This window comes from Oryx dammah, unplaced genomic scaffold, assembly GCF_014754425.2.
Source record: "Oryx dammah isolate SB20612 unplaced genomic scaffold, SCBI_Odam_1.1 HiC_scaffold_2, whole genome shotgun sequence".
Classification (NCBI taxonomy): Eukaryota; Metazoa; Chordata; class Mammalia; order Artiodactyla; family Bovidae; genus Oryx; species Oryx dammah.
In genome coordinates this window covers 84,531,654-84,603,742 of record NW_024070186.1, presented here as the reverse complement: position 1 = coordinate 84,603,742, position 72,089 = coordinate 84,531,654, and the positions used below count along the sequence as shown (strand labels likewise).

At 39.9% G+C, this 72,089-nt stretch overlaps 2 protein-coding genes and 1 long non-coding RNA gene across 4 annotated transcripts in view; all 3 read left to right on the top strand.

Moving 5' to 3' along the window:
- The window catches only part of LOC120869910, a 6,980-nt gene extending 325 nt beyond the window's left edge, over window positions 1-6,655 (top strand). Inside the window, exons 2-3 of the long non-coding RNA XR_005722667.1 lie at window positions 2,307-2,475; window positions 6,172-6,655. This is a non-coding gene — a long non-coding RNA (uncharacterized LOC120869910). The remainder of the gene's footprint in view (window positions 1-2,306; window positions 2,476-6,171) is intronic.
- Window positions 6,656-15,932: 9,277 nt separating this feature from the next.
- PPP1R2 (protein phosphatase 1 regulatory inhibitor subunit 2) lies at window positions 15,933-37,087 on the top strand. Of its 2 annotated transcripts, none has more exons than XM_040249245.1 (6): window positions 15,933-16,392; window positions 25,424-25,531; window positions 27,526-27,603; window positions 29,006-29,106; window positions 32,897-33,064; window positions 34,651-37,087. In XM_040249245.1, the coding sequence occupies exons 1-6, from the start codon at window positions 16,271-16,273 to the stop codon at window positions 34,695-34,697; spliced, it is 624 nt and encodes a 207-aa protein (XP_040105179.1). In that variant the 5' UTR covers window positions 15,933-16,270; the 3' UTR covers window positions 34,698-37,087. The 2 variants fall into 2 exon arrangements, with proteins under 2 accessions (XP_040105179.1, XP_040105172.1); XM_040249238.1 differs by having other exon boundaries at window positions 29,006-29,109.
- Window positions 37,088-65,660: 28,573 nt separating this feature from the next.
- Window positions 65,661-72,089, top strand: part of ACAP2 (ArfGAP with coiled-coil, ankyrin repeat and PH domains 2) — a 164,805-nt gene continuing 158,376 nt past the window's right edge. The window contains exon 1 of the mRNA XM_040249218.1: window positions 65,661-66,011. Within this exon, the coding sequence (XP_040105152.1) occupies window positions 65,959-66,011 (53 nt within the window). The 5' untranslated portion in view covers window positions 65,661-65,958. The remainder of the gene's footprint in view (window positions 66,012-72,089) is intronic.

The following is a 72,089-nucleotide window of genomic DNA, read 5'->3' as shown; positions in this document are numbered from 1 at the left end:
ATGGGTTCAATCCCTGGGACAGGAAGAGCCCATAGAGAAGAAAATAGCAATGTTTCCACTCCAGGGTTCTTGCGTGGTAAATCCCACAGACAAAGGAGCTGGGCAGGCTACATGGGGTCGCCAGAGTCTGACAGGATTTAGTGACTAAACAACTGCAACAACATTATAGAATGTATACCTTGCTCATTCATTCACTCCTTCTTACTTTTTACTCTGAAAATGTCATTCCTTCTGAAACTTGTTTTGAATTATAATAGGAAAGTATGATTGCCACCGAAAGGAGAAGGAATTTTTTCCTTTCAAACAAATAAAAGCCCTGAGGTACCATATCTTCTTGTAAGTAAGTTCACTGCCAACCTACAGCAAAAGAGTTACCCACAGTAAAGGGAGACTATGAACACTAGCGTTTTACAGAAGAATAGCCTAACTTTGAGAATCTTTCTTAGCTCTCAAACAAACCTAACTATTCATTGATATTGTTTATTAATAATGTCTAGTATTGTACCAACCACTTACACCACTGTCTTAAAAAAGACAACTCCCTTTAAAGTCACCAAGAACAGCCAGCAGGTGGCTACCTGAGAGAAAATTTTCAATACAGAATGATGGTACCCTAGATGTTAAACACAAACTGAAAAAAAAAAATTACAAAGCAATTTAAAATTAAGAAAAATTGTTATTTCAGCATCATAAAAGTTAACTATTCAGGGAGTAAAGAAACCTTGCGAAAACAGAGTCCAAAGAACATTCCAGAAAACATGATTGTAGGCCATAAAATTCAGTATGGTAAAGAAACAATGTGATAGTTTTCTGCCTGAAGGACAGACTGGTAACTCCTGCAGTGTGTTCAATTCTCTGCTCAGGGGACTGGTTTGACTCATTATTAAAATTATGCCTAAGAACGCCAACAGCTCACATATTAGCTTTGACAGGAAGGCAGCTTTTCCTGTTCTTAGAATTACTAACTCCAAAGACAAATCCGATGTGTCAATGCTAAATAATCTCCTCCACCCCTGGTCATTGGTTGGCCTTTCTCACTAGACGATGAGGGCCTTAACGCAGGGGTGCAGTCATTCAGTTTTGTTTCCCTCACTTCTAGTACAGAGGAGTGGAGTTAACACATGGACAGATGTGAAGCCTGCCTCAAAAGTCAAATTCCCTTTAAATGATACAAGTGAACTTACAAAACAGAAAGAGACTCACAGACTTATGGTTGCTTTGGGGAAGGGAGAGTTAGGGAGTTTGGGGCCATCATGCACACACTGCTATATTTTAAGTGGATAACCAACAAGGACCTACTGTATAGCACATAGAGCTCTGCTCAATGTTATGTGGCAGCCTGGATAGGAGGGGCATTTGCGGGAGAATGGATACATGTACATGTATGGCTGACTCTCTTCACTGTTCTCCTGGAAGTATCATAACATTGTTCATCAGCTGTACCCCAATACAAAATAAAAAGTTCAAAGTGTGGGGAAAAAATCAATTCCCTTTATTTTTAAATTTTATTTGTTCTATTCTTTATACCTATCTTTTTGGCATTTGAAGGACTTTTTGAACTATTTTGACCAAAAGCACCTCAGACTTTAGCTTATAATAGATTTGAAGCATTTATGAAGGATGTTAGTTCCCTTAGGGCTGTTATTTTTCTTTTATTTACTATGAGTCAAGATCTTCAAATTGCTAAATACAATTCTGGATTCTGAAATGCTAATTACAAGTACTACAAATTATAAAAACTAACTTGTACCAAGTATTCTGGATGACTGAGGGCAAGTTATTTCAAGTATTTACAATTAGAATCCACCCACAGACAATGGTTTTCAGAGAGTCCCTATAATCTCCACATCTCATCTACAGCTATGTGTCCAGCTGCCTGCAAGGGCTCCATCCCTACCTCACTGGGGCTTTGCTGCTCAGTCTCCATCAAGGGAAACTGCCAACATTACCTATTTGAAGCGGATTGTCTTAGAGTACACCTCTAACGTCTGCGGGAATCCAGCAATTACATCAAGAAAAAGCAAAACAAAAATGTCAAACATTAGGCTGAAAAAGCAAAGGCTACCTCCACAGGTGCCAAGAGGGCAGTACTTTGGGTACACTGCTTTTAGGAGAATTGACGTGGAGCCTGATTAAGCTGCTCACAGTCTAGAGAGGAAGATAAACAAGAAAATCAACCATTACAATGTAGGATTAAGAAGCCTCATAGGATTAGGAGCTGTAATCTAGGTGAGAATTGGGCACTAGGGAGCACCAAGCAGGGGCACCCAACCCCAGGCTGAGGGGTTGGGGGAGGTTTCCCTCAGGAGTGAATCCCGATGCGCCTTTGGAAACACAAGCTGAAGGCAGCCAGAAATAGAAGGATGAAGAGGCGGCATCCGAGGCAGAAGAAAGACTGTCACTCCAGAGAACTCAAAGAACTCAGTAGCATCTGGGGCCCAGGGTCTACAGAGGAGCAGTGGAATATGAAGTTAGGTGAGTGACCAAGGTCAGATCACCTACAGCCTTGTAAACCATGACAGCGAGTTCCGATGTCAATTTGAAGGTGAAGGGGAATGATTGAAGGATTCAAATCTGGAAGTAATAGAACTTGCATTAGAAAAGAAAAACACTAAGCCACAGTGAAAACAGTCCCTAAAGAGTAGATCAGAAGCTGGAGTCCTCTGGGAAGCAAGTGCTCTGCCTTCAGTTGGCTGTAGGGGATGCCAGGGTGTGATGAAGAAGTTGGTGAAATTCAGACAGCAGGCTAAGACCACTCCACTCATGATGCAGTCATATTGGATTAGGGTCCACCTTCACACATCTACCTACCACCTCCCAGACACCTTCCTCCTGGGAAGGACACTGTTCTGAGCTGAGTGATGGCCCTGGCAGCAAAGCAAGATGGAGAGAGACAGGTGAGCATAAAAGTGGGAGCTTCTGTGGGGTGGCTGTTGCACTGATGTGTGTGATATTGAGGGTCTGAACTAAGGCAGTGGGTATGAAAAGGACAAGGCAGACTTAGGAGATTCTTAGCAGGCGGAATCAGATGGACTTAGGGACCAACTGGATGTGGGAAGTGATGGGGAAGTAGGTGTCTAAGATAAATGACTAACAGGAGGTGTAGAGGGAGAGTCAAGGTGTGAAGGCATGTTTGTATGGGAAGATAACTAGACTCATGACCTGCTTCCTGCTACCTTTTCGGATTACCTCTTGCCACTGCTGAGGATAGATCCTTTTCAACTGCTTGATTGAATCACTTGCAGTTTCCCAAAGGTGCCTACCCTTCAGATCTTAGTCCCTTTGTACACATAGCTCCAGATGACATGATACGCTCCCCTTCTCCTGCTCTTCCTGGATGACTGCAACTTACCAGCTCACCAGTTCTGTCCAGCCAGCCTTCTCCGGCTTTTCCCTTGCTTTCTTTCCTTCCCAACTGTTATGAGTTGAATTGTGTTCCCCCAGAAGATACACTGACAATTCTAACCCTCAGGACCTGAGCATGTGACTTTATTTGAAAACAGGGTCTTTGCCTATTTAATCAAATTAAGATGAGGTTATTAGGGTATACCCTAATCCAATATAACTGCTGTCCTTATAAGAAGAAGAAAATGCCACATGAAGACAGAAATACATGGGGAGAACACCATGTGACAAATGGAGGCAGAGATTAGAATCATGAAGTGGCCTAAGGAAAGCTAGGATTGTCAGCCACCAACAGAAACTAGGAAGAGCCAAGGATGGATTCTGCCCAGAGTCTCAGAGGGCACACAACCCTGCTGACACCTTGCCTTCAGACCTCTAGCCTCTAGGACTGTGAAGAATAAAGTTTTGCTGTTTTAAGCTGATTGGTGGTACTTTGTTACAGCAGCTACAGAAAACTAATAGACCAACTATTACTTTGTGCTCATATTTTCATATTTGTAAATGCTTTATGTCTGTGCAGGCATTTAGTATCTAGTCTGGTTCTTTAAACTATGAGCTTATCTTTAAAGACAAGAATTCATACACATCGTACATACTGCACACTGGAACAAGGAAGGCTTAATAATGAATATTTCTTTCTTTTCATTTATTTATTTTTGGCCATGACATGTGGACTATAGGATCCTATTTCCCCAGCTGGAGATAGAACCTGGGCCCCTGCAGTGAAAGCATCAAATCCCAACCACTGGACCACCAGGAAATTCTCAAACATTTCTTATATGAGAAAAAAAAAAAAGAGTCAAAGTTCTGGATGCAATGTAGAAACTGGCAGGAGCTTAGGAGATGGCTGCAATTGAAAAGGGCAGACAGAGTATTTATCTGATATTTTAGCTGATATGAGCCTGAAGGAGTTTTTACCTTGGGGTATGGGTCAGGGTAGTGGGAGTGATGATAAAGGAAGCAGCTTTGAGAATCAAGGAGAAAGGCCCACCCCTCCTTCCAATTCCAGGGTTCCATGACACATGGGTGAACTGCCAGCCATGACTTATAAGAGCTGTGTGGGAGAGAAAAACCAGGATTCTGCTAAGGTGATGAATGCAGGCGATATTCTGGTAAAGTCATTTGGAGTCTCAGGCCAACACTCAGCGTGTGTGCCATCACAACAGTCCTACTTGGTATACAGCCACTCTTCTGAGTCTCCAGACTGTTCCCCATCACTTGGCCATCCTTAGGTACCCCAGTGAGCCCAGAAGCTAAAGGAGGAACATTTGCCTACCTGTATGATGGTCATTCTTCTTTCTGCCTGTTTGGAGCTAGCCTACACTGTTTTGGTTATCAAATATTCTGAGCAGTTTGTTTGTGAGGCATGGAAGCTGGAGTGCCAGCAGCAAAGGCAATGGAGGAGAATGAGCACTGGGATGCCTGAAGGTGACAGTGGGGAATGAGGTCTCATGTCCAGGGAGGCTGGGGGTAACAGGGTTGCAGCCTAGTGAGTGGAACTGGCCTTGGGTGTCCAAGAGCTGGTCCAGGGTGCCATGTGAACTCTCTAAAAGCTGCCTGAACTAGGAGAGAAGCATGCTAGCCTACTTGGCTCCTGAAAGAAGCTGGCTCAGAAAGAAAGGGTTTGGCCAGGTCCCAGAGCCTGGGAAGATTGGAAAATGGAGTTTGATGCCTGTGTGAGGGAGGTGGGAGCAAAAGACATTTATGCTAAATTCCACTGAGAGTTATTTTAGTACTGACTTTATTGCATTCTAATTCTTCAAGAAATATAATCTCATATTTAATAAGTGTACTAACTTGATTAACTAGAAGACTTTATTCCTGCCCACTCTGTATAAATTTTCTTTATTTCTATGTTCTGCTATGGAAGGAGAAGAAACATGAAACAAAAGCAGTTAATGTGTTTATGTGTTCTCTTTGACCCTGAAAGAGTTGGAAGGAATTTATCCTGCAGGCTTAATTCATTGTTTCCTATTTAGAGGGATTTAGCAAGATCAAAGTGAGTTTCAACTATAGTCACCCATGAGGTCTACAATCCTGCACTGTAGCCATTTTAACAGAATCAAATATGCTTCTGGACTTTCCTCTGAGATGTGGCAAATATAATTCATTGCCTTTGATAAGCTCAGCTGAGCATTGTAATTAGGAATGTTACAGTGTTAGGGGTACAGTGGATCTTCTTAAAATTAAGATAAAGTTAATGTTTACTATGGGTCTATCTTGGGCTTCCCAGGTGGTGCTAGTGGTAAAGAACACACCTGCCAATGCAGGAGACTTAAGAGATGCTGGTTCAATCCCTGGGTTGGGAAGATCCCCTGGGGGAGGACACAGTGACAAACTCGAGTATTCTTGCCTGGAGGATCCCATGGACAAAGGAGCCTAGCAGGCTACAATCCATGGGGTTGCAAAGAGTCAGACACAACTGAAGCAATTTGGCATGCACGCAAGGGTCTATCTTGGACACAGTTGGGTTTCCAAGTAGGTCAAACATTAATGACAAGCAAGTAAAAAGAACATTCTAGTTAGTTACCTACAATACAACAGTATAGGTGCCACAGTTTAAAAACAAAATTCTAAGGACAAAGCTAGTATTCACTTTGGCTTCATTTTTAGTTCAGTTCAGTTCATGACGCTGGCTAGAAAACCCCACCTATGAGAAAATGTGAAAAGAAAATTCCTCTGTGCCCTAGAATGTTCTTGGTAGGAAATATTTTTTTAAAGAAGATTATTGGCGATCCTCAGTGTTTCCTGCTTTATGCTTCACAGATGAGAACGTTTGCACTGAAACCACCCACCAATGGAGCCCCACTGCTGCTTTCCCAAGTGTGAGCTTTTCTTGCAGTCTCCTCATCCAGCTTTCCTGACTGCCAGTCCAGCCGGAGGAAACAGCTAGACACCAGTCGCTCTTGTGAGGGCTTTGTGGTTCCTGGTGAGGGTCCCCTCTCTACCTGCTTTAGCCGCAGGAGAATGAAGAGTGTCTGGAATCCCATCCAGAGCACAGGCCCACTTCATAAGAACACCTCATGATGCAGGGGAAGATCCTTTATGAACACAGCAATACTGCTCTCAAAGAGCATGATCAAATTAAAACTGAATGCATGTATGTGAGAACAAAGAATTTTTTTAGAAAGGGTTCTGAACTTAAATTAAAGAATAGCTGCTGTCATTCAGTGTATGAAACCAAGCCATTGGTGGCACCTAGAAAAGAGCCTGGCACATAACAAGCCCTCAATAAAGATTTTTGACAGACTGTTGTTGACAGACAACCCCTCCACACACTTTAATGCCTTCTCTGCTTTATTCAGCAGACTTGCTTATCTCAACTGTTCCTAGCATTATAGCTGGTTAATAACTCACTCTGCCATGTGGAGCAAGATATATAATCAGATAGAGTTCCAAGAAACTGATATTTTTAAGGGAACCATTGATTGAAAAAGAATTTCAGAAGCATTTATTCTATTTATTCACAGATTTGACCAACATTCATAGGGAGCTGCTCATGGGCAGACACGGCATCTGTTACGTTATACTGTTGTGGAACTGAGAGAAGAAATGCTCTTGAAGAGGCCACTGTGGGAGAGACAGACAGACACTTGGAGAATTATGATACCACAAGACAGAGGCAGGCAAATAGTTCCTCAGGATCCAGGTGGAGGCAAAGGCTAATTGCCTGAGTGGAGTGGGAAGGAGGTGACCCTTGAACTGGGGTAATTCCAGGGCAAGAACGGGGGACGGCATTTCACACAGACTAGTAGAGCGTGAAAAAGTGAAGGAACATGGGGTGGTTTTGTTACTGAGCCACATTTGTTCTGCCAGTCCTGCAGCAAGCCAGACCACTAAGACGATGAGGTCTGTAGCAGCGAGGATTGATTTGTAAGGCAGCCAGGAGAGGAGCCAAATCTCAGATATGCCTACCAGATGCTTGGGGCTCCGGACGTTTATGGAATAAAACTGCATGATGTCTTGAGGTGTGGAAAGTATGGGAAAAGGTGATTGGAAAGGGGTGGTAACTGTCTTTCTGTGCAGGTGTAAATAAGCTATGGGCCTCTGCACATTCAAAAATGAGGGCATTGAGCACCATTTGAGGGTAGCATGTTTGACCCTGTGATGTCAGAAGGTCACTGAGTAGACACTCACTTATGTCCAGCTCAGCTTGGACTAGATATAGCTGACTTCAAGTTTCTAGAAAACAACTCTAGCAAACACCTTATTGTTTAGGCTACATGCTGCATGGAGGACACGCGAGTCTTAAAATGACCTTGAATTAGTGAAGGTAGGTGAAATAGATTTAACTCACGGCCACAGTTTCTTTCTAGCACCTTGAGAATGGTAGTGAGACTGAAGAACAGAGAACTTTATGTCTGAAGAACATAAAAAGAAAGAAAGTGGATGTGAAAAGACAGGGAGCTTAGGAAAAGAGATAGGGCCAGATTGTGAAGGTCCAAGGAGTTTGGACTTTATCCTAGGTAATAAACAGTCACTGAAGACAGCTCTTTGAGTAAAAGACAAAAGGGGGGAAGGGCCTAATTGCTCCATTTCTAACACTGCATCTGCCAAAGCAGAGTTGATTTTATACATTATATTTCATTACATAACATGATTAATTTTTTTTAGCATGAGAGCAGTATTAAGATGAATGGACAGCAAGGAAAAATGGAGATCAGGCCCAAGACCAGTCTAGAACTGTTAACAACAGTCAAATAAAAATAATTAAGCTTATGGGATGGGACCGGGAGGGAGGTTTCAAAGGGAGGAATATATTTATACTTATGGCTGATTTATGTTGGCCTTTGTCAGAAAACAAGAAAATTCTGTAAAGCAATTATCCTTCAATTAAAAAATAGATTAATTAAAAAAATAAGATTATATAGTTGAGAAATTTCAAAGTGGAACAGATGCAAGTGAGCATAAATACAGTTTTTAAAATAAGAAGTCTTCCCACTGTAAACAAAGACTATAGGCTTCAAAATATATTTAGGGTTTTCCTGAAGTATTTATACCAACATCACATGTATTCTGAATCAAAGTCTATACTCTTTATTCCATTATGAGTTCACAGAATAATAAAATGCAATAGAAGATGGCAGTATTAGCACAACAAAATTACAATATATGTCATTGCTTTCTTACTACGCACAGTAATTTACAAACCAGACCCATTGACACTTACGGAAAATTTACAATCACAAAAAGCTGAAAGATTTCTGGCAGGCACAAGAGACATCTGTAGCTTAGCCAAGAAAATAATTCACATTTCCTGCTTACAGTTTCAGGGTTCTTCATACTACTTATCCTGCCTTCTTTTTTCTTTCTACTTTTTTGTCTGATAGGTTTTGAAAAAACAAGTACTTTTCTCAGTTCAGTTCAGTTGCTCAGTTGTGTCTGACTTTTTGTGACCCCATGAATCGCAGCATGCCAGGCCTCCCTGTCCATCACCAACTCCCAGAGTTCACTCAGACTCACGTCCATCGAGTCAGTGATGCCATCCAGCCATCTTATCCTCTGTCGTCCCCTTCTCCTCCTGCCCCCAATCCCTCCCAACTTCAGAGTCTTTTCCAATGAGTCAACTCTTCGCACGAGGTGGCCAAAGTACTGGAGTTTCAGCTTTAGCATCATTGCTTCCAAAGAAATCCCAGGGCTGATCTCCTTCAGAATGGACTGGTTGGATCCTTGCAGTTCAAGGAACTCTCAGGAATCTTCTCCAACACCACAGTTCAAAAGCATCAGTTCTCTGGCGCTCAGCTTTCTTCACTTCCAACTCTCACATCCATACATGACCACTGGAAAAACCATAGCCTTGACTAGACGGACCATTGTCGGCAAAGTAATGTCTCTGTTTTTCAATATGCTTTCTAGGTTGGTCATAACTTTCCTTCCAAGGAGTAAGCGTCTTTTAATTTCATGGCTGCAGTCACCATTTGCAGTGATTTTGGAGCCCCCCAAAATAAAGTCTGACACTGTTTCCACTGTTTCCTCATCTATTTCCCATGAAGTGATGGGACCAGATGCCATGATCTTCGCTTTATGAATGTTGAGCTTTAGGCCAACTTTTTCACTCTCCTCTTTCACTTTCAACAAGAGGCTTTTTAGTTCCTCTTCACTTTCTGCCATAAGGGTGGTGTCATCTGCATATCTGAGGTTATTGATATTTCTCCCGGCAATCTTGATTCCAGCTTGTGCTTCTTCCAGCCCAGCGTTTCTCATGATGTATTCTGCATAGAAGTTAAATGAGCAGGGTGACAATATACAGCCTTAACGTACTCCTTTTCCTATTTGGAACTAGTCTGTTGTTCCATGTCCAGTTCAAACTGTTGCTTCCTGACCTGCATACAGGTTTCTCAAGAGGCAGGTCAGGTGGTCTGGTATTCCCATCTCTTTCAGAATTTTCCACAGTTTATTGTGATCCACACAGTCAAAGGCTTTGGCATAGTCAATAAAGCAGAAATAGATGTTTTTCTGGAACTCTCTTGCTTTTCCCATGATCCAGTGGATGTTGGCAATTTGATCTCTGGTTCTTCTGCCTTTTCTAAAAATCTGGAAGTTCACAGTTCACATACTGCTGAAGTCTGGCTTGGAGAATTTTGAGCATTACTTTACTAGCTTGTGAGTACTTTTCCAGACTTCCTCAATTTAACTAGTTTTTAAAGTGTCAGGAAAACATCTAGGAACTAATGTAACCTAGTGAAATGTAACTAACAAAACCTTATATAGTTGACAGGTCTACTATGCTATGTGGATCTTCTCAGAAAAGTACCTTGGCAGTGTTTCGTGGTGTGTGAAAGAAATCCTTTTCATAGGCATCTTTGAAGAGATAACAGACGGTGGAGAGTTGTAACTCAAAGCCATTTTTAAAGTAAAAAGATGATTAATCTCTGTCCTTGGCTTTCTTTCTCTCTCTAGAATACTCTGGTATTTTTGTTTAAATAATCTTGCCCCTGCTGCTGCTGCTGCTGCTAAGTCGCTTCAGTTGTGTCCGACTCTGTGTGACCCCAGAGACGGCAGCCCACCAGGCTCCCCCGTCCCTGGGATTCTCCAGGCAAGAACAATGGAGTGGGTTGCCATTTCCTTCTCCAATGAGTGAAAGTGAAAAGTGAAAGTGAAATCGCTCAGTCGTGTCCGACTCCTAGAGACCCCATGGACTTCAGCCTTCCAGGCTCCTCCGTCCGTGGGATTTTCCAGGCAAGAGTACTGGAGTGAGGTGCCATTGCCTTCTCCAATCTTGCCCCTGCTACCCCAAATTTCTACCAGGTACTATAAAATCTGTGATTTCAGATGGTAAAGAATCTGCCTGTAATGCAAGTGACTGGGGTTCAATCCCTGGGTTGACAAGATCCCCTGGAGAAGGAAATGGCAACCCACTCCAGTACTCTTGCCCAGAAAATCCTCTGGACAGAGGAGCCTGGCAGATTACAGTCCATGGGTTGCAAAGCATCGGACACGACCAAACAACTGACACTTTCGCTTTCACTATAAAATCTGTGATTTTTCTTGTCCCATGGAGGGATTACAGGAAATGAAAAAAAGTGCTATTCTTGACAAGCAAAGAGCTGCCGCTGACTCAGTGGTCATTAAGTCCCAGCCATTGGGTATTTTTCCAGAGGTTAGAGGCAGGCACTAGTGCTCTTCCGCTTAATGAACCCTGGTGATGACTCAGGCAGGCTGGTCACAGAAGCCACTTTAGCTTGGAATACTGTTCCTGGTGGGAAACTAGGTGGTGTTGGCCTCATTGGCTACTCCAGTGAGAAGAGAGCCAGCTGGCTCAGCTATGCAAGGAGGTACGTTCAACATGGTTCCTCTGCTCCTCTTTATGTGTAGCACTGAATCAGCAACCACGATGAAGTCTTCAAAAGAAGAGCAGAAGTAACTGACACGTAATTCTTAAACATGTAGATATTGTTTAATATATATTTTGCCTCAATAGCTATCTCTAGAAACTGATACCGGAATAGAAGATTCCATCCACAATCCATCTCTTGGCAGCCAAACCCACACAAGAAATTTAACACAAATACAGCCAAATTTGGTGCTTGGGCTGTCATTTGGAAACCTTCTTTGGGCCACACTAAAGAGTGTTGTTGTTGTTGTTGTTCAGATGCTAAGTCACGTCCAACTCTTTGTGACCCCACGGACTGCAGCACACCAGGCTTCCCTATCTTTCACTATCTCCCGAAGTTTGCCAGATTTATGTCCATTGAGTCAGGGATGCTATCTAACCATCTTATCTTCTGCTGCCCTCTTCTCCTTTTGCCTTTGATCCTTCCCAGCATCAGAGTCTTTTCCAATGAGTCGGCTCTTTGCATCAGGTGGCCAAAATATTGGAGCTTCAGCTTTAGCACCAGTCCTTCCAATGAATCTTCAAAGTTTGTTTCTTTTAGGATTGACTGGTTTCATCTCCTTGCAGTCTGAGGGACTCTCAAGAGTCTTCTCCAGCACCACAATTTGAAGGCATCAGCTTTGGTGCTCAGCTTTCTTTACGGAAGAATCTGCCTGCAATGCGGGAAACCTGGGTTTGATCCCTGGAAGAAAGAAATGATTACCCATTCCAATATTCTTACCTGGAGAATTCCATGGACAATGAGCCTGGCAGGCTACAGTTCATGGGGTTGAAAAGAGTCAAACATGACTGAACAAGTAACACTATACTAAGGACACTATAGTAAGGAGTAAAGTGGTTCAATTATTCTAAAATATAAAGAAAAACTGTACTGGCATTCATCATCTTGCAGTCAAGCTAATATTTCATTAATGTTTTTACACAAGAAAGTCATCTTCATCTACATCACTTTTAGTGGGATTGGGAGTAGAAGAAATAATACAAGAGGCAACAGTTTGACTTTTGATGATGGAAATATTTTTTTCAAGATTCTTCAGAGAACTTTATATCATTCCTTGTTCCAGTGTTTTTTATTAACTGTAATAAAACACATTAGGTCACACTGTGCTAGCCCTTTTCATGAGTGTCTCAAAGCAAGGCAGTGCTTAATTTAGAGCCCAGTCATGTTAGGTCCAGGGAGGTGACTGCTGGGTCCAAGCAGGAACCAAGCAATCTGTCCCAATCTGCCCAATAATTTACAACATGAAGAGAAGTTTTGTGTATTCCTTTGAAAACAGGATTACCACCGCGGAGCCGGGCTCCTGCTGACAGAGGAGAGGCAATGAAAGTGTTGGAAACTTGGATGGAAAGAACTCAGGAAGGGAGGTGACCATCCAGCTTCCCCCTGGATGAGAAGCCTCTCTCTGCCCCAGGGGCTGGGCAGGGCCATCAGGGTGTAAAGAGCACAAATCCACCGGGCAGTGGAAGACCTGTGCCTAGGAACAGAGGTGGCGCCAGGAGCGGAGGTGCCAAGGAGGGCTGTGGAGGCCTCTGCCCGGGGTGATCCCTGGGGAACACAGACAGCTCTGACTAGCAAACTTGTTGCCCTCCTGCCCTTCCTACTCGCTCTCCTCTCCACTGTCTCCATGTAGTAACTATTCCTTTACTGAGGCCCTGTTCCAGGCCAGAAACACAGCTACAGGCTGGGGCCGAGGCAATAAAAACAGAGTAGCTTCCTGGTGGCTCAGTGGTAAAGAATCTGCCCACTGATGCAGAAGATGCAGGTCTGATCCCTGGGTTGGGAAGGTCCCCTGGAGAAGAAAATGGGAGCATTCTTGCCTGGGAAATTCCATGGACAGAGGAGCCTGGTGGGGTACAGTCCACGGGGTTGCAAAAGAGCTGGACATGACTTAGCAACTAAATAGCAAGTTTTCAGGAATCCTGCAGTTGTTTCTGAGGAGCTGAGTTCCAAAGCAACGAACTGAGTGTTGCTCTTCAGGGCACAGAGCCTGTGTTAAGGGAGACTAGGTTTGGGGCCCAGGAATGGGAGACCTGAGTGAGACCATTGCCATCGGGGTATGATAAAGTATCTTCACCTTCTCTCATCCTCTATGCCAGTGGCCAGATGTTGCTGGGAACCAGGGTGTCAGATCGATCTAAGGAAGAACTTTCTGACTCGGAGCTGTCCAAAGATAAAATGAACTGTGTCGAGGGGTGGAGAGCTCCCAGCCACTGGATTTGTTGAAGAGTCTGGAGTGCTAACTGGTGGACTGACAAGGTCCCTTCTAGACCCAGTAGTCTGTGAATCCACAGGGAGCTGGTCCACTGGAGGAGGTGGCAACGCTAGCTGAACTACTCTGCTGCTCGGACCTGTCATGAGGATAATGAGACGGCCTGATCAAGGAAAGGGTAATGGGCTGCTATATTTAAGACGGACAACCAACAAGACCTATTGCATAGCACACAGAACTGTGCTTAGTGTTATGTGCCAGCCTGGATGGGAGGGGTTTTGGGGGAGAACGGATACCTGTATACGTATGGTTGAGTCCCCTCGCTGTTCACCTGAAACTACCACAATATTGTTAATTGACTATATATCCCAATGCAAAATAAAAGTTTAAAGTTTTTTTTTTAAAAAGGCAAAGGGTGATGGGAAAAAGCCTGGTGATGAGGGAGCTGGGGATGAAATATAGGAGCAGAAGGGGAGGAGTATACACAGCTGCCATAACAAAGTACCCACATACTGGGTTGGTTTTAAACAACAGAAATTTAATATACCACAATCTGGAGACAAAAAGCCCTAAATCAAGGTGTCAGCAGGGCTGAATTCCTTCTGTGAACTCTAAAGGAGAATTTTCTCCATGCTTCTGCCAGCTTTGGGAAGCCCAGGTTGCCCTAGGCTTATAGAGGCATCACTCCAGTCCTCTGTCTTCACATGGCTTTCTGCCTATAAGGATACTGGATTAGGGGCCCACCCTACTTCAGTACAACCTCATATTAACTAGTTACATCTGCAGTGACTGTATTTCCAAATAAGTTTGGATTCTGAAGTACTGGAGGTTAGGACTTCAATATAACTTATTTTAGACGTGAAGTGTTAGTCGTTCAGTTGTGTCCAACTCTTTATGATCTCATGGACTGGTGGTGGTTTAGTCGCTAAGTTGTGTCCCACTCTTGCAATCCTGTGGACTGTAGCCTGTCAGGCTCCTCTGTCCATTGGATTCTTCAGGCAAGAATACTGGAGTGGGTTGCCATTTCCTTCTGCAGGGGATTTTCCTGACCCAGGAATCAAGCCCGGGTCTCCTGCATTGCAGGCAGATGTTTTACCAACTGAGCTATGAGGGAAGCCCATGGACTAGAGCCTGGCAGACGTCTTTGTCCATGGAATTCTCAGGCAAAAATACTGGAGTGGATAGCCTTTCCCTTCTCCAGGGAATCGTCCTGACCCTGGGATCAAACCTAGGTCTCCCGCATTGTAGGCAGATTCTTTACTGTCTGAGCCACCAGGGAAGCCCTAACATTTTTAGGGTGACACAACTTAACCCATAACAGGAGGCAGCTTGCTTAATCTGAGCCCTCTGCCTTTTCCACCTGTACAGCTCTAGTGCTGGCGCTGCATGGAGAGAGCCTGTGTAGCTGGAGTGGATACTACCCACTCCGCTGGCCTGAGCTTGACTTTAGGTACACCCGAGTCCTAAGAGTGTCCCCAGGGCTTTAAACTCCTGCCTTTCCCTAGAACCCACTTCTCACAGCAGCCACAGCACCCACAACCAGGATATACACATATCCTGGCCCATTACAGCATTGAGTTCTCTTTTCCTCTCTCATCCAAGTCATCCCTGGTATCTTTCACTCACACCCAGGCAGAGATAAGGTGAGGAGACTGTGGGTGGGAGGGTTTTGTGTGTTTTTTTTTTTTTTTAATTTCTCTTTTGAGACTCATCTTACAAAGACCTAGACAGTCCCAGAATATTTAAAATCACCCAGTGTTGGATGGCTCCTTACACTGAGTTCCAAGATTTAGGAGGGAGACAGATTCTAAACCACCATTCAAGGAACTTCTGCCAGCGATCCCCTCCATGGGATTATCAACACAGAGGCAGAATGTGGTAAAATGGACAAATATCAGACCAGAAGCATAAGTCTGAATGAAGTTCCATGATCACACACTACAGATGGGTCTTGTGATAGTGGTGGTTAGGTCATTTCTCCTCTCTAGCCTTCAGCTTTTCCAATGGTAAAAAATGTTAAGACTATTTCAACGTTGATGTTCTATGATTTCATAAGAGTCAATATTCTATGATCCCACAATAGGTCTCTAAGGACCGTTCCAAAGCTGACATTTCATGGCTTTATAATGGAGAGTTAAGCTTTTTATGGTTGTTAAATGGAAGGAAAGAAGAGACACACTGCATTTCTCTGAAAGTCAGTTAATGTCTTTGGGGAATGATGTCACCTTTGAGCCTCAATTTTCAGATCTATAAAATACAGAACTAACAATAAGAACCTCATGAAGTGGTGGGAGCAACGATGCTTGGAGAGATTTACCATTCGGTACAGAGTCAAACTGGAAACCTCTCCTAAGGTTCTATCAAACAGCTCTCAGAGCCCCAGCCGCGGTTGGCGCTAAACTCACCGAGAGGGCTGGGGAAGGGGGCGGGGCGAGGAGGTTGGCATTGTTCTTGCCCCGCCCCCGCCCAGCCCCGCCCCCGCCCCGCCCTAGATATCGCGAGAGGGCGGGCCCGCTTGGCATTAGCGTCGGCGTCGTTCCGGCGCTAGGCCGGCTTCTCTCCGCGGGCCACGGTTAGAGTGCCGGTGGCCAAGGGCTCGCGGAGGGCTGCCAGCCACGCGGCGTCGGCTAGACGCCAGAGCGTCCGAGTCGTTGTGTCGTGACAACAACTCTGGTGGCTGTCTCCGCGACAGCAGGTGCGGCCGCTTCAGCCCCAGGCGGGCTCGGAGGCTGCCTGGCGAGTTTCTGCTCGCGCCCAGCCCTTTCCTTCCTGAACTCGCCGCCAAGCAGCGACGCTGAGCCGACCGCCGGAGCAGCAGGCAATGGCGGCCTCGACGGCCTCGCACCGGCCCATCAAGGGGATCCTGAAGAACAAGAGCTCTACGACTTCCTCTGTGGTGTCCTCGGCCGAACAGCCCGGCAAGAGTGTCGACGAAGAGCTGAGGTGAGAGCCGAGAGGGGCAGCCGCTCGTCCACCGGGTCAGCCTGGGAAGCCCCACCTTTCCCCCGGTGCCGTTGCAGACCCCCAGCCGGACCAACCCCAGATCCCGAGCCCGAGCGCGGCCGGCGGGCGGGGCGGTTGCGTAGTTGCGGCCCCTGCGCGGCTCAGGTCTCCCTCCGCCGGTCAGGCTTAGGGGTGGAGTGATTATAAAGAAGGCAGGAGCTATGACGTTTATTGTGTGCTTGTGTGTATGTGTTTAACATATACACATATATAATAATTTAAAAACATACATCAGGATCTTTAAGCTTTTGGAGATTGGGAATCTTGAAGAATCAAATTGAAGTTGTAACGCTTCACCTGTTAAGCGGTTATTACTTCACTTCCTATACGAGTGTCTAAAATTCAATAATTAAAGTGTATTTTCCTGGATTGGAAATCCTTTAAGATGCAGTCGTAGACTAATAAGAGACTCCTCCGAAAAAGAGATTTCTCCGCTTTTCTAATTGCCCTTCTTCCACGGTCATTCCTTTTTAGGTGAACATTATCGAAAGAAAAGCATCGTGCCACATTCACTCCCTTGGGTTCTGGTTTGTCATTATCTCTGCATTAAAAGAAACAGACATTTCCCCAGTCTGATCTATGTTTAATGGAAAGCTACTTATTGCTAATTATTTTTGAATCTGCAACAAGAATTTGAGTGTTTTCTAGTCTTTGTTCCTCTTGAAAGACATATTTAAGCTCAGAACAGTTCAGAAAGTACCAAGTTAAAATGATGCCATGATAATTTAGTTGCTTTTGCATACTGGCAAATACGTATGTGAAAAGATGTTGACCTATAGTATTGTATGTGATAGTAAATAATGGGTAACAACCCCAGGTCCATTAAGAAGGACTAGTGAAATATTAATTATAGTACATTAGTATAATGGGAAAATAGACCAGCCTTTTAAAAGAATGAAATAGATGTTAATGGCTCAGAGAAAGATACCCAAGGTGCAGTCCTCAGTAGGAAAAAAAAGATGGAAAACTGATAATATATAGTGTAAAATAAAACACTAGGTTAGAAGTCATAGAGGGGCTAGCATACAAGGACTCTTACATTGCTGGAAATAAGGCTTAAGAAAAGTTGTTGAAATCTGTGAAGTCATAAAGCTAAAATTAGGATGTTCCCAAAAACTTTGAATATTGGAACTAGGGCACACCTGTTTAAAAAGATCATTTTAGAGCTATAAAAGGAACTACAGTTTGGTGATGGTGAATTTATGGGGATTTGTGTTGTCTTGAGGAAAACATGAAGTAAGATCATAGTTTAGAATCGTGGCCTTTGGGGGTTGGAACGGGCCTTAATTTATCTAGCAACTCTCCTACTCCTGGGTGTTTGACTCTTATATTCTCCGACATGCAATTTTCTAACCTCTATTTGGGATAAGCTGTTTCAGATTGGGGGTTGTAGTGGGACTGAAAAAACAGAATCTTACCAGACATAGCTGTAACAGGAAGACTAAGATAGTCTAAAAACCAAACTATGGAAGACTCTTACATGACTTCAGGGAATTCGGCGACAGCACTGTGGTTCTCAGTGGCATTTAAATTATTTAGTTACTCTCCAGCGTGAGCTTCTTTCTGTTTGGCTACCAAGTAGCTGCTTAGATTTGCTTCTGTCTTTCCCTACTTCTATTTATTCTCAACCTTAGTCTGCTGTAATTTCTGATGGCCCCACTCTGTATTGGCGTCTTTATATAATTGATTAGGATTTACCTTCCAAGTCCTGCCTGGAAAGCCACTTTACTAGACTGATTTACTTACACAGGGCTGCTCCTTCTCTAGGAGCTGCTAATAGGGCAGATTCATTTAAGAGTGGCCTTTTTCAGGGCGGTTGGCTTTGACTTGTCTAAATTAGAAGGTTATAGTCCTATCTTCAAAGGGAGCTGCCAAGCCCTAATTGATTGAAGTTTATGATGTTTGGTTCTAAGTAGTAAAAGGGATGGGTTTTCTCATGGTAAGTGTTGTATGACTATAAAAGAAATAAAGTAATTCTTTTGGTAATACAGCGTACATTGTTGTTTATGTCACAGTTCATACAACCAATATTAGTGACTTTATGAGAGCCTCTTTGAATGCAAACAATGAAAGTATAGTTGAACATATTTGAAACAAAGTTTTTGTAATGTTTAATGACACCCAGTATTTTTCCTTTTGTTTATAAAGGACTGAAATAAATAGCTCTTTCAATTACAATGCACTTAAGCTTCAGAAACTAAAAAAATATAGTGTAATGAGTGTAATGGTCTAGCTTTAAATGTTGGAACCAGAGTTTAAGGCAAAATAATCTCATATTAATTAATAAAAGTGACCAGGAATTTAAGTCAATTCTCAGTGTTCTGAGTAGTTACGTTCTGTAAGGTCACCACAAATGCTGGATTAGTTCATGAGGAACTGTTATTCCTAGAGGAAATATAAAAATAGGTTACTGTAAGCTGGTGGTCACAGCATTTTCATCACCTTTTAAAAATTTGTTTGTTTAAAGACACCTAATTTTTGGTGGTCACAGCATTTTCATCACCTTTTAAAAATTTGTTTGTTTAAAGACACCTAATTTAATATATATTGATTCATTAACATTGGACACATGGCCAACAGCACTATAATTCATACCTGAATAAAGAAGTTTGTCTAACACATATTTTCTCCATAAAGCACTTAACAGCTTTCATGGGCTTAGGAGCACTAGATAGCAGTTAAGCACTATCCTTGGGAGCCATTTTGAACAGGCAGTTCACCAAAAAAGCAAAAAACATGGCACTAAATAGGACTGTAAAAAGGACACATTTACAGTAAGAGAGCTGAAACAAGGTTTAATCTCAGCTAGGAACATGTGCATGTTCAGACTAAGATTTTTCCCACTCTATGCATGTATGAAAGAGAGAAAGCTCTTCCAGTATTGATTTTAAAGTTACAGGTAAATTTTAGCAAGTAGGCAAATTTCCAAATACAGAATCCATGAATAACCATACCTTTTATTGGTGCCTTTATCACGTGAAATACAGTGGTGGGTTCCCTTTTCTGCGCAAACCACTCCCCCACCCCATCAATTGTAAGAGGGTATAACTGAACGTTTATGCAACACAAAGATGGTACTAAGGGGTTTTTAAGTCATAATTGAGATGTGCTATTTCAGCGGTCTCTAAACTTTTTGATTGTGCATCATTTATTAGGAAAAAATAAAATGTTTCAAATACGTTTGTTTGTAATTAGATAATATCTCAAAGTTCAAAGTATACTTAAAGTGAGGTTTATATACTGCCATATTTTACATAGTCTTCAGGACTCTCTTAATACAGTCCTTGTCAAACCATCTTTTTTAATATCACAGTGCTGTTATTTTCTTATTCTTTATACTTTGCATTGGTACTATTATCTTCAATGAGTAGTTATTTCATGTACCCCTTTCTGAGGGTTAGTTTAATTAAAACTGGATAGAATCTGTAAATCCACATAAAATTAGGCATAGATAATCTCAGTACATTGTAGCACACATCTAGTGTTAAAATACCACTAGTTACACCACTGTCATCCCCATTATTGTGGAATTCCCATTCTTTCTGAATACCTTGAATATTGTAAACCTGTGAATGTCAGACATAACAGTTACAGTGAATAAGTACATGTACTTCATCAAAACAAGACATCATTGATTTTAAGATGTACCATGATTTTATGTCACAGCAAGAAAAAAAAATGCCGCCAATTATAAGATGTCATCCATTTTAAGATATATTTTGTTTTCAGAAATATTAAAGTGAGAAAAACATGCATTTCGGTTTGTTGAAAATATAATGTTAAGTGTTACTAAATTTTGTCTTATTAGAAGTGTTTAAGGTTACTGATTAGTAATGGGGCCAGATTGCCTGGGTTCAAATCCTATTTACTACTTACTAGGTCTGTGACTTAAACAGTGAGTTATTCATTATAGTCCTGCCTAGTTTAATTATTAAATGAGTTACTAAATGTAAAATGTTTAACACAGTACTTCAAATGTTAGTCTTATTCTATTAAAAGTATAGAAACCTAATTTTCCGTACTTACAGGATTGTGTACATAGCATGCTTTGGATTCACCGTGTTCAGTTCAGATTCTGTAGTAGTCTTAGGTAATGTGGCAAATTTTGCTTGGAAAGATTGTGCTTAATTTCCTTTAACATAATTTTATGTAATCATACTTCAACTTTCTCATTTTCTACCTATAAAGGGATATTGAATATGGTCAAAGGCTCACTGACTAAAGTTTTCCAAAAGTGACCTTTTATTTACTAATTGCTTTTATTGTTGTCTTTAATTGTTCAACCTTAAAGTATTGTACTTTGTCAACCTACAGAAGTTGAATCTTCATTTAAGAAAGAACCATTTTTTGAAATGTGGGCTTAAAGTTTAACGCCCTGAAGCAAAATCCTGCTTCCAAACTCGGATAAAAATTAGAAAGTCACAAGCAACAAGAAGTATGTAGGTCTTTGTAACTGTAAGTGTTAGTCGCTCAGTCGTGCCCAACTCTTTGAGACCCCATGGACCACAGCCCACCAGGCTCCTCTGTTCATGAGATTTTCCAGGCAAGGATACTGGAGTGGGTTGCCATTTCCTTCTCCAGGGGATCTTCCCAAGCCAGGGATCAAACTGTGGTCTCCTGCACTGCAGGCAGATACTTTACCCACTGAGCTACAAGGGAAGATCTGTAGGTCTTTGAGATGGCATCATATGAGTTATCAAAGTGAAAGTGAGAAGTGGTGACCTTTTCTGGTGCAGACTTAGGCTGCAGGGAAGCCAGTCACCCAAGAGGGAGCAACTCAAACCAGCAGTGCTTTCACCCTTACAGCTGGTTTTCAGTGTAAGTGATTGTGCCCTTATCTTTTCTAAGTGGCATTAATGGCCCAGTGAAGGTCATAGGAATGGTTGTGGTAGTATTGGGAGTAAACTCAAATTTACTCCTTGGATTTTGTTGCTCAGCTGATGTTAATTCTACCAAAACTTAAGAGGTGCTAATTCCAATATTTGTCCTCTTGGCAGTTTCTCCGACTTCATTACTTTCCTCCTAAGAGTTTCTAACGTTCTTTGGAGCCTGTTGTTTTATGCCCTTATTTAAATTCGTGGTTTTGCAAGATATTATTTCTCTGGATCTTGACAGTGTAAGGATTTCTTTTTCTCTCAGTATTGTGTTGAAGAAGTAGACTGAATCTTTGGATATATAAAACTTTAATTCTGTTTATAGTAGAAAATAAATGGCAAGCAAAGTACAAAAAATTTGGGTTATATAACCCAACAAGGTGGTTCTATATAATATGGTTTATACCTTATATATACCTTTGAGTTATATATAATGTGTTTAAACCTCTTCATAAATTTGAGTGTGTTCTTTACATTTATATAGCTATAAATAAATTAATGAGACTCTTTCCAGCAAATAGGCAAAGGATGCGAACAGTTCATACAAGGAAAGTAAAATAAGCATTTTTTTTCATTATTTATTAGGTAGTAAGCAGAGAAACCAGACATAAAGCAGTGTTTAAATATCAATTTATACCTGCTCAGGTGGGCAAAATACCCAGATACCGTGTCCTGGCAAAGTTTTAGTAATTATTTGGGGACATTACAGACAGTGCTCTCTTGAAAAAAAGGCTGTGTGGCAACATAGAGTGATCTACAGAGCTCTTCAATTTAACCTAAATATGCTTGTCCCTAGTGAAGTGAAAGTGAAGTCGCTCAGTCGTGTCCGACTCTTTGCTACCCTGTGGACTGTAGCCCACCAGGCTCTTCCGTCCATGGGATTCTCCAGACAAGAATACTGGAGTGGGTTGCCATTTCATTACCCTAAAAATATCACTGAATAGAATATGCACAAACATTTCTGCTTTAAGTAGGAAGACATTGGATTCAATCTAAACATTTAACATTAGGAGAATAGTTTATTATTGAATATTAAGCATGTAATACTAAAAAGGTAAAGACTAGAAAATACAAGCAGCTTATTATGATAAAATGCATATACTGATGTAGGAGCTATTTTTGTGTATACTGTATGTACTGTTTTGTCTCTATTTTTATGTACTGTGATAGCTTGGGTATTTTTTCTTATACAGAGTGGAAAGAATATACAGAAATCAAAATTGTTAGTGGGTTAAGGTGCTAAGGTTGTGCTTATTAAATTTTATCCTTAATTTTAGGAAAATATTTCTTATATCCTACAGTTCTTTTCTTCTATCATTTATCTTACAGAACAGATTTACAGCATTTGAGGGGTACCTTTTCAACTGCAAGGGCCATATTCATTCTTCTAATGATGATAAAATTATTGTTTTTAATTAAATATTGCTAGCATTATTATGGAGAAGGCAATGGCACCCCACTCCAGTACTCTTGCCTGGAAAATCCCATGGATGGAGGAGCCTGGAAGGCTGCAGTCCATGGGGTCGCTGAGGGTCGGACACGACTGAGCAACTTCACTTTCACTTTTCACGTTCATGCATTGGAGAAGGAAATGGCAACCCACTCCAGTGTTCTTGCCTGGAGAATCTCAGGGACGGGAGAGTCTGGTGGGCTGCCGTCTATGGGGTTGCACAGAGTCGGACATAACTGAAGCAACTTAGCAGCAGCATTATTTATTTTTACTTTGAGATTAGGACACACTTTAAAAAGTCATTTTGTATATGTTTATTTTTTAAATATTTTATTGTAATGTAATGTAGATACATCTGTCTCTGTTTCATCAACTACGCTAAAGCCTTTGACTGTGTGGATCATGACAAACTGGAAAACTCTTAGAGAGATGGGAATACCAGACCATATCACCTGTCTCCTGAGAAACCTGTATGCAGATCAAGAAGAAACAGTTAGAACCTTGTATGGAACAACTGATTGGTTCAAGATTGAGAAAGGAGTACAACAGGGCTGTCTGCTGTCACAGTATTTAACCTATACGCTTAGCACATGATGAGAAATGCTGGGGTGGATGAGTTACAAGGTGGAATCAAGATAGGTGAGAGACATATCAACAAACTCAGATTCATGGATAATACCACACTAATGGCAGAAAGCGAAGAGGAACTAAAGAGCCTCTTGATGAGGGTGGAGGAGAGTGAAAGAGCCAGCTTAAGACTAAATATTAAAAAAACTAAGATCACGGCACCCAGCCCCATTACTGCATGGCAAATAGAAGGGGAAAAGGTGGAAGTAGTGACAGATTTCCTCTTCTTGGGCTCCAAAATCACTGCGGATGGTGACAGCAGCCATGGAATTAGACGATTGCTTCCTGGCAGGAAAGTGATGACAAACCTAGACAGTGTTGAAAAGCAGATGGTTGTACAATAATATGAATGTACTTAATGCCACAGAACTGTACACTGAAAAATGGTTAAAATGGTGAATTTTGTATTATGTATATTTTACCACAATAAAAATAAGAAGGAAAAAAAGTGCTTAGTCTTAAATGGGTACACTTGTGGGCATTTTAGTGTAGAAAACAAAAGAACGTAAAGTCAGGCTCACCTGCCATTAGGGCCCATGTCATTTTTAAGGTGACTTAGAATATGAAGAAAATAATATGATACTAAAATTTTAAGTGTGTCATTCTTCAAGAGCATTTCAAGATCAGGTATTGGAAGATTTAGGAAAATTGAAAATATCTGCAGTAAAACGTCACCAATGTGGAACAAATATGGAAAGGATGATTTGAATCTGTGTAAAATCCACATTCTTTTTAAAGTAGTTTTAGTTTCAAGTATATAGTAGTCATAAATTGTATATGTAACAGTGTTGTTGACTTGCAGAGAAGTTGTTTTTATCCTTTTTAATGAATAGATAAGGATTTGTAATTAAGGCATCATTGATCACCTTAGTAATTGTGCAAGTATTTTGTTGGATGGATACTAAAGAATATTCATAAAATACTTACAAAGCATTTCTAGTTTTCATAAGTAGATTTATCTCAGGTGATCTGAATATACCATTTCTTAGCAAATTTAAAAAAAGAAAATAAGCTAAAATCTTAGAAAACTGAACTATAAGTTTATGTACAATCTAAATCTTCATTAATAGTATCTGAATTTAGTGAGATTTTCTCTGTGGTTTTTATGTTCTGATTCTTTTGATTGTTATGGTGTTGGTAGTGGTTTAGTTGCTAAGTCGTATCTGACTCTTGTAACCCCATGGACTGTAGCCTGCCAGGTTCTTCTGTCCATGGGATTCTCCAGGCAAGATTATTGGAGTGGGTTGCCGTTTCCTTCTTCATTGATTGTTATGGATACTGCTAAATAAATTAGGCCGAGGAAAATATTCCTGTTCTGTTTTTTTTTTCATCAAACTGTTAAAAATATATGATGGATCCAAAATCCTTAACTGTTGAGATCAAGCAATGTATAAATTCCAGTTTTTGCTGTTGTTCTATAGGCTAGATGAAGATGAAACATGTCATAATAGGTTTTTATAAATGCCCAGTGAAGAACCTGAGTATTCCTGTGTATCCACAGTTTCTGCATCCTGAGATTCAACCAACCATGGATCAAAAATATTTTAGAAAAAAAAATTTCCAGAAAATTAAAAAAACCAAAACTTGAATTTACTGTGTGCCAGCAGCTATTTATTTGCATAGTTTTTATATTGTATTTATGACTTTATATTTATTAGGTATTATAAGTAACCTAGTAATGATATAATGTATATGGGAGGGTGTACGAGATTATCTGCAGATACTCTACCATGTTATAGAGGAGATTTGAGCATCCTTGGATTTTGGTATCCATGTGGGTCCTGGAACCAATACCCCAAGGAACAACTGTGATGTGTTTTTAATATGTGGACACTAAGTATTATATAAAATATTTACTTACATTTTATTATAGTTACTTACAGCTTTTACCCAAGTTAGTTTCTATTCCAAGAAAGATGTGAAAATAGAAGTTAGCAGTCAAATAGAAATTGAAATGTGAGATTTGAGTGTTTTTTGTCTTTTACTACATTAAGGAAAATTTAAAAAATTTTTATTTTAGTAAAAAGTCCCAGAAGTGGGATGAAATGAACATCCTGGCGACCTATCATCCAGCAGACAAAGACTACGGTTTAATGAAGATAGACGAGCCTAGCACTCCTTACCACAGGTAGTATTTGTGCACAGCATTCCTTTTCTCGGTTGGTTTTTTTTTTTAATTTGTTACTGGAACACTAATTAATAACCCACCTGCGTATTTTTGTGTAATATGAATAACATGGAACTTTATGAAATCCATTTTTTATGTTACAGTTATAGTATTAGATGTATATTTATTGCGCCTCAGTCGTCCCTAGCTGCTAATGATATGCTAAGATTAGTGACTTCTTCCTTCCTTAAAGTAATCTATTTGTAAAAAAGAAGATGAGAGTTGGGCTTGTTTGCTTCTTAAGTAGATAGCAGGGCCTTATTCATTCTCTTTGCAGAAAAGGGATAATTTCACAGATGGTTAACTCTTTTTTAACCCATGCAAAAAAAAAGTGGACATTACTGCTCTCTCATGTCCTTATTTTTTAACTTAAATGATATTGTAGTTCATATAATTGCATTGGACTTGTTAGTTTTGAGTCTTCCAGAATTTTTTTTAATGAATATTAAAATGAAAGTGTGTGGCTGTAGTAAGTATGAAGACCAATGCACCAGTAAACATAATGGGTTTCTAAATAAGTTAGAAATACCTAATTCAGATCATGCCTAGATTGTATAGAAAAAAGATTTTCAGGACTGAAATATTTATGTTTGTCACTGAAATAAGACGACAGAAGTCGCTATTAAAACAGAGTTAGAGGGACTTCCCTGGTGGTCCAGTGGCTAAGACTCTGCGCTCCTAATGCAGGGGGCCCAGGTTTGATCCCCAGTTAGGGAACTAGATCTCACTATGCCACAACTAAGACCTGGTGCAGCCAAATAAATAAATAGATAAATTAAAAAAAAAAAATAGAGTTAAATTCTGTTTTAAATCAATGGATGAAACTTTGGAAGATAAAATGAAATAATAAATTGATGATAGCAAAAACAGTAAAAACGAATAAACATGAAGATTGTGATGAAGGGAGGACATAATAAAATAGGAGTACAGATACTGAAACAATAAATCTTGAAGGAAGAAATAGACATGTCATTTATGACAGTGATCCTCCTAATTTGCTCCTAATTACAGATGTATACTTTAAAACATATCTTGAGTTTCATTGTACCAGAATCCAAAGTCAGTGCTTTCTTCCTTTTCAGTAAAGGTAGTAGACATCCCTTATCTGTGTTGCTTGGAGATACATATCCTAAAAAAATTAAGATCGAACATGATTAAAAAAAAAAAAACAGCTTGTAGCCATTATTTTAAAACTGTTTATATTTAAATAATAAAGATAACCATTTTTTTGCCATTAAGTGGAGAGCAGATTTTTCATTAGAAAGTAGATTGGGAAAGCTAAATAACTTTTAAACTTCCTAGGTCTTAGGATCTAATTTTGTTATTTTACTTAACCTGTATCTGGATAGATCATTTGTGTCTTATCTTCAGTGAAAAGAAAAGTGTTAGTTGCTCGGTCATGTCCAACTCTTGACGACATGTGGACGACATGTGGACTGTAGCCCACCAGGCTCCTTTGTCCATGGAATTCTCCGGGCAAGAATACTGAAGTGGGTAGCCATTTCTTTCTCCAGGGGATGTTTCTGATCCAGGGATCGAACTGGGTCTCCTTCATTGCACGCAGATTCTTTACTGTCTGAGCCACCAGGGAAGCCAGGTTAATGTATAAATACATATTCTAAAACCACATGGGATTTCTTCTGCATTAATTGTTCCCTCCTACTGTATAGAATAATTGAAATGTTGATTTCTTTTTTTCCCAGATGATTTGTTTTCAATATTTATTTTCATGATTGCAGTAGTTTGTTTTTTTGAATTATTTGAAGGTTTTTTTTGATTGGTGCTATACTTTTAAGTATTTGCATTGAATAGAAACAATTTAAAATTAAACTTCAAAGAAGACAGCAGAGCCATAAATATATTGCTACTCTGGTCAGTAGAATTATGTTCTCTACCTTGTTTTCCTGCTTAAAAATTATAGTTCAAGTATTAATTTATAATGTTTGTCATCTTAGTATGGTAGCTGATGATGAAGATGCATTGAGTGATTCAGAAACCACTGAAGCCCTGACCCCAGATATCTTAGCTCGGAAGTAAGTATTGATAACCATAAAGCATTTTCCACAACTGTAAAGCTGTGTTTAATTTTGCACAGTTAAAGACATTTTACTTGTACAAGTGTAAATAAAAAGCATGTGCTAAATGAATTAAGTTTTATCTGGATTTTTCATAGCAACCTGTATAGTCTTATTTCTAGGTTAAAATCAAAGTATGTAGATGAGTACCAGAAGCTGTACACAGATTCCCTATGTTGATTTCCTGCATAGAGGTTTTTTGTTTTTTTAATATCCTGCCACCTGGGTATTGAAGATACAAGTGAGATAGGTAAAAATAAGTTGAATTCCTAAAAACGTTCTATTCCTTTGCTGTTCATAGACTTGTCTCCACTTTTCTTGTTGTTTATTGTTTTCTATACCTATTACCATTCTCTGGCTTTTTTTCCCCCTCATCAGGTTATGGCTAGCATACTAATGTTCTTTAGATGCTTTTATGAGACTCAAAAGTTGAATAAGACACTCAACTAATACCAGTTCAGTTCAGTTCAGTCTCTCAGTCCTGTCCGACTCTTTGCAACCCCATGAATCGCAGAATGCCAGGCCTCCCTGTCCATCACCATCTCCCAGAGTTCACTCAGACTCACATCCATCGAGTTGGTGATGCCATCCAGCCATCTCATCCTCTGTCATCCCCTTCTCCTCCTGCCCCCAATCACTCCCACATCAGAGTCTTTTCCAATGAGTCAGCTCTTCTCATGAGGTGGCCAAAGTACTGGAGCTTCAGCTTTAGCATCAGTCCTTCCAAAGAAATCCCAGGGTTGATCTCCTTCAGAATGGACTGGTTGGCTCTCCTTGCAGTCCAAGGGACTCTCAAGAGTCTTCTCCAACACCACAGTTCAAAAGCATCAATTATTTGGCGCTCAGCCTTCTTCACAGTCCAACTCTCACATCCATACATGACCACAGGAAAAACCATAGCCTTGACTAGACGGACCTTAGTCGGCAAAGTAATGTCTCTGCTTTTAATGGTATCTAGGTTGGTCATAACTTTTCTTCCAAGGAGTAAGCGTCTTTTAATTTCATGGCTGCAGTCACCATCTGCAGTGATTTTGGAGCCCAAATAAATAAAGTCTGACACTGTTTCCCCATCTATTTCCCATGAAGTGATGGGACCGGATGCCATGATCTTCATTTTCTGAATGTTGAGCTTTAAGCCAACTTTTTCGCTCTCCTCTTTCACTTTCATCAAGAGGCTTTTTAGCTCCTCTTCACTTTCTGCCATAAGGGTGGTATCATCTGCATATCTGAGGTTATTGATATTTCTCACGGCAATCTTGATTCCAGCTTGTGCTTCTTCCAGTCCAGCGTTTCTCATGATGTACTCAACTAATATAAGACAGTCATAATGTTGATTTCTTTGTAAATTATTATTATATAGATTAACTGCTGCTGCTGCTGAAAGCTTGGAACCAAAGTATCGAGTTCGTGAACAAGAAAGCAGTGGAGATGAGGATAGTGACCTCTCACCTGAAGAACGAGGTAGTTTATTTCTTTAACTCAGATTCTACTTGTGTGGGTTTATTGTATGTCAGCTTTGTCCCCCCTCATTTCAAGAAAATACTGCCATCTCTGAAGTGACTACTAGTGTTCCTTTCTTTGTACTAAGCGTCTATACTAGGCAGATGCTCAGTAAATGTTTATTAAATTAATGCATTTAGAGTCATTGAGTATTTGGATAATCTTAAACTGGGTCACAGGAAGAGCTAATTGGTTGTAGTTTTTCCTGTATTAAGACAGTGGTGAAGTTTACCAGATGAATCAGACTTGGAGTAAAGATTTTTTAATTAGGTCCCATTGAACAAAAAGAACAGTAGTGTCATAGGAAAGGAGATAAAAATAGTCCTGTCAACATTGATGAAAAAGGCTCTTTTAGTCCATATGGTGCATACACAGGTAAGCATTGCTACCTGTTCATGTTCCTGTTTTTACAAGTATTAGTGCTTATCTGTGGAGGTAAGGAATGAAACAAGATGTTTCACTTTGTTGCTTTTTGTAGTTTTGAAGCATGTGAACGTATGACCTCAAGAATTGCATATATAATTTGTTTTCAATTATTCTTAAAAGGAAAACCAAGCCTATGTATAGGGTGAAAGATGCATGAAAAAAGAAAAAAACCCTTAAAAAAAGAAAGATTATTACTTAAAGCCTTGAAATGTGGAAACTATCTGTACTGTAAAGAAGTTTAGAAACTCTAGAGTTAAGACTGCAAATATTTGCTAGTTAACTGTCAGGATTTTTGTCATGCAGCTACAAAGGTAAAATTGGCTATTCCATTCTGTCATATTTAGAATGTAGTTTATTGAACTAAACAATCTGAGCCAAAAAAAAGTAAAAACCAGCAGCAACAGTCTGAGCCTAATTGCTATACAAGAGAAAATTATATTGATGATACTATCTATCTTCAGCCCTCGATGACTTCCTGTTTTCTGAAAATATACCCCATGAGGCCCTTGAAAAGAGTTTTCAGATAGAAATTGTTCCTTGAGCTTGTTAATTCCTTATTCTCTGAAAACATGGTGTATTGAGAACCAAATTTTTTTATTCCATTACCAGTTTTCATTAAGGAATTTTCCCCTCAAATTGTAGTTCCATGAGTTAACCAGCAGGGGGACCATTTTACTAGTTACAGTTTACACAAGTTTTTCAAGTTCCCAGTGGCAGAATTACTGATACAGGTGTTTTTTATGCTTTTAAACAAGTGATGTGTCCGAACATCCTTGTTTATGGAAAACATTCTCAGAAGATTTGATCTTGTAACTAGTTGCATAACAATTAAAATATTGGCTATGGGATCAGATAAATCAGAGTTTATACTCCAGGTATGTCACTTATCTCATTTGCTTAATTTCTCTGACCCTCATAAATGATCCACATTTCTAGATTGGAGGCTTTAAAATATTTAGATTCATTAAATGAAATAAAGAATTTAAAGCACTTAGCACTGGTTCTGACATATTGTTAGTACACAGGAAATACTAATTTTTAATAAAATAATTGGTATATTCTGCATTATATTTTGGAAAACAATAAAGGAAAGTATTAAAAGGATAATTTACTTGTCAGGTTCAGTGGATAGTTGATTATCATTATAGCCGGGCCTGAAACCTTAAAATTTTTGTTTTGTACTCTTTTGTATTATGTTGCTCTGCCATACAAAGATATTCAAAGAAGGTTGAGACCACTTGTGTTAGCAGCTTTTTTAGAATGAATACATAAATCACGTAATAAATTATGAGTATTCCAAAATGAAAAATATCTCTAACAAGCAAAACCCAAGTTTAATACCTCTTAGAATTATGCATAATTGACCCTTGAACAACATGGGTTTGTTCTGTGCAGGCCCAATTACACTAAATACCTAATACAGCACTAGACAATCTGGTTGAATGCACAGATGCAAAACTGCAGATATGAAGGGACAGCTAAATGTGGATTTCAACTGTGAGGAGAGTAGGTGCTCCTAACCCCCACATTTTTCAAGGGTTACCTGTATATTACCTCATAAAAAACAATGAAAATACAAAGGGGGAAATCAGAAACCTTTGACCAAGCTAGGGGATTAAGTTATTACTTAGTAACCTTTTAAAATTATGTAGTCAATCTGCTATGTATGTGGCAGAATTTTACTGTATCTTCATATAGTTTATTATCTAAACTCTAGATCATTTTAAGAGTGAAAGGTTCACTGTTCTAGTTCCACTAGACAATAGGCATAAACTGAGCTTCCTGGAATGTGGCCATTCTAACTATATAGTGAGAAAACAACATATGCAACAAAATATGATTCATCTTTATAAAATATACATTTTTAGAAAATCAAATTATAAAATGTTAGTGATTATTTAAGGAAATGGATGTGTTTTAAGATTGTACCATTAAAAAATTTTTTTGTTTCCCGAGTTACATTAAAGAGAATGTGTTTTACTTTGTACTGAGAAAAGTCTTACCGTTTTAGTGCATATATCTGGTAATGGAGGCATTTAGAACCAATTTTTGTTGTTTTTTAGTATTGGCTTTTACATTGTCTGAAAGTCATCACTAAAAAGTTAGTCATAAGGGTTTGGTCTTTTGTTGATTTTTTTTTTAATTTTACTTTCTTCTAAAATATGATACTCTCAGAGAGTAAAATCAGAAAAGTAACTTAGAAAAGAAGAAAGATGCCTGGCAAGATCTTGGTAATTTGAAACAAATGTTTATGGGATAATGATAAGATGGATATTGATTTGAGAACTTTCCTCTCCCAACCCAAATAGAGGCTGAAAAGTATTTGATCAGTAGTGACATGAACTGTAAATACCTGTTTTTAAGACATAAATAAGTGTAGATGATAAAAACTTGGAGTGACTTGCCTGATGGTTCAGTGGTTAAGACTCCATGCTTCCACTGTAGGAGTTGAAGGTTTGAGAGAGGGAATTAGAGGACATTTAGAAAGTACTTTGAATAGCCTTATTTTAAGAAATTTCTCTTATGCTTTTTTGGCATTAAACTATATTTATGAATATGCTAATAAACCTATGGTGAGTGAATTTTAATGCTCTTTACAAAATGAAGAGTGGCAATTTTATGTCAATCCCTTTTTTGTTTTTTAATTTACAGGTCTAAGAAATTCTAAAATATTTCTTGATAAACAATAGATCTTTAAAGTGCTATTGATAAAATATGGTTGGTTGTGTTGATTTACAGCTATTTTTATGCTTCTGTGATGACTTCATGGGCAATAAACATTTTTAAAGGAAATTTTTCTTAATTGTAAAAATAGAAAATTTGAGAATACTAAAATCACCCCATAATTCCTTGATCCAGACTGTTAATTGCCAAGTCTTATTTTGTATGTGTATATGCACATGTGCATGCATGCAGGCTTTGTACCTAGTATACGTATATGGTATTATAGTTTTCCTTTATCCCATTCAACTCTGTCTGGAGAATTTTCCTGTATCTTTAAGTTTCCTTCACAAATATAACTACTAATACCTCTTAGTCTCCCATTAAGATGGACATACGAACCATCTAAGGCAAAGGTTGGTAAACTTTTTCTGTAAAGAGCCAGACAGTAAATATTTTAGATTTTGAGGGCCATATGGTCTCTAGTGCAGCTACTCAACTCTGCTACTGAATACAAAAGTATATTTAAGCATTACAAAAACAAATGAGTGTGACTGTGTTCCAATAATATCAGTACTTTACTTACCAGATGAACACAGGCTGTAGTTTGCCAGTCTTTGAGCTAAAGACTTCCTGTGCCTACTTTTTTTTTTTAATCTTGTAGAAAAAAAGCGACAGTTTGAAATGAAAAGGAAGCTTCACTACAATGAAGGACTGAATATCAAGTTAGCTAGACAATTAATCTCAAAAGACCTAAATGATGAGGAGGAGGATGAAGAAATGTCAGAGACTGCAGCTGGAGAAAGCATGAATATGGAAGAATCAAGTCAAGGTTAGATGTTTTGAAAGTATCACTGAGACACTTGCGATCCTTTGTGCCTAAGTAGTATATTTTATTTTGCTTGAAACTTCGAAGAACCTCAGAAAATTTTGCTATAATTTACTTTTTATGCCAAAAGCTTAGAAAACTTCAACCCCTATGGGCCAGTTTGATAATGTTTTTATGATCAAGTTGCCTTAAGTACATAGGTTGTGCTGTATGTCTGTGTTGTTTGGTCTGCTGGCTTCAAGCGGTGATGTCTATCTTCATATTAAGATATACTTTATTTTTAATGTTTCAGATCATATTTTATTTGTTGTAACAATGTCAGTTAAAGTTAAAACTTTTAAAAGTAACGGGTTTTTAACATGGAAGATCTGTTTTGACATCCCTTCATGTATAAAGTATGTCATATCCTTCCAGTGTTGACTTTTGACTGTTGGGTTGACAAGTTATTGGCCAGTTTTAGTTTGTTTTGTTTTTAAGTCTCAAACAACCTGCCCCTGCAGCCTACCAACTCTTGATCAATCATAGGAAATCTGTTTTTATTTATTTTTAATAAACTTATTCTGGCATTCAACAAAGGTGAATCTTCTATAACATTAATGCAGATTTTATGCCCATCTGCCTGGTCTGTACTGCAGACTGGTACTTTTGAGTGAAGATGTAGCTTACTTTTATGTGTTGTGCCTTACTTAGATGGTTAAGTCTTAAGAAAGTAGATAATTATTATAGTGTTGGTGAGCATATGAAATGTAAGTGATTTTTATGGAAGAACCCAAAGACTGTGTCTCATTATAACATCAAGATTACAGTATTTTTTTGTTACTCCATGTTATGCTTTTGCTTTTGTTTGTTTCCTTTTGATTAGCACTTCCTTTTGATTTTATTCACCATATTCTGTTCAGCTTGTATTTAACGTGAACAAACTCTATCTTGATTGATTATTGCTATATGTCTCTCTTTACTCTCTTTTTAAATTTATTATCTATTTTTAGGTGACCTATTTCTGTATCTTGGTGATTTCTTTTGTTGTATTCAGCATAAACATTCCTTTGGTTATAACTTTTCATCAGTTTCTACTCCGACTTTCAATATCCACTTGTAGCAGCTCAAACAGAGCACTGGGAATACCCCTCATTTGCTATTGGAAATTTGTGCTGGCGCTGCTGTGCCAATGGTTAAAGGGATTTCTTTTTTAAGCCACAGCTTTTGAAAAATAACTTTGGCCTTTGTCTATGGTATATTTAAGGAAATATTTTGCCATTTTTATATTGTAAATGTAAATCTTTTATAACTTTGAATAGTTGAGTTGTCATAGCTTTGCATTTGTGACTTACTCACAGAAGTGTTCAGTGTGAAACCTGTTTGTCCTACCACTAAGCAGATACACTGTTCTGCTCTTTAGATTAGTACATGGTATGCAGATTCTTTCATATTGTTCAGTCTGCATGAACTATGTCTTACTTGTTTTTTAGATTTTTTTTCTATTCATTTATCATCTGTAGCAGTGGAAGGGAACTTTAGCTCAGGTGGTTCCAAGTTTGGCAATACTCAATAAACAAATGATGTTGCTATTTTTTCTTATATCATTGCAGGATCTGCTACAAGTGACCAACTGCAAAACAAATCACAGAGTTCATAGAAGAGATTTTTTTCAACACAGTAATTGTCAAATACAAACTCTGTTACTATAATATACTGCTTCTTGTTCTCTACAATTCATGACTTAAGTACCAAAATACGTACCAGTTATTATATATTGCCAAGAATTAAATAACTTTAAGAGACTAATTAGATTGAAAATGCCTAATTGATACATATATTCTTGTGCCTAGTACTTCACCACAAATACAGCATAATGTCATCCAAAACTACGTTACTTTTGTAAGAACACTGGTTAATTTGTATAAGATATATAGCTTTTTATGCTTTAGAAATTAATATCTTTTGGGGAGGGAGAGGGGATCTAATTTATTTTCTTCACTTCTAGATGTGATAGCTCTTATAAAAGGTTGGGTTTTTAAAAAATCAAAATCCAGTTAGAACAGCAGATCATATAGGCTGATAAATATATTCAGTCTGAAAAGTATTTTAACACGTGTCTTCAACTTGTGTGTTTAATTGAAAAGGAGTACGTTATGAGTTACTGTTGCGTTTTCTGGCATACTACCTTTAAAATTCCTGTTGGGTTTCTTTTATGTTTACAAGGAAAGGATTAAACTTTTTCTCATCAAAACTAGTTTTTTTCCATAAATAAATTGTCAGGTTAAATTTGCACTAACGTCTGCTCTGACTTTTTTGTACACTCCATGGGCAGACTTCAGATCAGTCTCTGAATAAATATAATTCTAATATAGTTTCAGCATTCCCTTTATATACCTGTGTAAAACTCCTGCCTTTGTCTCTTACTCCTTTCCACACATACGCACAGAATTCTTTACCTTTATAAAGGATCGTAAAGATTGTCATGACATTGGAAACTTCTCCTTTTCTCACGTACTCTGTCATTTGCTGCAACAATGAAAATCTTACTTTGACTATTAATGCCTATTCATTCTTCTAATACATGGAGAAAATGAATAGCATCGGTACTAGACAGGAAATACAATTCAGCTGCAGAATTTTCTACATGTCTCTGACTTACAGCTTGCTAATTAAAGTGCTATTATTAGTTTATTGTTTGGCTTAATTAGACCTTAGAAAACAACTGAGGTTTTTTTGCATGATGAGAGAATTGTGTGTAACCAGTGATATGATAGTTCCTGAATGTATAAACAGAATTCTGAACACTTTTTAATTTAAATGCTTAAAATAGTTCCTGCTTAAAGGGAATATGATAACGTATACTATGACAAATGTTCTTTATTCTTCTAACGCAATAAGATTTGGACTTTTTCCCCCTAAAATGAAGTGCAGTTCCTGTGTATCTTAGCTTACATTTCTAGTCAATTATTTGTATTTTAATTTTTTGTTAGTACCGAAAGAATCCATTATATGAGCAGACTTTTTAAGTAATTTCTGTATATTGTATATTTGAATTGGCTTTTATTGAGCAGCTTATCTCCCACTTGCAAGCTTATGGAAATATCAAATGTCAAGATAAGTAAAAAGTGGGAGATGTACTGTTAGAAGAATGTTTTTGTTAGTTTGGATGTCTTCTTTTTTAATGGAATCTAATCAGTACTTCTGAACTGCAGGTATAGTGTTCTAACTAAAACATATAAGCTAGTAGTACCACTGATTTATAAACTAAACAGTGTTTATCCCTACTTTCTGAATTTAGAATATTGAGGTATTCTTCTCTGTTTAAACTTGTCTGGGGGTATTTAAGCGTATACATATATGTGTACATATGTTCATACACACAGATCTCTGTTTTTGGTTTTCTCATTTCAAGTTCTTAGGAAGTATTCATGTGCTCTTTATTTGTAGAAATAGCTGCTATACAGTGAAGAACAGGTAGGAACTTTAACAACTGATCCTTTTGGTGTTTTCTACAAATTATTTGTTGAAACTTCAATCATAGGCAAACTTGCATTTCTGGTTTCTGGAAATAGATAGTTATCTCAGAGGAATAAGACATGGCAAATAGCATGCTCAGTAGAATTTTAGGTAATCGAATGTGACTGAGTAAAATTGTTATCATTGTCATGAGTTTCTAATTGATGTGGTATTGAACTATACAAAACATGAACCTTTATGACTCAAGTTATATTTTCCTTTGGAGAAAGTTATCTGTCAGTGTTCAGTTCTAGCCAAAGTAGGTTTTACTTTCAGTTTTTTAATCATTATCTCTTCTCTGCTTAACCCTTAATGTCATCTTTTCTGTGTATTCATTTTTCAGTCTGAAATTCAGCAGTGATGCTCTTAAAAACTGAGACATAAAATGGTATAAATGGATTGTTAAAAATAGCTTCAAATTGAAGATTAAAGCAAAGTGCCATTTTCCCCTAGACTTTCATTTTGTTTACATTTTTTCCTCTTAACATTAGTACACTGAACATATTGTAATAAAATACAGTCATATGACAATTGCTTGTGTGTGGATTTTATTTTCTTGCTACCCAGGTCTTGTGTTCTATTACTAAGTGTTCTGAATACCAGAAGAGGGCCTTGGACTACACTGTGGTAGAGTGATTTGTTTAGTTGCCCAGCATTGTGCTTGGTGTCTTAAGATATAATCCTCAAAACAACCATGCAGAACAGATATCTTACTAAGTGAGGAAAATATTCTTGGCCAAATTCTTTGGTTTCAGTGTTTCATACATGCCAAATGACAGGGTATAACTAAATTTCATACTCTCTATTCATGCCTTTTTAGGTGTAGAAATTCCCTCATTTTTGAAGTTGTACCTTACGAGTAAACTTCATTTGGATCATTGATACACATCGTGTGCTTTAGGAGTAACATTTTTCAAGTGTTTAGTTTGAGTTTTTATATTACTTTAATCTGAAATTTTTTTGAAATTTTATTTGAGGTTTACATACCATTTAGGAAAAATCTTAAGAGCACAATTATACAGTGGTGGGAGATGTGCAAATGCATGTGATTAGGTTGTGTTCCACAAGTTTGTTTCTAAACAGGATGTTTCAAACACAAAGCGATTTTTTTTTCATAGACTCTGTGTTACAAAGTAAGTGCCAAGCTAGCCTGTATAAACATATGCCTAAACCAGCATTTTTCAGTGTGTTCCATGAAAAGGATTCTGTGAGCAAATATGGTTTGCACTTGCTGTAGGCTTTATTCCCCTACCCCCCAGGTTTATAACAATGCACATCATCCTACTGAAAGAGTCTGAGACATCCTGCTTAAGGAACCTGTTTGAAATTTGATTTAACTTAGTGTTTTTCAAAAACACTTCACAACCACCCCAAATTCCCTTTTCCCTCAAGTAGCATCCCAGATAGGACTAAAGAAATCAGGGCCTCTAATACATGAAAATTGAACTTACTCCTAAAAGAAGAGACCAGTGAGTGTATCATTGATAGAGGGAAGACTTGGTAGCAATAACTGCATATTACGATTGTATGTAATTTGCCAGGCATGAGACTTAATTTTTAGTAACTTATGCAAGAAACTATAGCATATATGTCCAGGACAGATGAGGGTGTGGTTGATGTGGTTGGTTATAAGCTGTTGTGGTTTAGTATTGATATGACCTGCTGAAAGACTTGCTTTAAGCAGATTTCCTGAATGCCTTGTCCTCCCCATCAGCTCACATAACTGGTTGACAGGAGCATATCTGCTACTCACTGGGAAGATAAAAGAGCAAATAGCAAGCGTGTCTGGTCTGTGGCTCACACCCCTAAGCCTTGGTTAGCTTCCCTGGTGTTTAGGGGGAGAGGTGTTAGGGGGTTTTGGCTCCTACACTTCAAATTTGGGGTTGACTCATCTAGTTTTTTATTTGAGGAATTATTTGGGGGAGGTAATGCTGAGAAAGGAGGTAAGTGAGGGTGGATTTGGCAAGTGTTTAGTCATGATTTTATCTCAACTGCCCAACCTGAAATTTTTAGTAAGCTTGCCAAGTGAGTGTTTTGCATTTCAGTTCTATTACCAATGGAAATTATTGGAATTGGAAGAAAACTATACATTTTTTGTTCTTTGTTTGATTCCTTTGGATTGATGACTATTCACTAGAAATAGAAGAGGATTGTACAGGTTGATCTTTGGCATCTTAACATCATTTGATCTCACTTTTTAGGCAAGGGAGTATAAGCAACTTTGCAGTATGCCTTGATCTAATAAATGATTCAACCTGAAAAAGTATTAACTGGTAATAGACCCTACAACCATAGGAATGAGAAAGTTTAGTTATATACTTGTTCAGTTACACACCCTGGTATTGGCAGTATCATACATAAGTTAAAAGATGTTTTCATCTTCCTTTGTAAAAGAGATACCCATGTGAAAAATACTCAAGCACTTTATTGTAGGGCATCATGCCAAGCTAATTGGGAAGTGTGGACATAAGATTTGCCCAGCCTTTAAATATATTGAATGTTACACGTATTTACAGAGCAGAGAGCACACTTTGGGGGAACAAGGAAAGAATAAGCTACATACCTAATTCTGAGGAAGCCTTTCTTGTAGAGTAGCTTGCTGCTGCTGCTGCTAAGTTGCTTCAGTCATGTCCGACTCTGTGCAACCCCATAGATGGCAGCCCATTAGGCTCCCCCGTCCCTGGGATTCTCCAGGCAAGAACACTGGAGTGGATTGCCATGTCCTCCAATGCATGAAAGTGAAAAGTGAAAGTGAAGTCGCTCAGTCATGTCCAACTCTGTGCGACCCCATGGACTGCAGCGCACCAGGCTCCTCCGCCCATGGGATTTTCCAGGCAAGAGTACTGGAGTGGGTTGCCATTGCCTTCTCCGGCTAATTATAATTAGCAGTACCTTGTTAAATGGCAGATTCTTATGCAACTTTCTTAAAAGTAAAATTTCTTTAGTGACCTATAACAAAATTGTTACTAAGCAAGATAGACACCACAGAAATCAACAATGTTAAATAATTTGTTTTTAGCAGAACTCAATCCAAAATGTTGAATTGCAGAAGTTGAAGCAGATTTATGGATTGTTGCAAATTAAGCTTCTGCTGCCATTTTATTTTTTCCTAAGTCTAGTTGTTGGAAAGGAGGTGGGTTGGGAGGGTCTGGGTCAAGACCACGATTAACAGGAACCCCACTGTAGTTTGAAACTATCAGGAAATATGCTCTGGTCCAGTGCTGACTTTGAAAAGCAGTCCATCCTTCCTCAAGTGGGAGCGTCTTGAGTTGGTGGTTTGTTTTTTTGTTGTTGTTTTTTGATAAATCACAATTTAAATTTGAAAACCAGCCATGGGAGTGGTGGGGTTGTGGGAAGCTGGCCAGACTGCAAAATGAATTGGACCTAGATTAGTATTCTTTAAGTTTCAAACACTGTTCTGAAGACCTAGACTAGAGACATCTGAAGTTTTACAGTCTGAATGAGGACATACTAATAAATGTAAAGTTAAGGGGAAAGCTTTATTTTTGAGAAGATTATTAAATATGTATGAAGCACAAACTGTCCAGCCCGGGCACTTGCTGGGTAATGTACATAAAAAGGTAAGTAGAAGATGGTTCTTAGAAAAAAAGGTATGCAATTACTGTGGCCACGATCAAAGGATAACAACAGTTCAGATGTCTATTGCTTACAAATGATGTCTCACATATATCAAATACACATCTAAAATTGAGCTCTTTATCTTTCCTCTATTAATTGCTCTGTCCCCTGCACATTCTCCCCCAAATAGCTTAGCACCAGATTATTTCTCAACTTTGATTCCTTTCATTCTCTTAAATAGGCAAAATCATCCATTAGTAAACCCTTTTGACTCTACTTCCATTGTACATAGACTTCCCTGGTGGTACTAGTGGTAAAGAACCCTCTTGCCAATGCAGGAACCTTAAGAGACTCGAGTTTGATCCCTGAGTGGGGAAGATACCTTGGAGAAGGGCATGGCAACCCACTCCAGTATTCTTGCCTAGAGAATACCATGAACAGAGGAGCCTAGCAGGCTGTAGTCCATAGGGTTGCCAAGAGTCAGATATGACTGAAGCGGCCTAGCATGCACATACTCATGGTAGATCCGTAGCATCCTTTATTCAGGGACTTAACTCCATTCAGTTCAGTTCAGTTCAGTCGCTCAGTCGTGTCCGACTCTTTGTGACCCCATGAATCGCAGCACATCAGGCCTCCCTCAGTCCATCACCATCTCCTGGAGTTCACTCAGATTCATGCCCATCGAGTCAGTGACGCCATCCAGCCATCTCATCCTCTGTCGTCCCCTTCTCCTCCTGCCCCCAATCCCTCCCAGCATTAGAGTCTTTTCCAATGAGTCAGCTCTTCGCATGAGGTGGCCAAAGTACTGGAGTTTCAGCTTTAGCATCATTCCTTCCAAAGAAATTCCAGGGTCCATCTCCTTCAGAATGGACTGGTTGGATCTCCTTGCAGTCCAAGGGACCCTCAAGAGTCTTCTCCAACACCACAGTTCAAAAGCATTAATTCTTCGGCACTCAGCCTTCTACACAGTCCAACTCACATCCATACATGACTACTGGAAAAACCATAGCCTTGACTAGACGGACCTTGGTCAGCAAAGTAATGTCTCTGCTTTTGAATATACTATCTAGGTTGGTCATAACTTTTCTTCCAAGGAGTAAGTGTCTTTTAATTTCATGGCTGCAGTCACCATCTGCAGTGATTTTGGAACCCAAAAAAATAAAGTCTGACACTGTTTCCACTGTTTCCCCATCTTATTTCCCATGAAGTAATGGGACCAGATTCCATGATCTTCGTTTTCTGAATGTTGAGCTTTAAGCCAACTTTTTCACTCTCCTCTTCACTTTCATCAAGAGGCTTTTTAGTTCCTCTTCGCTTTCTGCCATAACGGTGGTGTCATCTGCATATCTGAGGTAATTGATGTTTCTCCCGGCAATCTTGATTCCAGCTTCCATTACTAAAACATTATTACTCTTTGCTTCCCTGGTGGCTCACTTGGTACATAATCAGACTGCAAAGAAGGAGACCCAGGTTCGGTCCCTGGGTTTGGAAGATCTGGAGGAGGAAATAGCAACCCATGCCAGTGTCTTGCCTAGGATGATCCCATGGACAGAGGACCATGGTGGGCTTAGTCCATGAGGTCGCAACAATAGGACATGACTTAGCGACTGAACCACCACCACTATTCAGTTCAGTTCAGTCGCTCAGTCATGTTCAATTCTTTCCAACCCCATGGACTGCAGCACACCAGGCCTCCCTGTCCATCACCAACTCCAGGATCATGTCCTGGAGTCATGTCCATACTCAAACTCATGTCCATTGAGTTGATGCCATCCAACCATCTCATCCTCTGTTGTCACCTTCTCCTGCCTTCAGTCTTTCCCAGCATCAGGGTCTTTTCAAATGAGTCAGTTCTTCACATCAGGTGGCCAAAGTATTGGTTTCAACTTCAACATCAGTCCTTCCAATGAATATTTAGGGTTGATTTCCTTTAGGATGGACTGGTTAGATCTCCTTGCTGTCCAAGGGACTCTCAAGAGTCTTCTCTAACCCCACAGTTCAAAAGCATCTGTTCTTCGGCACTCAGCTTTCTTTATAGTCCAACTCTCACATCCATATATGACCACTAGAAAAACCATAGCTTTGACTAGGCAGACCTTTGTTGGCAAAGTAATGTCTCTTCTTTTTAATATGCTGTCTAGGTTGGTCATAACTTTTCTTCCAAGGAGCAAGCATCTTTTAATTTCATGGCTGCAATCACCATCTGCAATGATTTTGGAGCCCCCAAAAATAAGGTCTGTCACTGTTTCCACTGTTTCCCCATCTATTTCCCATTAAGTGATGGGACCAGATGCCATGATCTTAGTTTTCTGAATGTTGTTTTATGCCAACTTTTTCACTCTCCTCTTACTTTCATCAAGAGGCTCTTTAGTTCTTTGCTTTCTGCCATAAGGGTGGTGTCATCTGCATATCTGAGGTTATTGATATTTCTCCCGACAATCTTGATTCCAGCTTGTGCTTCATCCAGCTCAGCGTTTCTCATGTTGTACCCTCATATAAGTTAAATAAGCAGGGTGACAATATACAGCCTTGATATACTCCTTTCCATAGTTGGAAGCAGTCTGTTCTATGTCCAGTTCTAACTGTTGCTTCCTGACCTGCATACAGATTTCTCAAGAGGCAGGTCAGGTGGTCTGCTATTCCCATCTCTTTAAGAATTTTCCACAGTTTGTTGTGATCCACATAGTCAAAGGCTTTGGCATAGTGAATAAAGCAGAAGTAGGTGTTTTCCTGGAACTCTTGCTTTTTTGACCGCCACTATTATGTATCTTAAATCTCTCCCCTTCTCCAATCCCTACTGCAGTATCATGGTCAAACCACCATCAGACTTTGCCTGTACTTCTACCACAGCCTCCTAAGTAATTGATTTTCCACTTCCATTGTGTCCCTTTCAATCCATCTTCTATAACAGCAAGAGTTGCTGCATTACTTAAAACCCTTCAGTGATTCCACTGCCATCCTTAAGAATGAGTCCACATTTCTTAGAATGGGTTAACAAGACTGCATGGAAAGACCCCCAAATACCTCTTCAAATCTTTTTGTTTCACTCTCCTACTTTATTATAGTCGTACTTTTTTTTCCCCAGTTCCTCCAGTTCACTAAGTTTTCCCCCTTTTCTAGTGCTTAGGCACTAGAAGATTACTCTGCCTGAAATGCTCTTCAATAATTATCCTTACGGCTTTTCTTCTCATTATTTAGGTTCAGACATAACCTATCCAGAGGTGCCATCCCCTGACCATCTTATTAAAAAAGATGTCTTTTCTATTGTTTTCAGACTCTTGCTTTCTTATCTGGTTGATTTGCTTTGTTGTTGCCTGACTCCCTTACTAAACAGAAACCTCAAGGCAGGATCTCTTTTATGCTTACTACACAGTATTCTCAGAGATTGGTATAGGTCATCTCTATAGAAGCCTCAATGAATGTTGAATGAATAAAAGGAAGATAGTTGTTTATAATGTGATTTAACTTTTCCTTCCCGTTACTCTTTAGTATCTTCATGTACTTAATGTTTGAATATTAGAACTGGAAAAAATTTTAGAAATCAACTAGCCTAATGTCCTTGTTTTTTCAGAGAAGTCAACCAAAGCAAAGAGAAGGCAGGATTGCCCAGCTGGTTTTTGGCAGTTCAGAGGCTAGAATCTAGTTTCTCTGACTATATTTTCACAAGAAATCTCTCCTTGGATTGAACAACTGTGGCCCTGTCTCACCTTGGTGGTTGTATTTTTTTCACAGCGGAGGTAGTTAAGAATTAATTCATTATTCAGGATTATCTGAAAATGGGTTTATCCACCCAAGTAAAATTTCTCACAATTGAGCTACCCAAACTCTGACTTTTTGTTGTTATAATTAACATACAATGTTGTATTAGTTTCAGGTGTACAGCATCATGATTCTATATTTTTATACATTATGATCACTACAATAAGGCCAGTTACCATCCACCACCATACAAAGTTGTAATATTGTCGATTCTCTGCCCTATATATACATTACATCACTGTGACTCATTTATTTTATGGCTGGAGCTTTGTACCTATAAGCATATTGGAAGTAAATCTTGCTGAAGAGTGACGGATTTTCCAATATTCACATACCAAGGACCCCAGACATAATCTTTACTTACTGACTCTGGTTTGTTCATATCAACATTGATTATTGTACTGTCTGAAATAGAGCCTTGCCCTCAAGAGCACGTTGAATGGATTTTTCCCAAGCCTTAACATGCTGTTCTTTTTCAGAAGTAAGGCATCTGAGGGTAGTAACCAGCTTCTTTCTGGATGTGGCCTTTGTGTCCGTTTTCTTTGATGCCAAGAGGCTTGTTTCATTTCCAGCTTCCTGTCTTTGTTTCTGGCTGTAATTGCCAAAAAGCTCACACCACAGTAAATGGGTTATTACTGTAATGTAATACTCCTTGAACTGCCAGCCCTACCTGTCTTAGGAAAGTCTTTAACACTTTTGAAAAGATATCAATTGTTGCGTTATGTGGTCCAACCAGAACGTGAATTTAAGAAGTTATAAATTGAGAACCAGGCTGAATACTTAGTTTTCTTTTCTGCACACATTCCAGAAAATTATATATGCTGATGAGATTCTCCTGAAGAATTAAAATGGAAGAGCAAACTTTACCTTATTCGTTTACCCATTTTTCTCGATTAGTTATATAAATACAAGTAAAAATGTGATGACTTCTCAATTATTTTGAATGATTGAAAGATCACGTGCTGGATTTACACATAGTCAGAGAAGGAAATGTCAACCCACTCCAGTACTCTTGCCTGGAGAATCCCATGGATGCAGGAGCCTGGTAGGCTGCAGTCCATGGGGTCGCTAAGGGTCGGACATGACTGAAGCGACTTCACTTTCACTTTTCACTTTCATGCATTGGAGAAGGAAATGGCAGCCCACTTCAGTGTTCTTGCCTGGAGAATCCCAGGGAGGGGGGAGCCTGGTGGGCTGCCGTCTATGGGGTTGCACAGAGTCGGACACGACTGAAGACTTCAGCAGCAGCAGCAGCAGAAGATACCAAGAAAAGATAGAAGTTTGGAACATATGTTGAATATTTCAGATATTTGAATATTTAATTTCAATTGAACATTTGAATATCTTGACTATTTCAGATACTAAATATATTAGATGAATTAACACATTTAATCCCCAAAACAAGAGGACTAACAGTGCAAAGTCTTCATTCGATTTAGGGTAACCTAGATCATGGTGATCTTCATGAGAACTGACTTCATTGCGCTTGTGAAGGTGGAAGCCACAATGCAGGGGGCTGAGGAATTTTAAGTGTAGGCAGCTTGTTTAAGAACTTTAATTGTGAAAGACAATAGATGTGGAGCAAAGATTTGAATGTTTATAACTGTATTTTAGAATGAATAGTATAGACTTAGAAAATAAGGAGAGAAGGTTTATCTTTGTTTATAGATAAAAAATGCACAGGACTAGATAAAGTTTAAAAATTAATCACTAGCAATAACTTTTGAAGAGACCTACGAAAGTATCTAATAAATAACCATGCCTTACTGTTCTTGAAATAACTACCTCCCTATCTGTACACATTATAATGTACACATAATGTTCATTCAGCATCTCATTATGGCATCATCTCAGGCTGTTCTTTTAATGTAATGCCTAAAGAGTGTAGGTTTATGAGATCTATATTAGTACTTTCCAGTATTTTCATGTCATTTGCCTTCAAAAGATCATCTATTTTTAAGCCGTTAATTAGTATATAAACAGATGGCACAACAACTAAGAGATCTTTTTTAGAGTCAGAGGTTTTGGTGGATATTAAATTAGAACCCCAAACGGTATGCTTCTTTGTTCATACATTAACAAAAGTTATTGCATCCAAATTTAGTTACAATAATTAAAATATCTACTGACAGCAAGGGAAAAATGGCTACTGAGAAAAACATTTAAAATTATCATTGCCTATCCTATTAAATGAAATTTTGGAGAGTAAATGTGGCAGGTCTTAGAAAAAGAGGATATTCTGACACCCCAAGACAAAATACTTGAGCACAGAGCTAGACAGCTCAGGGCTAATTTTGGAACTCAACAGTCAAAGCAAAATTTTTCTAAAGGCTATCTGAGAAAAAGCAGATTTTAAGTTTACATTCTTTTGTTTAAACTCAATATGTACAAAAGTAAGCTCATAAAATTTCCCTATCAAACAGTGCCATAATTATGGAGCAATGTCTTCCTATCACCCATACTATGCAAAGTCATCTTTCATGCCCTGCCCTCACCCTAGCATCTTATGAATGACTAAGCTCTGTTAATTACCTTCAAAATACCACTTGAATCTGTCCTTTTCTAACTTCTGTGTAACTCTTCTCACTCTTACTCTTTATTACCTACGCTCCAACTAGTCTCATTCCTTCAGTTTTTTCTGTCATCCTTGCTAATCTATATCCATCCTGTTACTGGATGTTAATTTCCTTTTAAGACCAATGTAATCATGCATTAAAATGTTCCTGATTCCGAGGGCCCTTGGTCCCTACAGCCTACCAGATAAAATCAGTTCACCCTTAGGTCCTTTCTTCCTACGCTGTATATATTCCCTGGGTTTGTATGAAGCTGGACTGCTCTTTTTTCACTAACATTCTTTTTCTTTTTTCTATCAACCTCTGTCATTCTATTCTTTTCTGTCTTTTAGGTCAAGATTCACTTTTTTTCATTAAGCTTTTACATGTGTTTTTTTTCTTTGAATTCCTGTAATGTTATTTCTCCCTTACCACATTCTGTATTATAATTGTGTATGTATCTGTCTTCTAGTCCCTTGGACTAAATATGTCTTTCTTGTATTTTCTAACATATAGGAAGGTGCATGACAGATGTTTAATTATTCTTGAACTTTGAAGTATATTGACTAATGAAACATTAGATTGTGATTCCAATATGTAATGATGGTATCCTGGGGTCAGTTTAAAAGGAGATGTGAGTACAGGGACCAAGTGGAAAATTTGCATAGGTTCCAGTGCTTTGGACCTGTTTCTCTGTTGGATGTAAGAAAACATTACAGCTGTACTGCTCTTCCTTCATCTCTTGATCTGGGCACCAAGCAAACTTGCTGGATTGCTAATTTATTTACATATACAGATCCCAACAGATGGGACTTGGGCTACCACAGACCCACTTATTCATATTTGGTTTACTTTGAGGTGAGTTTATTCACCCCGTATGAGGCCTTACAATATTCAAAAGATATATGGGTTAGTGATAACAAGGTCCTTCTCTCAGAAGACTGGAGTAGATTTGGCTTGAACAGCTAGCTATCTGTGTGCAAATGCTGGTTAGCAGAAAAACACAATGATGTTTTATATTTCTCAGGGACATGTGGGTCCGTGGAGACAAAAATGTTAATTTCAGCAGATGTGTTGATTTTACTCAGGGAGAAGGTGTCAGAACACTGTACCAGCACCAAAAATAGCTTCTTGAATGCCTGAATTTAGAAATATTAAAAATAAAAACATTTTTATATATTTTTCAAATGGTGGTAAAATATGCTATGCTTTACACAAGGACTTTTTCAGTGTGCTTATTTATTATTAGGATAGTTTCTTGCATAACCTAATTGATAAACATTTCTGCCAAGTTTTCATAAATTCCCAGGGATTTTTCATCTGCCTCTTTCTTCTCAAATTATTTACTGATATGGAAAGGTTTGTTTAACAGCATTTTGTTATCCAATGCATCTTAATCCATTTTTGAAAAGAATTTGGTTTGGGCTGCTATTCAGTTTCAGGAGATAAATTAAGCAAGATGGGTGACTGAGTAGCTGGTTGGCAGCTGGGTTTTAGAGTAGCTTTGTTCTTAATCCAGTTTGCTTCAACTGCATATTACTCCAATTTCATTCTTAACATTAAAACAACAAAAATATTTTGCTAAACACTGTGAAATTAAGGGAGATGTTAGTAAAATATGAAATAATGTGACTTCTGGATATGGAATCTCATTAGACTGTTGAAAACATGATACCTTTTTATTATTACACAAAGATGAAAGAAATGTACGTTGTAATACCACATATGTTAGGTTTTACTGAGACTGAAGTCAAGTGACAAGTAGAATGAAACCATAATATAACATAGGTCATTCCTAAGGTGCCTCTAATAATTAGCATGAGGTCCATTATAGAACTAAAAATACGGGTTACCAAAAATATTGACAAACTCTGTCCCTTGGGTTATTAGCTAACCTGACAACTGATTTCTACCTTTCATCCTTATGTATTGTATACAATCTGTATTGATTTTTTTTGATCAGGTTCTTGAAGCATCTTATAAGGAATGTTATACACATACAGACTATTACAGATACCTTAGAAAATCAGAGAGCATCTTTCATAGAACGTATGTATATCAAGTCATTTGGTGCAAAGAAACCAAATCCTCAAGCAAAATGGGAATTTATGGCTCACAGAACCGTAAAGTGCAGAGGTAGATAGGTCTGACTTTAGTTGTGCCTGAACTCTTGGCAGGGCTGTCTCCACCTTTTGACTCTGCTTCTCTCTGTGCTGGCTTCATTCTCTCCACCTGATGGTAGAGTTGGCTGCTGCTTCCTGATCTACATCATCCTTAGAGGCTTGAGATGCTAGAGAGAGAACACCCTCTGCAAAAATTCCAAGGAGGATTCTGACTTGGCCCAGTCTGGATCTTGTGCTTCTCCTTCTTAGAACAGTCACTATATATATTGGAGAGAGGGGGCAAGAATGGATCTGGTCGACTGCAGATGTAGAACTCTGGGCAAACCTGGCTCTCATCATAACTCCTCATCAGGGCTACATGGACCAAGAAGAGTCACTGGGGAAGAGGGAGGGCTGGTCCCCCAGAGGAAGGAACCATAGGCAGATAAAAATCTTCAGTGCACTTATTCAAACCTAAGCATATTCAGAACACTGGAGGAGGCTAATTTCATTTATTGTTTGAATTCTTTATTTTTTAAGAATTGCATATTTATTTTTTTGCTGTGCTGGGTCTTCATTGCTATGCACTGGTTTTCTCTAGTTGCGACAAGCGGGGTCACTCTTTGTTGCACTGTGCAGCCTTCTTCTTGCAGTGGCTTCTCTTACTGTGGAGCACAGTCTCTAGGTTCTTGGACTTTGGTAGATGCAGTGCATAGGCTCAGTAGTTTCGGTTCAGGGGCTCTAGAGCACAGGGCTCAGTAGTTGTGGTGCTCAGGCTTAGTTGTTCCGGGGCATGTGGAATTTTCCTGGACCAGAGACCAAACCTGTGTCCCCTGCTTTGACAGGCGCATTTTAACCACTGGACCACCAGGAAAGCCCTGAATTCTTTATATAGAAGAAATATAGATTTAGTTTTTCTGTTTAAAAATATTTTTCATTTAAATGTAAATTTTTCTGTTTTAAAAAAAACTTGCAGATTCTGGGTTAGTGAAGTCTATCTTAATGAGCTCAATTGGTTGTGTAACGGTTCAGTTCAGTTCAGTTGCTCAGTCATGTCTGACTCTTTGTGACCCCATGGACTACAGTATGCCAGGCTTCCCTGTCCATCATCAATTCCCAGAGATTGCTGAAACTCATGTCCATCGAGTCAGTGATGCCATTCAACCATCTCATCCTCTGTTGTCCCCTTCTTCTCCTGCCTTCAATCTTTCCCAGCATCAGGATCTTTTCCATTGTGTCAGGTCTTCACATCAGGTGGCCAAAGTATTAGAGTTTCAGCTTCAGCATCAGTCTTTCCAATGAATATTCAGGGTTGATTTCCTTTAGGATGGACTGGTTGGGTTTCCTGCAGTCCAAGGGATTTTCAAAAGTCTTCTCCCAACACCACAGTTCAAAAGCATCAGTTCTTCGGCGCTCAGCTTCCTTTATAGTCCGACTCTCACATCCATACATGACTACTCGAAAAACCATAGCTTTAACTAGATGGACCTTTGTTGTCTCTGCTTTTTAATATGCTGTCTAGGTTGGTCATAGCTCTTCTTCCAAGGAACAAGCGTCTTTTAATTTCATGGCTGCAGTCACCATCTGCAGTGATTTTGGAGTCCAAAAAAAATAGTCTCTCACTGTTTCCATTGTTTCCCCATCTATTTGCTGTGAAGTGATGGGACCAGATGCTGTGATCTTAGTTTTTTGAATGTTGAGTACAATTTGGTAACTGAGAGTAATAATTGTTAACATTTATTGAGCACTTTAGTTCTAGAAATTATTCTGAAGATTATCTATGTAATATCTCACTTAATCTTTAAAACAATCCTAACATGGTAACTACTGAACCTGATGCTATTCTTTGGCCATGTGATGCAAAGAGCCAGCTCGTTGGAAAAGACCCTGATTCTGGAAAAGACTGAAGGCAGAAGGAGAGGACAGCAGAGGATGAGATAGTTAGATTGCATCACTGATTCAATGGACATGAATTTGAGCAAACTCTGGAAGATAGTGGAGGACAGAGGAGCCTTGAAGGCTAAAGTCCATGGGGGTCACAAAGAGTCAGGCACAACCTAGCAACTGAACAACAGAAACAACTATTACTACAACTATTTTACAAGTGAGGAAATTGAGGCACTGAGAAATGAAGTAACCTGTCCCAGGCTACACATAGTAAGTTGTGCATCCAAGATTCCAACCCAGGCAGCCTCTAGAGCCCATGTTGTTCTTAACAGATGTGCCATATTGCTGCCCAAGTTCATGTTACACCTCCATTATCTACTATTTGTGTTGCTGTTTGCATAGCTTTGCTTTCATTATCTTCTTACCTCATGCATAATAAAATCCCAGCTCTCTGCCATGTCCTGCAGAGCTATGCATGACCTGGCCCTTGCCTACCTCTCTAGTATCATCTATTACTATTCTACTTTGCTCACTTCTGGCTATTCCTCAGATATGAATCTCAAATTCATTCTAACCTCAGGAACTGAACAAATTCTGTCCCCTGCGGCTGGACTGCCCTTCCCGCAGCTCACTGTCTAGTTTTCTGGCCTTCCCTGTCAGTCCAGTGGTTAAGACTCTGCACTTTCACTACAGGGGGCTTGGGTTCACACTCCCTGATTGGGGAAGTGCCACATGCCTTGTGGTACAGCCAAAAAGAGAAAAAGCTGCATAGTACAGGATTCAATCTATGGTTCTGTGGAAAAGGTAGAATTGTAGTTATGGAAAACAAACTGTCTAGCTTTCTCTTTCTTCAAGTCTCTGATGTTACCTCCTCCCCGATCATTCTATAACCCCCGTCCTAGTTTATTTTTCTTCATGGTACTTATCACTGTTGAAATTATCTACTTACTTGTTCTTATTTTTCTCAATCCTCATTTCCACTACAATGCAAACCCCATGAGGGAAAGGATTTTGTCTCTTTTTTTAATGACATGTTGCTGGGATCTAGAGCAATGCCAGACACACAGTAGGTGCTTTGTAGTTACTGAATGAATAAATTTAGTTTATCCCAAGAGTCTATGGGGTAATAAGGCAGAAAATATTATATCCTTTTTATAGTTGAGATGGTCTCAGAAAGATGAAATAAATACCTTAAGTGCATTGGCTAATGAGTGGATGAGACTAAGGTGAGACTGAAATCCCTCCCTCTTCATTCTCAGGCCTGGACATTTTTCACTGTGCCCCCATGGTCTGCCTGATGTCATCTGTTTTTCTCTTCTCTGCCTCTAGATTGGTTATAAAGCATTTCTGAAATTACTGTCTATGTAGATCATCACAATAACCAAACCACAGCTAAGATGGACTATAGTTTGAGAATTCTTAAATTATTGACACTAACACTTGTTTCTTGACATGAATTGTCTTCAGCTAAAACTTTGAAATATTTGTAAATCTGTGTCCTTTTCTCTCTCTCCCACTCCATATGTGGTTAGAATATTTAGCTAAACCCAAAAGTTTGCTTAACTTGAAAGAATTATTTCATTTATTCAATATGGATTTGAGGCCCACGCATGTATTTACAAGCTCAGGCCTAGTGGCTGAGATGGTAAAGAATCTTCCTGCAATGCAGGAGATGCAGGTTCAATCCCTGGGTCACGAAGATCCCCTGGAGAAGGAAATGTCTACCCACTTCAGTATTCTTGCCTGGAAATCCCATGGATAGAGGAACCTGGCAAGCTACAGTCCATGGGGTAGCAAAGAGCCCAACAGGGCTGAAGTGACTTAGTATGCAAACTTGTATTTACTGGTAGAAGTCATTTCATCTTTCTGGGCCTCAGTTTCCTCATTGAGTAAATGAGGATAATAATAGTACCTACCTCATAAGGCTGTTCTGATGATTAAATGAGATTATGTTAAGTGCCTGACACATAACAATGGCTCCATAAATAGCAGTTGTGAGCTGTATCACTATGTTCTATGCATTCCTTGATGTGAGAATATAGTATCGAACAAGCGAGATTTGAGCCCTTCTCCCTTAGAACTTTCAGTCTTACAGGGAAGATAGTTAAACAAATAAACACAACATATGTCAAGTACTCTAAGAGGGTGGGGGGAGAGTATCATCCTTGGAGTTATCCTTGATATCCTCCTCTCATACCCCACATCTAATCCATCAGCAAATCACGGCACCTCTACCTGAACAAAACATCCAGAATTAGACCACATCTCACCACTCTACTGCTGACACCCAGTCCTTGATCTCCCCTCACCTGGGTTACTTTATTAGCCTCCTACTTGGTCTCCCTGCCTCCATTCTTGTCTCCTACAGTTTATTCCCCACAGGACACCCTGGGTAATTCTGGTAAAACCTAAATCAGATCATGTCATTTGTTGTAGGCAGAGTGATACCCACCCCCCTCAAAGATGTCCATGTTCTAATCCCTGAAACCTATGAATATGCTACCTCATATCACCAAGGGACTTTGCAGATATGATGAAGGACGTTGAAATGCAGAGATTATTCTAGATCATTCAAGTGGTCCAAAACTAATCACATGACTGCTTAAAAGTGGATAACCTTTCCTGGCTGTGGTCAGGGAGACAAGTTTACAGAAGAATAGTCACAGAACTGTACATTACTGGCTTTAAAAATAGAGGAAGAGGAATGATATGGAGGCTGACTATACTCTTATTTTCAGAAATGTTTTCTATGTGTTGTGTTAGTCATTCAGTCATGTCTGACTCTTTGAGACCCTGTGGACTGTAGCCTGCCAGGCTTCTCTGTCCACGGGATTCTCCAAGCAAGAATACTGGAGTAGGTTGCCATTCCCTTCTCCAGCGAATATTCCTGGCCCAGGAATCAAATCCAGGCCTCCTGCATCGCAGGCATATTCTTTACATCTGAGGCACTAGGGGAGCCCATGTTTACTATGTGTGCAATCAAAAATGAGCTAGATGGCTCTAAATGAAATAGCACATGGAGTTTTTTGCCTCTTCAAGGAGCTTCCCTGGTAGCTCAACAGTAAAGAATCTGCCTGCAGTGCAGAAGACTTGGGTTTGATCTCTGAGTTGGAAAGATCTCCTGGAGGAGTGTATGGCAACCCACTCCAGTATTCTTGCCTGGAGAATCCAATGAACAGAGAAGTCTGGTGGACTGCAGTTCATAGGGTCACAGAGTTGGATATGACTGAAGCGACTTAGCCTGCATGCATGCGTGGGCTTCATCAAACTCCAGGTTGTGACTCATTAGTGGGTCATAAGCCAATATAGTGGGTCAGAAAAGCTTCTTAAGGACTCCCTGGTGGTCCAGGAGTTAGGATTCTGCATTCTTAGTGCCAAGAACCTGCATTCAGTCCCTGGTTGGGGAACTAAGATCTTGAAAGTCAAATGGCAGAGCCAAAAATAAATATATAAATAAAACAACAACAACAACAACAACAACAAAAACCCAGAGAATTGGATTTGGAAAGGGTGATACTGTGTCATGCCATGTCTATTTCAATCACACACATATATATCTATATTTCATTCACACTCATTGATCATGAGGTTAAATGGATTTCTGACCATGGATCCTGGTTTCATGAGTTTGAGAAACAGTTTCGGGGGTCTTGTTCAAATTCTTGTTCTGCAAGCTGACTGTGTCACCCTGGGTGTGTCCGTTATTGGATCTTGAAGGTTCTTGTGGCCCTTCAGGACTTCCCTGGTGGCTCAGATGGTAAGGCGTCTGCCTGCAATGCAGGAGACCCAGGTTCAATCCCTGGGTCGGGAAGATCTCCTGGAGAAGGAAATGGCAACCCGCTCCAGTATTCTTGCCTGGAAAATCCCATGGACAGAGGAACCTGGTAGGACACGCAAAGAGTCAGACATGACTGAGCAGCTTCACTTTCACTTTCACGGCTCTTTAAGATCGTGACTCCTGATATAGGAGGTCCTTCCTGTTTGGTTATGTGGCCAAATGTCTTGGTGTGACCTCTAGTGAGTCAAAAGGGACGGCCCAAGGAAGCAGTTGGCAAAGCATAAGCCAGAGCAGAGGAGCTGCGGGAGGCTGATTTCAGATCCTAAAGCACCTTGTGTTTCCAAGTTCGGGAGTGGGAGGAAGGACGGGGAGGTGTGAATTGCTTATCTCCATAGTGCCACCCACCTCTGCTGCCGTCAAGAGTCAGCCGACAAGCTGCCGACCACTCTGTGGCAGTGCCCTTGCCCACCCGGGCCCCTTTCAGCTGCTAATTATGGAATCAGCTGAGGAGAACAGTGAGGGCTGGTATGTCCATCAGAAGACTGGAGGGTCTCTGCATGCCTGATGAGCATCTCTGTAGAACTTCTTTGCCAGAAGTTGCCTGGCAGGTCAGCTGTTTCATGGGTGGCAGGGAGGGCTGACTCTGGCTAATTATATGTATGTAGCAACCATGCCAGTGGTGATGCACACCCCTTTGGTCCGTGGCAGCATGCCACTGGTGCTAGCCCACCCATTAGTTTTGCTCTAACAACGTCATCTAATTCTCTGAGAGAGGTTAAGAAAGCTGAGGTCAGAACTGCGGGGAACAGGAGCCGTGGTGGCTGGGACAAGAGATGTTAGACAATTTCTGTTCTTCGAGTGTAGCTGTGTTGTGACCAATCCTATGGAAACCACAGTTCATTGAAGAGCATTACAGGAGGCTCTGAGGCCCCAGGTGAGGATAGGGTGGTTAACTCCTGTACTCCTGGGTGCTGTTACTTCTCTAACAGTTTATTCCTTATTCTTGATATTTTAGGCTTCCCTTGTGGCTCAGCTGGTAAAGAATCTGCCTGCAGTGTGGGAGACCTGATTTTGATCCCTGGGTTGGGAAGATCCACTGGAGAAGGGAAAGGCTATCCACTCCAGTATTCTGGCCTGGAGAATTCCATGGACTGTATAGTCTGTGGGGTTGCAAAGAGTCGGACATGACCAAGTGACTTTCACTTTCGCTTGGTATTTTATACTAACTTGAAGCATCTTTTTTAATTAATTAATTTAAATTTAAAAAAAATTTTCTTTGGCTGTGTGGTGAGGCATGTTGGGTTTTAGTTCCCCAACCAGAGCTCAAACCCATGCCTCCTACACTGGGAGTTCAGAGTCTTAACCACTGGACTGCCTTGGAAGTCCCACATCATCCTTCCCAGAGCACACACATCTGGTGTTTTTTGAATGTGTAGTTTCAGATTTATAGCATTTGAGTAAGCATTTGTTTTGGTGCAAAGGCTGTTAGTAATGTTAACATTACCTTTTAAACAAGAATACTTCATTTGTAATTAGATCTGTACCTTCATATATGACAGTGTCTTCAAAGGAACTGATAAATAGATAAAATTCATCAGCTCTTCCCTTCTCTTTTACTTTTTTTAAGCAACATCAACAGCAACAAGCCTCCTTGTCCTTAGGAGAGATTAAGAAATGAGATATCTAGCTTATCTTTTCTAGGAAGGGACATATTTGGCTCTATTCCTACTGTTGATAAAAGCTGAAAAAATATTTTTAATTTCAGTCATGGAAATAGCTTGGTTTTATCTATCAATATAACTTTAGCACATGAAGGAAGAAGATAAATTTACTTGGTTGCTTTCTACTTCCTTAGCACTTCTGCCAAGAGGCAGTTAAAGGCAAAAGACAGACATTCAGATGAAAAGTTGTAAGTGTTCTTCTGAAGGTCATGGGTGGCCCTTGGTAGGTACAGAAGGAATCAGTGAAGCCCAAGATGTGAGTGCCCCTAGCATCAGTGGCAGCAGGAAGGAGACCTGCTTTTCACTGCCATACCCCTTTGCACATATGCAAATGTTCAAAGTATTTAAATCATAAATAATAGTAACAAAACCAAAGTCCTCTAGCATTTGTATTAAAACTTTATTTTCCTATTTGGAGGTACTAAACTTTCTTTAAAATAACAAAAGTAAAGAAAAGAGGGTAGGTAATTTGAGGCCATTAAAAGGAAGTACCAAAATGTCCTTGTTATAATACCACATCCTCATGTGTAAGCACTTGTAAAGCCATGAATTCAGCACTAAAGAGAGGGTTCAGGGTTACATATTAGTTGGCTAACAGTAATAGGAACAGAAATTAAGCTTAAATTTCTCTTGGAACTCGGGGAAATGTTTATCTTTCCTGAGTTACTGGTATGAGTTCTTTGGTCTGTTAATTGGAACAACATAACAGTGTGTTTTATTTTTAACCTTGTCAAAAAAAGAAAAGGAGCCTACGTTCTTAGTACAACTTTTTATTCTCTTCCCCATAGTTTTCATTTTAAAAAAATCTTCATTTTAAATCTTATTATTTTCTTAATTTAAGAGACATGCAGGATATAAATGATTAAAATAGAGCAAATAGGTAAAATTTAAAACCCTTTAGGATTCACTTTTCTTGGAATAATAAATCTGAACACTTTTTTCCAGTTATAAAAGTAATATATATGTTTACAAAGAAAAGCGATAAAACATAAAGGAATAAACCAAAACAAATAATCATTGCTAATATTGGGTTTATTTCCTTCTCTGATTTTTCCCAAGAATGACTTAAAATTTTGAAGTATTCTACTGTATGGATATATTATAATTTATTTAACCTAACTATTAGTAAAAATTTAGGACGTTTCTTTTTTTTCTCTAGAAATAACATTTCAACAAACATGCACATGAACCTATCTCCTATCCTTTTCTTAAGATAAATTCAAAAGATAAACATATTTAGTACTGTGATTATTGTTGTTTAGTTGCTCAGTCTTGTCCAATTCTTTGCAACCCCATGGACTGCAGCACACCAGGCTTCCCTGTCCATCAACAACTCCCAGAGCTTGCCCAAACTCATGTCCATTGAGTCAGTGATGCCATCCAACCATCTCATCCTCTGTCATCCCCTTCTCCTCCTGCCTTCAGTATTTCCCAGCATCAGGGTCTTTTACAATGAGTCAGCTCTTCACATCAGGTAGCCAAAATATTAGAGCTTCAGCATCAGTCCTTACAATGGATTATTCAGGGATGATTTCCTTTAGGGTTGACTGGTTTATCTCCTTGCAGTCCAAGGGACTCTCAAGAGTCTTCTCCAACACCACAGTCCAAAAGCCTCAATTCTTCGGTGTTCAACCTTCTTTATGGTCCAACTTTCATGGCCATACATGATTACTGGAAAAACCATAGCTTTAACTATATGAACCTTTGTTGACAAAGTAATGTCTCTGCTTTTTAATGCACTGTCTAGGTTTGTGAAAGCTTTTCTTCTAAGGAGCAACCATCTCTTAATTTCACAGCAAGCACTGTGATAACTGTTGTGAAATGATCCTTCAGATACGTTCTGTGCTTCTACAGTGTAGGAGAACCTCTATACACACAGTCTCACCAATGTTTACTTAATTTTTTCCTCCTTATACGTGTTTCCTGTTTCCTTTTTGAAGGTATCTTTCCATGAACCAGAGCTTTCAGAACTGTGTGGCATAGCCAGTTATACTTCTTTAAAGAACATGTATTTTCTTATGTGTTGTGTGTGGCAAAGGGAAGCCTGCAGGGCTTGGATTTTCCCACCTCCTTGTGCAATAAGGAAAGCCCATCTCTCACAGGTGGGCTGGTCACTTACTGAATATTAAATCTTGAATGGCCCTGACTCTCTGCCAGGCTCTGTGCCACACAATAGGGATACAATGGCGAGCAAAACAGAAGTCTTTGCTCTTGGGAGGTTTACACTATAATGGGTTGTTTTCTAAGTCTTTTCTATCTTTACCATCTGAAAGGGAAGGAAAAGGTATATCTTTCTAATTTGCGTGCATTTGATTTCTGAATTCAGTAATTTTTTTGTCCATTTGTATTACTTCCATTCTTAAAAATATGACCACTCTTGGTCTTTTCCTTCTTTTTCTTTTTGATTTGTCAGGGTTAGTCACATTGATCCTTTGCCTCAGTGGTAGGCATCAGTGCCCTCTTTCCTCCTTGCTGACTGGGCCCTGACTGTGTTCAGGGGCTGGGGACCAATACCAGTGGAGCTGGACTTGGTGCCCAGGGCTTTTAGGAGGAACAGGAAGCAGTGCACCGAGCCTGGGCTCTGGCATGGAATCCCCATGAGGTCTCATGAGTACACAGGTTACTCTCGCTGTGCCTCCATTTCTTCACCTATAAAGGGAAGGAGCTGGGCAGGACAATATTTTCAGGTCTATGTCTATGACTTGAGACCAGGTCTGGGGTGGATGTTTCTCACTGGCCCAGCCTAGGTCACAATCCCTCCTCTTCTGTGTGAGGAGGGCTGAGAAAGAGAATGGCAGCCATCTTCTGGCTTTGATGGTGGCAGGTTGGCTCTGCTAAGTGGAGGAGTCTCCAGATACCCAGAGCCATTCAAAGACAGAGTGACTCTATTAGTTTGCTAGGGCTGCCATAACAAAGTACCACAGGCTAGGTGGCCGAAACCACAGAAGTTGTTTTCTCACCGTTCTGGAGGCTGGAAGTCCAAAATCAAGGCGTTGGCAGGTATATCCTGAGGCCTCTCTCTTTGCCTTGCCCACAGGTGTCTTCTCCTTGTGTCCTTCCTTGATCTTTTCTCTGTGTGTCTACATCCCTGGTGCCTCTTCCTCTTCTTGTAAGGACACCAGTCACACTAAGTGAGGGCCCCACCCTTATGAATGCATGTGCATTTAACTTCCTAAACACCCTATCTCCAATTCAGTCACATTCTGAGGTACTGGAGACAGAGCTTCAACATATAAACTTCACGGGAACACAATTCAGCCTACAATGAGCAAGGAGCCCAGTTATCTTATTTAGAATAATGCTGGGAAGGGATATTGAAGGCCTGAACCAAGGTTGTAGCGTTGAGGATTGGAAAGTGGGTAGAGGTTCAAGAGCAAGAAAAAGTTAACAGGATCTGAGGCTCAGTTAAATGTGGTGGTTATGAAATAGGCCATAGTCAAATCAAGAAGTTAGGAAGCAAATGCTTAGAATCTTTGGTGTTTTGGATCTCTAGGGCTCATAACTGGGCAGAGAGTAAGTCTTCTTACTATGTAATAAACGTGGGAAGATGGGAAGAGGGTGGAAGGAAGAAGAGCAACAGAGAGTGCAGACTGTACTGAAGTACAGACCCAACAGGGACTGTGGTAGGTCCTGTGGTTACAAAATGAGCAACAGGTAACATTTATTGAGTTTCAATTATGAAGGTTGTTCATCAGAATCATCTGGGGGACTTAAGCCCCAGCTCACCTCTGGAAGATCTGATTTAGTAAGTAGGGCCCACATGTCTGCATTAAACAAACAGAACAGGTCTAAAGGGAATTCTGTTATACAGCCTGGATGAATCAGACAGTGCTGGGCATTGCTATGTGTATCTTATTTAGGGAGGGAGCATCCAGGCTTTACAGGGCCTGATTGCAATGACTTCCCAAGGTCCATGGAAAGCCTGCCATCCCCATTCCAGGTGAAATCATCCCATTTTATCATGAGCTCTTTATTTTTGCCTTACTCAAATAGTTTCTCCTACAAGAAAACTGATCTTTTTGGATACAGAGGATATATGCTTCTATTTCTTTCTCTTTTCTTCAAAGAGAAAAGAAAGGTCAGTGGAGAGAAAGGGTGAGGATACAGAGAAAGCTTTCTCACAGAAGACTGGGAAGGGTGAGGATGTTCAGAGCACAAGGAAGAGATACACTTTCCTCTGAGACAGGTGGGTAAGAAGTAAGCAAGATGGGAATGCAGATGAATATGTGGGGCAGTGCTGGAAAGGATAATCCTACGTAATGATTCCTGTTTACCTTGAAGGCAAAATTATCTACAGATCATGGAGAGGTGGGCCACAGCTTGAGTGGCAAAGTTTGGGAAGAGTCATTGCATCAGTGTGCCAGAGATATGGCAGCAGATAAATGGTACAAAGACAGATGAAACTCTTTAGAACGTAGTGTTCAAGTCTTGAACTATTGAATACAGTGATACAACCTCAGACCTACTGATAAGGTATGAGAAACCTTATTTTCTTCCCCAGGAGAAATGACCATCAGAGTTGAGTAACCCCTTGTGCATGCTTCTGGCCTACAACTTATCACATGTTCTCCACTCTGGTCTGACAGCTCTAGACAGGAGACACTTGTTTATTTCACCTGTAAACCTCAGTGCCTACCACAGGGTTTGGCCAGAGTACACTCAACGGATATTATTAAATGAAGAAGGAATGAGCGAATGTTGAAATCACCTTAGCTGAGGGCAGGAGGTGGGGTGGAAGACTGTGAGTCAGAGGCCAAAGTCGTAGATGAGCGCTTATTAGCTGTATTTTATGACACCCAGCCATAGACACATTCTTTTAGGGAAACTGTCTAGTAGTCAGCTCTACCACATCCCCCATCCTGACCCCATTCCTGTACAAGTGATTAAGTTGATTTATCCTGCCTTTCTATCAGCTTGCTAGGGACCTGTGTGACCTGTCATGAAAAGATGAACTGGGTTAATCGGATTTTCTCCTGGGATCTGGGAATTGGAAAACAGATTAAAATGATAAGCTCCAGGAGCATAGGTTGAAAGGATACATCAAGAATTGTCAAGAAATATTTAGCAGATGTTGTACAGTGATCCTGAAACATTTTTAGGACTTGTGAAGTGTTTTCTAATATTTTGAACGTGTTGCCTGTGTTTGAGGATTGGAATGTTTTATATTGAAATCTGACTCTTTGGTTTCTCTTGTAAAATGTAAAAATCTGAAAATGGCAAAAACTGACTGAAGCTACATAGAACACAGGGCACATGCTTTCCCCTTCACCGTGGCCTCCCTGACTCCATATGCTTACACCTGGTCAGCTTCATTCATTTATATTATCTGTTGGCCCCTATAGCCATCTGACAACCAACCTGTTGAAGGAACAAGTAGCAATAAGGGCTTATATGCAAGCCATGTTCACAGGCGAACAGAATCTCTAAGAGAACAAAGAGGAAACTGGTGGGCGTTGGGGAGTAGGCGAGAAAGAGAGGATACAGCTGCTAAGGAGAGGGGAACCAGTGCTCAGAGATGCCTGGGTTTCTGGGCTTCCCAGTTTCAGTAGCTGCTCATGGTTACCTTCATCATAACTCCGTTTTCTTGAAATAATTTGCAATGCAATTAGCCAGGCTAATGGAGGGAGTTACTAGGAAATTGGTGGGCAACAGCAATGAAGAAAGTAAGAGTGGTTTAGTTAGATGATATTAGCCTCAAAGGAGAAGAAATTTGTACATGAAGGTGGAATTTAAATTATTATAAGTTCCTGTCAAGAGTTAGACTCTTGGTGATTATGTATTCTGGTCCAGAAGGATCAGAGAAGGAGGACTGAACATCATCTGCTTGAGTCAAAAGTATTCTCAGACAAAATCAGAAGCATTCTGGGAAGGGCTATGAGTATTCAGGATTCCAGGGGGTTTGAACGAGGGAACTGGGAAGTCCAGGGAGAAGAAAATTGAAAGAAATTTAAGTTTTGATCATTTATATCCTCTAACGGGGCCTGGAAACTGACTTTCACTGTGTGTTAAGAAGAGTGGTCTGTATTTTGGCAAACAGAGAAGGCTTCCTGAAAGAGGTGGCATATGAGCTGCACTTTAAAGAGGAGATGAAAAGGAAGGGCTTCACAGGCAGACAGAGCCATGCAAAGGCTGGGTTCTAAAGGGAGAGTGGGCAGTTTGCAGTTGCTGGGCATCATGGGGCCTGAGTCACCTGGCAAGTTATTTTTATATCTTGGGGCCTTGGTTTCCATTATTATAAGAGAAATAATATTGTATTTCTTCTATTCTAGGATTCAGTGTTTATACCCTATCTCACTTTTAATATTTCTTGATTTAAGACATATCTTACAACTGATACCCCAAAATGCTTGCTTTATAGGGCAAAGAAGAATTGTGACAGTGTTATCACTAACTCAGTTCAGTTCAGTCACTCGGTCATGTCTGACTCTTTGTGACCCCATGGACTGTAGCACACCAGGCTTCCCTGTCCATCACCAACTCCTGGAGCTTCCTCAAACTCATGTCCATCGAGTCAGTGATGCCATCCAACCATCTCATCCTCTGTCGTCCCCTTCTCTTCCTACCTTCAATCTTTCCCAGCATCAGTGTCTTTTCCAGTGAGTCAATTCTTCACATCAGGTGCCAAAGTGTTGGAGTTTCAGCTTCAGCATCAGTCCTTCCAATGAATATTCAGGACTGATTTCCATTAGAATAGACTGGTTTGATCTCCTTGCAGTCCAAGGGACTCTCAAGAGTTTTCTCCAACACCACCGTTCAAAAGCCTCAATTCTTTGGCACTCAGCCTTCTTTACAGTCCAACTCTCACATCCATACATGACTACTGGAAAAACCATAACTTTGACTAGATGGACTTTTGTTGGCAAAGTAATGTCTTTGCTTTTTAATATGCTGTCTAGGTTGGTCATAGCTTTTCTTCCAAGGAGCAAGCATCTTTTAGTTTCATGGCTGCAGTCACCATCTGCAGTGATTTTGGAGCCAAAAAAAAAAAGTCTCTCACTGTTTCCATTGTTTCCCCATGTATTTGCCACGAAGTTATGGGACCGGACCAGATGCCATAGTCTCAGTTTTCTGAATGTTGAGTTTTAAGCCAACTTTTTCACTCTCCTATTTCATTTTCATCAAGAGGCTCTTTAGTTCTTCTTTGCTTTCGGCCATAAGGGTGGTGTCAGCTGCATATCGGAGGTTATTGATATTTCTCCCAGTGATCTTGATTCCAGCTTGTACATTTCACATGATGTACTCTGTGTCTAAGTTAAATAAGCAGGGTGACAATATGCAGCCTTGATGTACTCCTTTCCCAATTTGGAACCATCACTAACTGGGTATATGCAAATTTAGCTATCTACAGAAAGATGTTCATTTAATAATAAGCTTAGTTGAGTTATTTGCATTGATTGTGCCATGCAGTTTAATTTGAATCTCAAAGTGTCATGTTAGGTGTCTTCCAAAAGGTTACATTGGTGCTGAAGCATTGATGTTATACATACAGATGAGTTGTCATGCATCAGGAATACAATTGTAGAAACGGCCAGCTCTCTAAATTTGACATAATGGTTACAAATCTAGAAGAGATTGTCTTGACTAACTGAAGTGCCTGAGGACACCAAACATTTAACTGTCAATAGTTTCTAGTTATTAAGAGAAGCTGTGTAGATTCTAGGCATGTGCAATGTAATTAAAAAAAGAAACCAAGCTTATAAACAAATAAGAAACATATATAACACTGATATATTCTTTGAAACATCTCAAAAATATGCTGTTAATTTCTAAAAGTGATAAAGAGATCAAGATATAACTAAGTTATGAAAACCAGAATGCCATCATGCTATACTTAAACACATGGTTAAAGGGTTATATAAGACTTTAAGGCAGTGGAAGTGAGAAGTAAACTTAACCTCTGATTATGGTACTGAAGATGAAACTGGTACAATTATGATAATTGCCAACATTTACTGAATGATTACAATGTGGCACTGTGTTAAATGCCTTTGGACAGCCTCAAGACAGCTCTATCAGATCAGTGGTGTTATCTTCATTTTGCAGTGAGAAAGGTGTCTTCCAAAAGGTTACATTGGTGTTGAAGCATTGACATGTTATACAAACAGATGAGTTGCCATGCATCAGGAATACAATTATTATAGAAATGGCCAACTCTCTAAATTTGACATAATGGTTACAAATCTAGAAGAGATTGTCTTGACTAACTGAAGTGCCTGAGGACACCAAACATTTATCGAGGCAAATCCAGCTTACCTCCAGAACCACCATGCTGTTCTAACACCTTCCCTGTGCATTTTCACAGATAGGATGTTTAGGTTGGGTTTAAAAGTATATAATTAAATACAGTGTAGCCATGGTACTTTTTACTTACATGCCATGAATCCATGGCACATTACTTTGCTGCCAAAGTTCCGTCTAGTCAAAGCTATGGTTTTTCCAGTAGTCATGTATGGATGTGAGAGTGGGACCATAAAGAAAGCTGAAAGTGGAAGAACTGATGCTTTTGGACTGTGGTGTTGGAGAAGACTCTTGAGAGTCCCTTGGACTGCAAGGACATCAAACTAGTCAATCCTAAAGGAAATCAGTCCTGAATATTCTTTGGAAGGACAGATGCTGAAGTTTCAATATTTTGGCCACTTGATGCAAAGAACTGACTCGTTGGAAAAGACCCTGATGCTGGGCAAGATTGAAGGCAGGAGGAGAAGGAGACGACGGAGGATGAGATGGTTGGATAGCATCACTGACTGGATGGACATGAGTTTGAACAAGCTTCCAGAGTTCGTGATGGGCAGGAAGGCCTGGCGTGCTGCGGTCCATGGTATGGCAGAGTTGGAGACAAATGAGCGACTGAACTGAACTGATGAATCCATGGAATCTAAGAATCAGAAGTATGGGACTGGGGGTTATTTTAAGGATCAGATGATGAATATCTTACAGCGGCTCCTAGAAAAGTCGTGTATCAGGCGGTAGGTGTTGCAAGTTGGAGTAAATGAGCCTATATTCTCAGAACTCTCTCATCTTAAACCTGGCAAAGGCTACTGAGAGAAAGGCGTCAGTAAGGAGGAATGTGTTCTGTGGTTTTTAAAGCGGTTCCTCTACACAGAAAGCCCTGCCTTACATACCTGTCTAAAGCCTTCTGATCTTTCCATGCCCACCCCGAATGCCAGCTCCTTCAGAAAGCAGTCTCTGGTTATATGAAAATATAAACATGGCAGATACTTTCAAATCGTTAAGTGATGAAGCCAGTAAGTGAAAGATGGACTTTATCATTAAAGTTATCCGCGCTCCTTTCCTGCCCTCAGTTTCTGTAAACTGAAAGGAAGAGGTGGCTAAGCCTATCTCTTCCTTTTATAATCTCGACTCTTTTAACCTTTTCAGATTTCTACCAGAACTGCCGTGAAAAGCAACTCTTCTTCCTTAGACCTGCAGGCGGCGGCTCCTCCGCGTTGGCAGCTCAACAGGGCGGGGCTGGAGAAACAGGAGAGGAGGAGGAGGGGCTCTAGGGGAAGCGCGGCGCACAGCCACGTGACTTCCTTCCCAAGGAGCCTCAGCTGCAGGCCTCCCAGCAACCAATGCGTCCCGCCTAACGACGCCCGTGCATCCTGGTTGGCCTTCGGGAATGCTTGTGGCAAGGCGGCTCCCACGGTCGCGCTGCTTATTGGCTCGCTCTACCTTCGCTCAGGCGCGTTGCCCGAGCGCCCGCAGGCGGTGCGGTCGAAAGCCCCTCCCATTGGCCGCTGGGTTTGTGGCTGGCTGGCTGAGGCTGTCAGTCCTGGGCCGTTTCTCCGAGGCAGGCGCTCTGCTGGGGGCGGGAGGAAGAGGGGCCGGACTGGGGCCTGACTAGCAGTCGCTGCCGCCACGGTCTTCGGGGCTGCTATGATCAGCGGACGACGCGCCCTCCGCAGCTCCGCGCAGCGCTAGTCGCGGCCGTGCGCCCGCCGTAGCCGTCTGCGTCCCCAGCTCAGCCGCTCCCGCGGCTCCCTCGGCTCTTCCAGTGCCCCCTGCGAGGCGAGGCAGAGGCAGGATGAAGATGACGGTGGATTTCGAGGAGTGTCTGAAAGACTCGCCCCGTTTCAGGTAACTGGCGCAGCCGCCCGGCTCTGGGCCGGCGTCACCCGGAGCTAGCTCCTCCGGCGGTGGGGGCGTGAAAGCCGGCGGTGGAACGCGCGGGGGCCCCGCAGTCCGCGCCCTCCGACGGGGCGTGCGGCCGTTGCTGTGGCTCCCCACCCGGAGAGGGCTCGACAGCCCCGACTAGCCCTTCGTGAGGGGCGAGGCTGGGCCAGGAGGGGGACGTCGCCTCCTTTTGCCCCTTCCTCGGCCTCTGCCCAGGGCGGAGCGCCCAAGAGGCTGGGCGCACCCGTTTCGAGGAACTGGGGTGCAGCCGCGTCCCCGAAGACTCGTGCCCTGTGCGGGCGCGCGCTCTCCCCTTCCTCTGGCCGCTCGTCCTTTCCCCTCCCTTCCGCTCCTTCTTCGTTTCCACCCCCACACCAGCCCCTCTTTGAGGGCGCTTGCAGGGCACCCTCCTGCAGTTCACTTAGTTCCTCTTCGCGCTTTTCCGCTCCCCCTACCCCTAGGAAGAAGGACTGGGGGCCGAACTGGAACATCGATTTCTGCTGCTGGCTTGTCCCTGGCCAGGGGGGCTTCTAGGAAGGCGCTGGTGGTTGATTTGCACGGGAGTCGGGGGTGGGAGTGTTTGACCAGCCTTATTCTATCCACTGTGGTCCTAGACTCTTAGGCTTTTCTTTCCACCTAAGCTCTTTGAAGGGGGCACTGCTGTCGAGAGTATCGGGCTGAGGGGTGAGGAGTAGGAGAAAGTGCATTTCTGTTTTGGGAACGGAAGTAGGAGGGCCCTGAAGATTGCATTTCTGTTCCTCTTCCAGCAGCGTCGGCCCGGGAGGGCCCCGGTCACCGTCGGATGCTCCCAGTGGATCTGTCACATAAACTGACTGGGTGGCACTCCGATTCACATGGGCTGGCCTTCCTCCCTGGAGAGCCTGCAACCCTGAAGGTGTCCAGAGCCCAGGCTCTTTCGGTTAGGGGCATCTTAGAAAACTCTTGAATTGTTTTGAAGAATGGGGTTTTGCTCGGTTGTGTTTTACACTGCATTTATAGGGCTGTCCTTAGGCCTTAAAAATAAGGCCTTCAAAACTTCCGTTAGAACAGTGACATGTCTTGAAAGCGTCTCCTGAGCATTGACGCCCGCTGATCTTTAGGGCAAGCCTCGGTTGTAAATTCCTGCATCCTCTCCCTTGGAACGAACTGTTCTCATCTTTATCACTGTTAATTTGATTTGCCCCCGCCCCCCACACTTTTTTTTTTTTTTTACCCCAGTGGAAAGCAAAGTATTGTAAAACTTAATGGACTCCTACTTCTAAGACAATGTCCTTTGGTTTTTGTTTATTTTTTGGTGTTACTTTTATTTGGAACTTAGGGCTATTGCTTGTAAAAAGGTACACATGGTGGGGTGGAGAGAAGGATGTTGTTGGTATTAGTTTTTAAAACTTTTATGTTTTGCATGATTTGACAGACTCAGGAGGTACAAATGGATAGTTTAGGACAGCTTTGCAAGTTAGATTTCAGGACTGTGTGGCAAAGGAAGTAATTTTTAAAGTGTACCTTAAAAAGTTCTATTTTGGGTGGAATTTTTATTAATGTGACCCAGCTATTACTGAGTAATGATGTAGTCACAGCATTTTTTTTTTTTTTTCGTCTAGGGAATGTGACTTTGTGCTCAGTTTGTTTTGCATTTTAAGTTTCATTAAAAAAAAAGTTGAGAAAAGTTATTTGGGAATGCTTCTAGGTACTGCTTTTGGTCATAAACCATGTTCTGTCTTTGTTTTTGAAATAAGAGAGTAATTGAATGTAAAGTAAGAGGAAAAGATACTGATTAAGTTGTATGGAATATTGTAGTAAGCTTTTGTTAACCTTTAGTATAATATCTATTCTATATTAATTAAGACATTAGGGATTTTCAAGAGTTGTTTCCAGTATTCCATTTACTCTTGGCTGCAAATTGGGAAGAGAAACCAAGATTCACAGAAGTCTAATATATTGTATACGTTTGTGAGACTAGATCAGATTTGCCAGGAAATAAAAGTCTCATCATATATATTCTTAATTATAACTACATTACTGTGTAGGTTTCTATAGCATTTGAAAATAATATTTCAGAGGTCTTCATTCACATGCTTATGTATAAGAGAAACTTTCAAGAGCATTGCGTACTTTGAGTGATATTTTGAAGTATTTGTATCAGAAAATTTGTGATGGCTGGGCTTTTTTGACAGCAAGGCAGCTGTACTATTTATTCCTTGTAGTGTCCTGATCTGTGATGCTGTTTTAAAACTAATTCCTATTTTTATTATCCTTCACAAATGAATTTGTGGCATTTAAGTCTGGTATATGGACATAACTGTCTTGAATGTTGTAGAATCAATGTAAATGGCAGCTCATGCTGAAGAAAATTTTCACCAGTGGTCAAGCTTTAAACATTAATTTTCCTGTTAAATTGATAAGGAAAACAGGAGGAAAGCTGGTTCAAATAGGGAGAGAAGGATATTGCAGTTGCAACATTGTTTTTAGTAATTTGAATAAAGTCTGTGGTTACATTTTACATTCCTGTGAACATTTTGTTTTGTTTTTAGATTAGAAGGCACATTTATTTGCGTAATTTTGGGTTCTCTTAGTTTTTTAAAAGCCACTCTAAAGGTCAGAATCTTGTTTATTTAAAATCTACAGGAAAGTGGATGCATCTAACTAAGTATACTTTTTAAAAGTATGTCAAAAAAATAAAGTGGAAATTAACCATTTTGACTGTCAAAGAACTTTCAACTTGTTTGGGCCTGCCCTAAATTGTATGTGTAAGTGTGCTTTAAAATTTTATAAAAATTTTATAAGAATTGTGCTTTTTATTTATATAAACATATGGTTCACTCAGGAAGTGAATATTTTGTTTGAAATAAAGAGTCAAATTAATTAGTGGTTTTTGAATTGTGGAAAGAAAAGGAAGAAAGATAGCACTAAGTCGTGTCTGACTTTTGCGATCCAGTGAACTGTGGCCTGCCAGGTTCCTATATCCATGGGATTCTCTGGGCAGTCCACTGGAGTGGATCGCCATTTCCTTCTCCAAGGGAACTTCCTGACCCAGGAATTGAACCCAGGTCTCCTGCATTGCAGGCAGATGCTTTACTGACTGAGCTACATGGGAAACTTTGAATTGTGGAAGATTTGCTCTAATTTTTTGCCCAAATATAAAAATGTTGCATCTTTAACAGTATTTATTTTGCACCATTCTGAGGATTTTTTGTTTGATTCTGTTTCAGATATAATCCTTGTTCAGTAACTTAGGATAAAAATCTTAAAAAGATGTTTTAGGGTGAAAGGTTTTAATGGCTGAAAGACATCACATGTTTGTATGCACGTGCATATTCTATTTTGCTATTAAGCAAGTGCCAGTCTTGACTGATATGCTACTTATCCTTCCATATTTAGAACAAATAGACCCTTAATAATTGGTAATTTACACATGGAAAATATAGTGGGCAAGAGATGAAGCAAAATGTGTTCTTATTTCAGAAATGGTAGAATGGCATTATAAAGTAGTTTTATTGTGAACCAAAATATAGGAATCCAGCTATTCCTCATTGCAGCTTCTAATTCTTCATTTAATGTAGTATCAGCTTAAGTTGAAATAAGGGAGAACAAGCTCTTACAACATGCCAGATCTCATACTCTAGTATGCTTTTACAACTACCATCTCATTTAATATTAAAATGTTAATATTATGGTGGGGAATTGTAATTTTTGTTTTTAAAGTGTTTAAAAAGATACCAAACTGGATATTTTGAGAAGTTAAATTGACTTTCTTAATGGTGGACTTTCAAGTGGTGGACTTGGAAGTGAATTCACTCTTTTACTCTGTCTTTCAAGCTACAGGCTCTGTTACATTAATTAAATTTGTGTTAATTGTGTGTATGATGTCTTTTATTATACAGATATTTAAAAACTGGCTTTCATGTATTGCCTAGAAAAGTGTTCCCATTCCCATTATTATAGGATATGTTCCATTTATAGCAATTTTTAGTTTCATATAATGCAACTAGATTTAGTTCTGAGTGTGAGGGGTAATCCTATTTTATTTTCTTCCTAATGGAGGCCCTTGTCCAGATACCTTTTACTGAATAATCCATCTTTAACCATTGCTTTAAAATTATACACATATGTGCATATACATACATGTATATGAACATGGGTCTTTTTCTGGATTCTACTCTTTTCTACCAAAGTAATTGTCTATTCTTCTGCAAATACTGTTAATATATTAGCTGTAACATTTTATAGTTTGTTATGATATCTGGTGGGTCAACTTTTCCTTTATTACTGTTTTTTCAAAAAATATAATGGCTATTCTTGAATATTTTGTCTTTATAATATTATAGCTGCCTTAATATCAGAATATGGTATGTCTTTCTATGTATTTTGGCCTTATATATTTAAAACTTTTTATTATGTAAAATTTCAATGATGATCCAGCTACATGCCATTTATTAGAGAATTACCTTAGATTGAAAGATACAAATATTAATAGGCTGAAAGTGAAAGGATAGAAAAAGATAAGTGATGCAAGCAATACCCACAAGAGAGCCGGAGTGGCTGTATATAAGTAGACTTTATGATAAAAATTACTAAAGATAAAGGATATTTTGTAATGATAAAAGGGTCAATCCATCAGGAAGACATATACTTATAAACATATACACTTAGCAGAGCCTCAAAATACAGGATAGAGAAGGAAATGGCTACTCATGCCGGTACTCTTGCCTGGAAAATCCCGTGGATGGAAGAACCTGGTGGGCTGCAGTCCATGGGGTTGCTAAGGGTTGGACACGACTGAGCGACTTCACTTTCACTTTTCGCTTTCATGCATTGGAGAAGGAAATGGCAACACACTCCAGTGTTCTTGCTTGGAGAATCCCAGGGATGGGGGAGCCTGGTAGGCTGCTGTCTATGGGGTCACACAGAGTCAGACACGATTGAAGTGGCTTAGCAGCAGCGGCAGCAGCAGCAAAATACAGGAAGCAAAAAATGATGGAAGTTAAGGGAGAAATAGAAAATCCAATGATAATAGTCAGAGACATAATACAATGGTCAACAGGCAGATGAGATGTGAACAATACTATAAATCAAAAAAAGATTTAATAGATATCTATAGAATACTTCAGACTTCATATTCTTCTCCAGTACACATGAAAACATTTTGTATAAATAAATTAAGCCACTAAACAGGCTTCAACAAATTTAAAAGGTTTGAAATCATGCAAAATAAATTCTTTGGCCACAATGGGATGAAATTAGAAGTAAGTAAAAGAAGGAAATCTGAAAAATTCAAAATTTGAAAAAACCAAGTAACACACTTGTAAATAACCGGTGGATCAAAGAAGAAATCACAAGGAAATAAAGTATTTTCAGACAAATGAAAACAGAAACACAACATACCAAACTCATGGGTGCAGCTAAAGCAGTCCTGACAAACACCTATATTAAAAAGAAGAAAGATCTTAAATCAGTGATCTAACCTTTCATCTTAAGAAACTAGAGCAAACTAATCTCAAAGCAGGGAAAGGGAGGAAGTAAAGAAGACTAGAGCAGAAATAAATGAAAATTGAGACTAAAACAACCATAGAGGAAATCAGTGAAACCAGAAGTTGGTTATTAGTAAGGATCAACAAAGCTGACAAGCCTGTAGCTAGACCAGGATACTGAAGTAGAAGACTCAGTCTTTTACTTTTCTCAGTTTTCTACTTTTCTAATTTCTTAATCTAGAAGTAAATAGATTCAGTACTGAAAGAGGGGACATCAATGCTATCTTACAAAAATAAGAGAGAATATGAGAATGCTATGAATAAGTTATTATTTAGATAGTGAGTGAAAGTCGTTCAGTCGTGTCCAGCTCTTTGCGACCCTGTGGACTATACAGTCCATGGAATTCTCCAGGCCAGAATACTAGAGTGGGTAGCCTTTCCCTTCTCCAGGGGATCTTCCCAACTCAGGGATTGAACCCAGGTCTCTGGCATTGCAGGTGGATTCTTTACCAGCTGAGCCACAGAGGAATCTGTTATTCAGATAAAAAATTACTTAAAGTAGATGGAATGGGTG

What these genes read in the sequence shown, in the direction of transcription:
- PPP1R2 (XM_040249238.1), top strand. Translation starts at nt 16,271, where the DNA reads ATGGCGGCCTCGACGGCCTCGCACCGGCCCATCAAGGGGATCCTGAAG. An exon ending in CCTAGCACTCCTTACCACAG is followed by an intron (nt 25,532 to 27,525) that starts GTAGTATTTGTG and finishes TTGTCATCTTAG; the next exon opens with TATGGTAGCTGATGATGAAG. An exon ending in TATGGAAGAATCAAGTCAAG is followed by an intron (nt 33,065 to 34,650) that starts GTTAGATGTTTT and finishes ATATCATTGCAG; the next exon opens with GATCTGCTACAAGTGACCAA.